This window comes from Moschus berezovskii, chromosome 11 (genome assembly GCF_049115385.1).
Source record: "Moschus berezovskii isolate FMDL1 chromosome 11, NW_MosBer_1.0, whole genome shotgun sequence".
Classification (NCBI taxonomy): domain Eukaryota; kingdom Metazoa; phylum Chordata; class Mammalia; order Artiodactyla; family Moschidae; genus Moschus; species Moschus berezovskii.
This window is the reverse complement of record NC_142470.1, coordinates 58,367,568-58,428,515: the sequence shown is the minus strand read 5'-3', so window position 1 is coordinate 58,428,515 and position 60,948 is coordinate 58,367,568. Positions and strand designations below refer to the sequence as shown.

The window sequence follows — 60,948 nt, the reverse complement described above, 5'->3', positions numbered from 1 at the left end:
TGGGGCTGCATTCATTCATTCATCCACACACCTTGATAAACGTTTATTCAGCACCTCCTGCAGGCCAGGCACACGTGCTGTGAAGCTCTCCTCTTTGCAGGAGTGCGCAAAGGCTCAGCCACAGAAAGAGTAAAAAGCTTCAAGCCTGGGCTCCCCTCTGCTCTGGAGCTTCTCCCTTTGAGCCTCTTTAAAAGTGAAAGTGTTAGTCGCTCAGTCGAGTCCTGCTCTTTGCTACTTCATGGACTGTAGCCCACCAGGCTTCTCTGTCCATTGAATTTCCCAGGCAAGAATAGTGTAGTGTGTTGCCATTTCCTTCTCCAGGGCCAACCTAGGGACTGAATCGGGGTCTCCTGCACTGCAGCAGATTCTTTACCATCTGAGCCACCAGGGAAGCTTCTTGAGCTTCTTTGAGTCCTTGGTAAAGGCAAGATTGCCGGGAGAAATATCAATAACCTCAGACATGCAGATGACACTACGCTTATGGCAGAAAGTGAAGAGGAACTCAAAAGCCTTTTGATGAAAGTGAAAGAGGAGAGTGAAAAGGTTGGCTTGAAGCTCAACATTCAGAAAACAAAGATCATGGCATCTGGTCCCATCACTTCATGGGAAATAGATGGAAAAACAGTGGAAACAGTGTCAGACTTTATTTTTTTGGGCTCCAAAATCACTGCAGATGCTGATTGCAGCCATGAAATTAAAAGACGCTTACTCCTCGGAAGGAAAGTTATGACCAACCTTGATAGTATATTAAAAAGCAGAGACATTACTTTGCCAACCAAGGTCCGTCTAGTCAAGGCTATGGTTTTTCCCGTGGTCATGTATGGATGTGAGAGTTGGACTATGAAGAAAGCTGATCGCCGAAGAATTGATGCTTTTGAACTGTGGTGCTGGAGAAGACTCTTGAGAGTCCCTTGGACTGCAAGGAGATCCAACCAGTCCGTTCTAAAGGAGATCAATCCTGGGTGTTCATTGGAAGGACTGATGCTAAAGCTGAAACTGCAATACTTTGGCTACCTCATGCGACGAGTTGACTCACTGGAAAAGACTCTGATGCTGGGAAAGGTTGGGGGTGGGAGGAGAAGGGGACGACAGAGAATGAGATGGCTGGATGGCATCACCGACTCTGTGGACATGAGTTTGAGTGAACTCCGGGAGTTGGTGATGGACAGGGAGGCCTGGCGTGCTGTGATTCATGGGGTCGCGGAGAGTTGGACACGACTGAGCGACTGAACTGAACTGAAAGGCCTGCGCCCTGTTGTCTCAGGTCTTAACAAATTAGCTGCTTGGTAGTTATTTGTGGAAGGAAGAAAATAAATGCATGAATTACCATATTTTTCATATTTTATCCATTCAACAAAGAAACCGATATATACATTGTACAAAGCCTTTTCAAGGATTTGTTGACGTGATTGATCTAATCTCTGCCCTCTAGGAATTCACAGTGCCATCTGGAGATTAGACACGTGCCCAAATAGTTACAAAACAAAGTTGTTATTTATTAAGCCAGATTTCTTGGGGTCCCTGGCTTCAGGGAGGCAGACACAGCCTGCCTGGGGTCCAAGAGACCAGAATAGACTGTGAGAAGGTAGGATCCTTGGGGCAAAGGGTGAAGCCAGCCGCTCTCTCCCCTCCCCACCTCGCTCAGGTGGGGCCCCCTCCAGCCTCCCTGTCTGCCTGGAGCCTGAAAACAGCAAGCATCCATGCAGGTGGCAGAGAGTCAGAAGGAGAGTGGCTACATGAATCTGCTGAAAGAGACACTTGGAGATGTCAGAGTCTTGCTTTGAGAGGGCTAGATTATTTGTCACTTGGGCTGCTGGCAATAGCCACTTTGTAGCTCAGGAAGCCAAGTGGAAGGTGGGAGGCAAGTGTAACCCCTACTCTAGCTCCCCAGTAGGTCCCCCGACTGACTCCCTCCCCCAGTACAGCCCTTGTGTTGTTGTGTGTTAGCCACTCAGTTGTGTCTGACTGAGTGGACACAAAGTCACTCTTTGTGACCCCATGGAGTGTATCCTGCCAGGCTCCTCTGTCCATGGGATTCTCTGGGCAAAAATACCAGAGTGGGTGGCCATTCCATTCTCCAGGGGATCTTCCTGACCCAGGGGTCAAATCCAGGTCTCTCGCATTGGAGGCAGATTCTTTACTGTCTGAGCCATCAGGGAAGCCCCAGTACAGCCCCAGTTCAGCCCAATTAGCAGTGCCCAACTCTCTGCCCCGTATCTTGGGCACAAAGGAGACCTGTCTGCACCTTTGCTCCCTATGCAGTCTCTGCTCCTAGCTCTGCTACCCAGTTCCCTGCCCTTGGGACTCCCAGCTCTTGCATCTCACTGACTTGTGAGGAAGGGGAGATGGGTGGGCGGGTTAATCAGGAAAAGAAATGGGACATGACGAAGTGGCGGGGATTTGGGGAGGTCCAGGACCACGTGGTGGGCCATGGGGATGGGAGGAAGGACGGTGTGGGGAGATGTAATCCAGAGGCCCTGGCCATGCAATGACCCCAGAAAGTGGCCCGGGGACTTGTGGAACCCCTTCCCCAGAATTTACACCTCTCTTCTGGAACCATCTGAGGTCGGAACCAAGAAGGAGCAGGCAGCCTGTGTGCATGTTGTTTTTGAAGAGCCTGAGGACACTCAGCTTTGAACTTGGGGGGCTCTCCAACTTCCAGAGCTCTTCTTTGTGGTTTTGCCCTTTGGAGAGCTAGAAGCACGCACGCTCCAGGAACCAAGCATGAACCAGAGGTACACACGTGGACATGGAGTGTACACACATGGCCTCCTACATGGGTACGCACCCTCCGCGACTGAGCCACCCCTGGTGTGTGGGGCCAGGACCCAGAGAAAACAATAGCGCATGGAGGGTGTGTGTGTAAACGAATCTGCAGAGGCCCTGTGACCACACCCTCAGCTGAAACAGGACAAGTGCTCTCAAGGCTCCAGGAAAGCGGCTCTTTATCACTTTTATTTTGGTGAGGGTCTTCTTGCATGGTTATTTACACAAACTGTTGAGAAGGCTGCCAATGAAATGTGAATCTCTGGGAAATGGATTTTTCTTCCCTGGGGATGTACACGGTGGATATCTGGGCATGCATGTGCGTTCAAGAAGGAGAGAGAGAGGGTGTGTGTGTGTGTGTGTGTGTGTGTGTGTGTGTGCACACAAAAGAATCGAAGCTGCTGTATTGGGAGAGAAGCTAGAAAAGAAAAACGTGGAACTTCTTGTCACTCATATGTGTGTATACATTCACATGGACATCTGATGGTATCACAATTATTTGCTTGTCTATTTGTACACACACACACACACACACATATGTCCACACTTTTAGCACAGCCTGTGTTCCACATCAGTGATTCTAAATCACTTTTTTTGTCAGTGATCTAACCCCACTTAATCCAGTAACTCTCAACCTTGCCTGCACATTGGAATCACTTGGGGAGCTTTTAAAAGTTCCAGGTGCCCAGATCAATATAGCAGAATTTCTGAAGATGGAATTTTGTCATTAACACTTTATGTCAATATTTAATAACCTCTTTAGGTGATTCTAACCTCCTTTGAGGGCTAAAGACTTCTCTGCATAGAAAGTTCTTCTTCCATTCCTCTGCTCAGAAAACTCCTATTCATCCTTCAAGACCTCTGCCCCTCCTACAGCCCTCCACCCTGACATTCCTTTCAGAGTTCTTTTCTAATTACCCTTCCCCCATCCCCATGAGGGCTTCCCTGGTGACTCAGTTGGTAAAGAATCCAATCCACCTGCAATGTAAGAGACCGCTTGCAGCACAGGAGGCCAGGGTTCGATCCCTGGGTCGGGAAGTTCCCTGGGAGAAGGAAATGGCAACCCACTCCAGTATTCTTGTCTGGAGAGAGGAGCAATCCCATGGAGAGAGGAACCTGGTGAGCTAGAGCCTATGGCGTCACAAGAATTGGACACGTCTGAGCGACTAAACCACAACCCAACCACCTGTGCTGGGCTGTTACTGTCCCACCCAAGGCCCACGGCAGCGCCTGGATGGGACAAAGCCACGCCAAGACCTTGGGCCGGAACTGGCTTACTGGGCTGGAAAGGTGTTAAGAGCAGAGGCTTTGGAGTGAGGTCACCGTGTGAGAGCTGGCTTTGTCACTGACCTGCCCTGTCTTCTTCTGTACTCAGGTTCCTCATCTGTACAACGGGATAACAAATTCAGTCCCCACCTTATAAACTCACGGTATGGAGTAAATGAGGCCCAAGCAGAGAAAGCCCTGGCCTCCTGGTCACTAGTCAAGGCCAGGGCCACGGCGAGGGCCCCACTCCACCCACCCTGTCACACACATACACACACACACACTCATTCACACACTGCTCATTTCTGAAGGACTCTCAACCTCTCTCCTCCCCCTGGCTGACTGGCCAAAGTCCTGGTCACCCACAGAGTCCATCAACTCAAGCAAGTGTTTTCTTTACACATTGGGGCTTTTACTTCAATTTGAAGCAGATGGTTGAGCACAGATGTGAACAGCTTTGGCCTTGTGAGCACAAGGAAAGAACAGGCCTTGCTTTGAACACGCCTTCCTCCCCACATTACTGGCCCATTCCCCTGGTCCCTTCCTCCCCTCTGCCCCCTTGAACTGTCACAGAACATTGGCCTCCAGGCAGGGCACCATCTTGTGTGTCCTGTCAGGAGGGTGGGCCCCTGGCAAGGAGTGGCTGGCCAGGCCAGCTGGGGGCAGGTCACCTCGAGGCAAGTCCCAGGGGTGGGGTATGGGTGCTGCTCCCCCTACACACTCACTTCTCATGATGCTGAGGGCCCAAGAAGGAGCCTGGGCCCAGGGAACATGGAAAATCAAGGTCAGAGGCCTGGGCAGCCAGTGGGAGGGAGACAGGGGCTGGGATCTCAGATCCCGCTCCCCAGAGGCACCCCCAGCCTCCCTCTCACAGCCCCTAGAAGGTTTATCTTGGGTCCAGCCAGCTCAGGGCCCAGTGGAGAAAGACAGTTCCAGGTCAGGTCTGAAGTCACCAAACATCCATCTCTTCCATGAGTTCCTAGTAGAAGTGTCGATCCGTCTTTGGCCTGAGAGGGGACCCGGGCAACACGAGGAGCAAAGGTCACAGAGCCGCAGTGTGGCTTTTCACTGTGGGGTCTTCTCACCCCCAGTTTGTTCAGTGTCCCTGTTGAATCTTTGGCAATGAATTTCTGCTGCCAGAAGGATGGTGGGCCTCAGGCCTGGGCAAGGCGAAGGCTTTGCTCTCCCCACCCTACCAGGCAGAGAGCAAAGTACAAAGTCACCGTAGAGTGGCTGGGGTGGGGGTGTGGGGAGAAGGGGAGAGGGAGGCAGGCTAGCTTTTGTCCTGAGAGGTGGTGGTCTGAGCATCCGCTGGCATCTTAGAGAGGAAGACGAGGCTGGACTTGGCAAGCTCACCTTCTCCTCAAGCTTGACTTGGAAAGAGGGCCCACAGCAGCATCCTCAGGCGAGCCCATGGCTGGTCACTCCTGAAAGAAACAGCCAATGGGAGGAAAGGGATAAATTAGGAGGATCAGATTAACATATACGCTACTATATATAAAATAGATAATCAACAAGGACCTACTGTATAGCACAGGGAACTCTACTCAATACTCTGTAATAACCTATATGGAAAACGAATCTGAAAAAGAATAGGTATATGTGTATGTATAACTAATCACTTTACTGGACACCTGAAACTAAAACGAGAGGCAGTCTCCTGTACTGCAGGCAGATTCTTTACCAACTGAGCCACCAGGGAAGCCCCCAAATCAAACACACTCCAATACAAAACAAATAATAAAGCTAAGAAGCAAACATAAAACAAAATAGCTAAGCTAAAAGGATATATTGTATGGTGCAGGAAATATAGCCAATATTTTATAATAACTTTAAATGGAATATAATCTCTAAAAATTTTGATTCACTATATTATACAACTGAAAATAACATAATCTTTTAAATCAACTATACCTCAACAAACAAAAAGAAACAACCAACGGGGATATCCTGGTGGTCCAGTGGCTGAGACTCCTTGCTCCCAATGCAAGGGACCCGGGTTCCATCCCTGATCAGGGAACTGGATCCCACATGCCACAACTAAAGGTCCCACGTGCTGCAACTGAGACCTGGCACAGACAAATAAACAATTTTTTAGAAAAAGAAACAACCAATGGTCAGAAGCACACACACACACTGCTCCTAACTCCAGAAAGCCAGCCTGTACCAGGTGCCGGCACCCGTAGCACCTGCTCTTACTTACCCTCATGGTTTCCCCAGGAAGGACCCATATGGCTCAGGCAGGGACTGCATCTTGAAAGGTTCAGTAAGGGATGGAGCCACCATTTGGACCCAGGACTGGCTGCCACCAGAGCCCACAGTGTCCCCTTACTCCCCACCCCACCCCTACTGCATTTCAGAGCCACTGCTGATTGAGTTGGGCTTCCCAGGTGGCGCTAGTGGTGAAGAACCCGCTTGCCAATGCAGGAGACACAGGAGACATAGGTTTGATCACTAGGTCGGGAAGATCCCCTGGAGGAGGGCATGGCAACCCATGCCAGTATTCTTGCCTAGAGAATCCCATGGACAGAGGAGCCTGGTGGGCTACAGTCCATGGGGTCACAGAGCATAGGCAAGATTGAATCGACTTAGCACACAAGCTGATTTAGTTGGTTTGGGGGATGGGAAGGGGTGTAGTGGGTAGAAGCAGCTCAGGGACCCCTGGTCCTGATATCCAGGTGTGACCTACAATCCCCAGGTCACACTTCCAAGGACTGTTAGAGTCAGCCCTGCCCCTGCCCACAGGAATGGCATCCTTACCTCCTTCCCCCACATCCTTCCGACAAGACACTACACCAGCAGCCAAGAGGCCGACTTTAGGTGCGGCCCATCCCTCTGTCAGCTAGGCCTCAGTGTTCTCATCTATAAAATGACACTGTCTTCATCTAGCGGAAATAAAATAGCAATGAAGTCTGACCTTGAAATTCTAATGCAGAAAACAGATGAGCACGGTTCCGGTCTATTTGAATCAGGAGAGGATGCGGGACACAGAGAGAAGGGGACCCAGAGTCTACAGTATTTCTTCCAACGTGGAGCCTGGTGAAGTCTCTGAGAACTCAGGTGCTTTGGGGCAAATTGGAAAACCCTTAGGTTAGACCATCTTTCAGTCCCTTGCAGTCCTGATCCTCAGAAACTTCACTCTGGCCACTGAACTTGGTGTTGCTCATGAGAAAACTGACCAAAGGGTAGGATTTGCTATAGGAAGGGACAGGAGATGGAGAGAGGTCATGGGGGCTGCCAGGGCTTTAGCTTTGGAGGGAGATTAAGAGCTGGTGGGGAGGCTCTTCGGGGGCTCCAAGTCCACCTAAGAACACTCAGGAGAACAACCATCCCTTAACTGGGCACGCAAACCCCTAGCAAAGCAGTGCCAAATACCTCTCTCTTGCTTCTTGCAACAACCCTGAACAAACAGCTAAGCACTTATTTTTGGAACAGAACAGCTGTCAGGCACCTCCGACGTGCCAGGGAACCTTCTCACATCCCCCATCTCAGAGGTAAGTGCTACCTACGAGTTGGCAGCACCAGCATTTGAACCCTGATCGGTGCTGTTTATCCTAACACGCGAAGGCAACTCCTGCTGAAAGGGAGGCTTGGGGAGCCGGGCTGGAGCCAAACCACGAGGCTGGAGGGGCTGCTAACCACAGGCCCCGGTGAGCCTCAGGCCTGGGCGGCCGATGGGCAGGCGGCCAAAGTAGAGGCTGGGGCAAGGCTGGAAGTGGGGTCCAGGGAGGGCGAGGGAGCCCCGCCAGGAGGAGGGAGTGTCCTCCGGCTAATAGAGGCTAAGGCAGGGGTAAAAGGAAAAGTGAGAGGAGGCAGCATCTTGATGTGGTGAGTTCGGGCTCACATTCTCCGAGCCCGTGCGTGCTGGCCCCAGCAGGAATCTGCTTTTTGTTACCGAGTCTGAAGAGGAGGATTAAGAAGCGGAAAGGAAACCCATGGGGATGGCACTGGGTCTGTGGTCCACGGGGTGATTTACAGCCGCGTCATCCCGGCGCTGGCTGCCTGGGCGGGCCAGCCGAGGACTGGCCCCGAGTTCCTCCCTTGCTCAGTCCGCCTGCGGTCAGAGAAGGCGCGCGAGGCTGGGGCAGCTGGAGCCGGCCCACTGGCTGCTCTGTCAAGGCGCGGCCGCCCAGCTGGGCTCTGCCCCAAGCCATCGGTAGGGCTCTCAGACTCCACGGAAGCCATGGCTACCACCCGCCCAAGGCCTGACCTTCAGTTCTCAACCCCACCCTTTCCCTCGTGTCTATACTGGACCTGCCTTCCACCACCCACCTTGGACCAGGAATCCCACACATAACATCATCCGTCCAAGGAAGCCTTATGTCAACTGGGGCGTGGCGGGACGAACAACGGGAAGTCTTAGGTGCCAGGACCTTTTCTGCAATTAACCAGCTGTGTGACCTTGGGAAGCTGGCGCGCTCTCTCTATGATTTAGTTCCTTCACCTGTATGGCAAGTACAAGTCCATGCACGTGGATAAGCACTCCCCAAAGGGTTGCTCTGCAGAGTATGAGCCAGGTGAGGCATATCCCATGGGTTTTGGAAACATCACAGACCTTGGCCCCACCTTGGAAAGTCACTGTATGGGCTTCCCTGGTGGCTCAGCTGATAAAGAGTCTGCCTGCAATGCAGGAGACCCAGGTTTGATCCCTGGGTCACGAAGATTCCCGGGAGAAAGTCACAGTATATATGGACATATTAAAAGCTCTGAAAAATCCTGCAGTCAAGAAATGTGTATGGTTTTATTTACCCAGCATTTTCTTTTGATTGTGTGATTGTGACTGCATTGCGAGGGGAAGAAACTCATTCCAATCCTTCCATTATTCAAGGCTACCCAAGGGGCTTCCCTGTGGTTCAGTGGTAAAGAATCTGCCCACCAATGCAGGAGACATGAGTTTGATCCTTGAGTTGGGAAGATCCCCTGGAGGAGGAAATGGCAACCCACTCTAGTATTCTTGCCTGGGAAATCCCATGGACAGAGAAGTCTGATGGGCTAAAGACCACTGGGTCCCAAAGAGTCTGACATGACTTAGCAGCTAAACAACAATGAAAGGGCATTTCAGGGAGGCTGGAGGAAAGTCTCAGGAAAGCTTGCAAACCTCAAGGGGCAATCTATGGCCCTTCCTTCCAGGTGCCTGCCAACCACATCACTCGGCCGCATCCATGCCCTGCTTCTTTACTGCCTGTCTCCCCATCGACCCCATCTCTCAACCTCCCCACCCCAAAGGCCCGGTGAAGGCAGGCAATTGGTCTAGCCTCAGTCAGATTTCTTACCATGGACCCATCAGCTGTGGCTGAAAGATAGGAGACAAATCTACCTATGCCGTCCCTTCAGAAGAGGCAAGGTGTGTGTATAGGTGTGTGTACACAGGCGCACTTGCAAGCATAATTGCAAATACAGAGGAGAGCGTTGGGCTTACTCTCCACTGTGACAACCACACCACAGACTCCTTCTCACGTAACCCCTGGCCACATCCTGCTCCAGGTGAGAAACACAGCTTGCATCCCACCCAGCTCTGGACTTTTTGTGGGTGGGTCGTTTCCACTGCAGCCAAGGCTCTGGGTATGGCTGGGTAAGGGTTTCATTGTCCTGAGGAGCCCCCTACATGGTCCCTCAACAAAGAAGATGCCCTTTAAATACAGGTTCTGCCTGTCACTAGCGTTGTTGTTGTTCAGTTGCTTTACTCTTTGCAACTCTATGGTCTGCAGCACGCCAGGCCTCCCTGTCCTTCACTGTCTCCTGGAGTTTGTTCAAACTCAGGTCCATTGAGTCGATGATGCCATCCAACTATCTCATCCCCTGTCGCTCCTTCTCTTGCCCTCAATCTTGCCCAGCATCAAGGTCTTTTCCAATGAGTTGGCTCTTCACATCAGGTGGCCAAAGTATTGGAGCTTCAGCATCAGTCCTTTCAATGAATATTCAGGGTTCATGTCCTTTAGGATTGACTGGTTTGACCTCCTGGCTGTCCAAGGGACTCTCAAGAGTCTTCTCCAGCACTACAGTTTGAAAGCATCAAAAAGTCTTACTATCGTAAACTTTAAAAATGACTAGACAAGGTCCCTTTCAGCAGGTCTGATGTGTGGAGTCCGATAGAGGTGATTTGGTCAGTGTGACAAAGTGGCTGCGTTGATCACATTCAGGAATCATCTTTTTTTTTGGCCACACCGCACAGCTTATGGGATCTTAGTTCCCCAAGCAAAGATGGAACCTGCAACCTCAGAAGTGAAAGCACAGAGTCCTAACCACTGGACTGCCAGGGAAGTTCCAGAAATCATCTTTTGATTGTTCATTCATTTGTGGTCGGAACATCAGCTCCACAAGGCCAGAGATGTGGTCTGTTTTGTTGGCTGTTGTAGCCTCAGGGCCTAAAACTGTCTGGACACACAGTAGCATCTCAATAAATATTTGCTATTTATTTCCGGTCCACGTGAATAAATATTTCCAGTTACTGCCATTTTATTTAATGTAGCGATTTTGTGCCACAGATAGGTTTCCTATTTCAAATGTGTCACTGGACATTTTGGCTAACTGTGCCTGTAACTGTTGTGAATTCAGGAACCGTATTGCATCTTTCTGCTTTTGTTCACTTCCAGTTTTTAAATTTCTAATTATACCTCCTCTGCTTACTAAATCTGTCTCTGGCTTTAAGTGGATTGGTTTCCTCTCTTGATCACTTTTGTGTGCTACAGAGTAACTTTATCACTGTAGGGGCATTTTAAAAAATTATTTCTACCTGTAAGTTATTTTACCTTATGAGTTCATTTTAAATGATACTTAACCATGTTTCACTGTTTTCAAATTATACATTTTTTCTATAGATAAGCAATTTGGATTCAGCCTTTTATAAGCAGAAAAAGGCATCACATGGTAATGAAATCCTGAGTTTTGTTTTTTGTTTATGGTTTGTCCTTAAAGGAGCAGTCAGATTGTAAATGCTATTTTAACACTAAAATATGAAAGACAGGGACTTCCCTGACAGTCCAGTAGTAAACACTCCATGCTTCTAACGCAGGTGGCGTGGGTTCAATCCCTGGTTGGGGGACTAAGATCCCATAGGCTACATGGTGCAGCCAAAACATGAAAAAAAATGAGGCTTCCCTGGTGACTCAGTGGTAAAGAATCCACCTCCCCATGTCCCAGTGTAGGAGACATGGGTTCTATCCCTGCTCTGGGAAGATCGCACATGCTGTGGAGCAACTAAGCCCATGAACCACAACGATCAAGCCTGTGCTCTAGAGCCGTGCTCTGCAACAGCGGAAGGCACTGCAATGAGCAGCCTGAGCACGGCAGCTAGAGAGTAGCCCCCACTCGCCACAACTAGAAAAAGCCCAAACATAGCCACAAAGACCCAGGGCAAGCAAAAACTTTTCAAATTTATCCATTTTTTTAAATACTAAAAAAAAAAAAAGACAAGCAGGGAGGGCATCAGAGATGTATTTTGCAAGACCCACACTATCAGGCATTATGTTACTTTCATCTTTTTTTTGTGGGGGGGCAGTGTATAGGGAAAGCTGAGCTACACAGCTTGTGGGATCTTAGTTCTCTGACCAGGGATTGAACCCAGCCCGTGGCAGTGAAAGTGCCAAGTCCTAACCACTGGGAATCCCAAGATGGTGTGTACGCTAAGTTGCTTCAATAAGCACAATTTTTAAATTACTGAAATCATATTCATAATGAATAAACAAGTGAAATGTGGTATATTCATACAAAAGAATATTACTCAGCCATAAAAAGGCATGAAGTACTGACACATAACAGGACTTGGATAAACCTTGAAAACAGTGTGCTAGGTGAAAGGATCCAGACACAAATGTTCAAGTATTATATGATTCCATTCACACAAAATGTTCATAACGGGGAAATCTATAGATTTGTGGTTGCCCAGAACTGGGAAGGAGACAGGGACTGCTAAAGCATACAGGGTCTCTTTTGGAGCTGATAAAAATGGTCTAAGTTGGGCGTTTCCATGGTGGTCCAGTGGTTAAGACTCTACATTGCCAATGCAGGGGGCCCTGGGGGTTCTACTCCTAGTCAGGGAACTAGATCCCACATGCCACAACTAAAGATGCTGAGGCTGCACTAAAAAGAAAAAAGATCCCACATGTTGCAAAGCACACGGCAATCAATATCCAGCGGGCTGCAACTAAGAGCCAGTGCAACCAAATATTAAAAGAAAAAAGCGGGGGAGAAAATGCTCTAAATTGGTTGTGGTGATGGCCACATTTTAGTGGAAATCCTAGAATCTATTGGATTGTAAGCTTTAAGTGGGTAAACTATAATCTCAATAAAACCATTAAAACTTCCGTACATGCATAGGTGCAGTTCAGTTCAGTTCAGTTCAGTCGCTCAGTCATGTCCGACTCTTTGCAACCCCATGAATCACAGCACGCCAGGCCTCCCTGTCCATCACCAACTCCCGGAGTTCACTCAAACTCATGTCCACAGAGTCGGTGATGCCATCCAGCCATCTCATTCTCTGTCGTCCCCGTCTTCTCCTATCCCGAATCCCTCCCAGCATCAGAGTCTTTTCCAGTGAGTCAACTCATCGCATGAGGTGGCCAAAGTATTGGAGTTTCAGCTTTAGCATCAGTCCTTCCAATGAACACCCAAGATTGATTCCTTTAGAATGGACTGGTTGGATCTCCTTGCAGTCCAAGGGACTCTCAAGAGTCTTCTCCAGCACCACAGTCCAAAGCATCAATTCTTCAGTACAGGTTAATTGTAGAAAACTTAAAAAACACAAGACAACTAAACAGAAGAAAACCATTTAAGTCACCTCCCTCTCCCCACCCAGAAAAACCATGATAGCTATGTAGGTGATTGCTCTTCCACACGCTTTTCCTTTTCTTTCCTTTTCCTAGTTTTTAAATTTTTTTGTTTTTTATTTCCTTACTATTTCCATTTAAATTTTATTTATTTTTGGCTACACTGGATCTTCGTTGCTGCATGGGCTACTCTCTGGTTGTATTGCATGGGCTTCCCTTTATGGTCGCTTCTCGTTGTGGAGCACAAGCTTTAGGGTTGTGACACCCAGCCTTAGTCACCCTGAGGCATGTGGAATCTTCCCAGACCAGGGATGGAACCTATATCCCCTGCTTCACAAGGTGGATTCTTAACCACGGGACAACCAGGGAAGTCTTAAGGTGGTTTAGTGGTAAAGAATCCGCCTGCCAAGCAGGAGACACAAGTTTGATTCATGGATCAGGAAATCCCTGGAGAAGGAAATGGCAACCCATTCCAATATTCCTGCCTGGGAAATGCTATGGACAGAGGCGCCTGGCAGGCTACAGTCCATGGGGTCGCAAAGAGTTGGTCACGACTTAGTTCTAAACCACCACCACCACAGTTGATTTACAATGTTGTATTAATTTCAGGTATACAGCAAAGTGATTCATATATATATATATATATATATATTCTTTTTCAGATTCTTTTCCATTGTAGATTATTACAAGATATTGAATATAGTTCCCTGGGCTATATGTCCTTACTATTTTTCTATTGCATACAGTAGTGTGTATATGTTAATTGCAAACTCCTAATTCATCCCTTCCCATTGTTTTCCCTGTTAGTAGCCATAAGCTTGTTCTCTATGTCTGGGAGTCTGTTTCTGTTTTGTAAATACCTTCGCTTGTATCACTTTTGGATTCCACCTATAAGTGATATCACATGACATTTGTCTTTCCCTGTCTAACTTACTTCGCTCAGTAGATACTCTCTAGGTCCATACATCCACATGCTTTTCCTGTGCTTAGGCAGACCTGTATCAGATTTCTTGGGAGTGAAATCAGCTTGCACAAGCCGTACCGCAAGCGGGTGTTTGTGTTTTCTCGAACATTCCAGCCCATTCATCTTTGCATTTGGCAGACCTGCTTCCACATCTCCAAGGGGCCTGGCTCTGCTGAGGTTATTCTGGGCACATGCAGAGGCCTGGGCTTCTGGCCTCCAAATTTCTCAGCGAACTGAAAGCAGGTATGGCTCAGCCCACCCCCAGCGCCTCCTGCCTCGCCTGGCCCGGGCGCCACGGGTGACAGGCAGGAAATTTATGAGCAGTCGGAGCTGGCTGCTGTTTGCTGAGGGAGGGAACATGGTGTGAATCAAGGATCATACTGTGTCCTGGCTAGGAGGACTCTCAAGGTCTTAGAGATGCAAAGTGATGGCCAGAGCCCCTTGTGAGCCGGAAGACTCCACCTAGGGACCATGAACTGGGGGGAAAAATTAATTTACTCAACAAAGATTTATCGAGTTCCGCCTGAGTGTCAGCTCTGTGACAGGCACTGGAGTTAGAGGCCCTGCCCTGGAACAGCTTACAATCTAACCCCAGGGCAAAGCTGAAACCACCTGTGGTTTAGTCGCTACGTCATGTTCGACTCATGGAGACCCCAGGTAGCCTGCCAGGCTTCTCTGTCTGTGGGATTTTCCAGGCAAGAATACTGGAGTGGGTTCCAGGGGAATCTTCCCCACCCAGGGATCGAACCTAGGTCTCCTGCATTGCAGGTGGATTCTTTACCAACTGAGCTATCAGGGAAGCCCACTGAAACCACTGTTGCTGGAAAATGCTGTCTAGCCACCTTTCCCCTGTCCCACCAGGCTGCTCACCAGAGAAGTGAATTCAATTTTCAGGGGTCTGGGCTGCAGGATGCTGTGGCTGCCTGTGATACAAGGAGGCCAGGTCAGGAGCATGGCTTGGTCCAGCAGTCCAAACTCCTTGCTGCTGGGACTGTTCCTGGTGGTCCAGTGGCTAAGACACGGTGCTCCCATGCAGAGGCCCTGGGTTCAATCCCTGGTCAGGGAATTGGATCCCATATGCCACAACTGAGAGTTCACATGCCACAACTAAAGGTCCTGCAAGGTGCAACGAAGATAAAAGATCCTGGTGCCTCAACTAAGACCCGGCACAGCCAAATAAATAGATACATATTTAAATAAATAAATAAGCCCCATTGGATTGAGGCCAATGGATGTGTTCAGACCTCAGGGTCAGTCAAGGACATATGGAAGAACTTTCCTAGTGGTAAGAAACAACAAGGGTTACTGTGCTAAGTACAGGGGATCCCTCCTGGGCTAAGATGCTAGAGGTGGAGCTGGGACGCAGGTACCAGGACCAGCACTGAGGCATCCCCATGCATTCCCCTTGTCCCCTCTGTTCTGGTTACAGCCTAGCTTCCAGTTATTCCTGCCCACAAAAACAGAGACTCCAGGAGGGTGGGGTTCTGCTGGTCGCTGGGTCCCCAGTTCAGACAACGAGGGCTCCAGATCCACCTCACTGCAGGCTGGGGACATGTGTTTCCCTTTGAGCCTCCAAGAGCTTCACAGACTTCTCTCTCCTCTGTGCTCGAGTTATGGTTGGTGCAACTGCCATCACCTGCCCATTCACCCCACACAGTGCCACCATGAGCTCCTGAGAGAGGGGACCAGGTCGTCCTCGGCTCCCTGTGCCCCCAGACCTGGGGACAGAAGTCAGCGAATCCATTGACAGAGGCCTCATCTGGAGCCCACCACACTCCTTGGCTGTTGTACAGCCCTTGGGAGGTGGCTGCTGCTGTTCCCATTTTGCAAATGGGAAAGTGGAGGCCCTAGGTCACACGCTAGGATGCAGCAGAGCAAAGAAGAGCCCTAAGGCCCTACAAGGTTCAGCTTCTTCACCAGCAAAAAGAACTAGAAAGTCCCCAAGCCATCCAACTAGCTGCTACCTCCCTGGTTCTAAGGAAATCTCAGCCTTCTTCTACTGGGGCCTAAGTGAAGGTGGCTGACCATGGGAGGCCTGGCACTCCCAGAGTCAGGCCAGTGCTAGGAGGGAGCCCATGGGCCTGCAGGGGGCCGGCAGAGAGACCCCAGGCCCCACCGTGCCGATGCCTTCTTGGGCTGCAGGCCACTCTCTGGCGGCCAGGCTCTGCTTCTGTCTCCCTACTTGGCCTGTGTGTCTCTGTGCCAACTCTCTCTTGACCACCCCTCTGTCCCTCTCCAAGTCCCTCAGCCTGTCTGTCTTTCTTGGCCCCCATCCCAACCCACCCCACAGTACAGGGCGAGGGTCAGGCTGGCCTGGGTGAGTTCTGAGCCCCAGCTGCTGCAGCCTCCCATCTGCTTCCCATCCTGGGAGAGTGTCCAGCCAACTCCACTTGGCTGCACACTGCTCTTCCAGACCCCAGAAGCACAAGGAGCCCCTGACCTTGCCCCACAGACAGGCTGGAGGGGAGCAGACAGCTGGGCAGGCAGGTGGCCCAGCCAGGTGAGGAAGGTCCTGCTCCCTGGAAGCTTCCCATGGGCCCTGACTCATGACTATCACACTGATCCACCACCAACACTACACACACACACACACATCCCCAACCACAGTGTCAGGGATCCCCGGGGCTTAAGATTGCTCCCCACCACCCTTCTGCACATCTCCGGTCTCCCCTCCCCAACCCACATAGAAAATTGACAGCAGGAGTGATAGGACACCACCCAGACAAGCCAATCCATGCCAAAGTGCCAGCCTGCAAACTTTTGCAAAGCCCACAGCATGTCTTTAGGAGACCCTCGGTAAGAGTCTAGCTGTTGATATTTCAGGATGCATGGAGGTAATAATGGGGTGACTGGGAGAAGCCGTGAGGCCCTGGACAACCCAAATAACCAAATGATTTCTGTAAAAACAGTGTCCAAACCCCTCCTGTAGCTCTCCCCATTGTCCCTAAGCCCCTCATATCCAGACTCTGGAGCTGCCATGGGATCCAGGGAGGGTTGCGGCATCTCTGATCAGGGCTCTTTACTCACCATCACCTTGCCTATCAGTGACACCAGAGGTTCCAGGAAGAGATATGAACCTTTCACCCACACATGTACACACACACACATACTTAAATGCACACAGAGACACTCCCGAACACACACCCACTCCCACTGAGAGGCAAGACAGCACGGTGGTTAAATGTTCCGGCTATGGCATCAGCCTTACTTCCCCATTCTACCAGTTGTGTGAATCTGAGGAGCTACTTAACCTCTCTGTGCCTCTGTTTCTCCACCTGTAAAAGGGTAATAATAGCAGTCTACAGTCTGAGGTTGAAGAGAGGATAAAAGAACACAATGGCTAGACTTCCTTGGTGATCCAGAGGTTAAGAATTTGCCTCCCAATGCAGGGGACACAGGTTCAATCCCTGGTCCAGGAAGATCCCACGTGCCTGGGGGCAACTAAGCCTATGCAGCACAATTACTAGAGCCAGTGTGCCTAGAGCCTGTGCTCCAAAACAAGAGAAGCCACTGCAGTGAGAAGCCCATGGACCATGGCAAAGAGTAGCCCCGCATGCTGCAGCTAGAGAAAGTCGGTGTGCAGCAAGGAAGACTCACCCAGCACAGCCAAAAATTAATTACTTTAAAAAAAGAACACAATGGCTGGGAAGCCAAGCCCTTAGCGCTAGGCAGCCACGTGTCAGTGCGCACATGTGTGTATGCGTGTGTCTTCCCCATCTGCATGTCAGTTGACGACGACAGGAACTGTGTCGCCCCATCAGGTGACCAGGGCTCCACTGGGGGCACCAAGGAGATGCCCTTGGGACATCGTGGAGGACTGCTGGAAACAGCTCACTTGCTTGGACTTCCACGCTTTCATTCATTTAAGGAACACTTATTGAGTGTTCAGACCATGCCAGGCCCCATTCAGAGCACATGAGTGTCCTGCAGTGAGCAAAACAGACAAGGACCCCTCCACCCGCCCAAGAGAAGCAGCCCCCGCGTTGCAGTGAGTTTCCCTCGAGAGAGGAAGCCGCGTGTCTTCTGTGCCCGAACGTCTTGGACAGGTCCCAGTTCTTGATAATTGATGTGCTTCCCTGAATTCTCCGTCAGGTGCTACTGGATGTACTTTGGCTTCCTTTTGACAACTCAAGGTCAAGCCCGGGGAACACTAGCCTACAGAAGACCCTCCAGGTCCTGGAGGCTTCTGGGCCCTTTACCCTGACACCGAATGGCTCCTGGCTCTTCTGAACCTCTGGTGTGGCTCTTTTTGTTCTTCTGTTTCTTCCCACGCCATCAGGCCACTGGCTGTGGTTCTGGGGGCTCTCACTGCACCTGCTCCAGGAGCTGGCCTCCCAGCCGTTTCTGCTCAGCTTCTCTGACCTGGGACACCAGGGAGTCATGCTTATAAGAGCTGTGCACAGACTCAGCACAGTGGGCTCAGAAGCAGGGCTCCAGTGGGAGCTTTCCTATCTGGCCTCTGTGTCATTTATCCTGAGTTCCAATGGGTGGGGCCTTTATTGGTTTTGTTCCCCAAAGTGACCCAGTACCTAGGACAATTCCTAGCACATAGTAGGAATTTATTTATGCTTGAAGGAGAAGGTGGGATGATTTGAAAGAATAGCATTGAAACATATAAGTACCAGATGCAAAATAGATGACCAGTGTGAGTTTGATGTATGAAGCAAGGCACCCAAAGCCAGTGCTCTGGGACAACCTAGAGGGATGGGGTGGAGAGGGAGGTGGGAGGGGTGTTCAGGATGGGGGGGACACATGTAGAGCTATAGTCAATTCAAGCTGATATGTGGCAAAAACCATCACAATGTTGTAAAGTAATTATCTTCCAATTAAAATAAATAAATAAAAAATTTAAAACTATTTACTTTTAAGTAAATGTAAAGGGTCCTTCAAGCTTGCTTCATCTTTTTGTCCCCATATAGGGATACAATAAATGACAAACCACAAATGGATACATGTACGTGTATAGCTGAGTCCCTTCTCTGTTCGCCGGAATCTATCACAATGTTGTTAATGGGCTATCAGTTCAGTTCAGTTCAGTTCAGTCGCTCAGTCGTGTCCGACTCTCCACGACCCCATGAATCACAGCACGCCAGGCCTCCCTGTCCATCACCAACTCCCGGAGTTCACTCAAACTCATGTCCACAGAGTCGGTGATGCCATCCAGCCATCTCATTCTCTGTCATCCCCTTCTCCTCCCACCCCCAACCTTTCCCAGCATCAGAGTCTTTTCCAGTGAGTCAACTCATTGCATGAGGTGGCCAAAGTATTGCAGTTTCAGCTTTAGCATCAGTCCTTCCAATGAACACCCAGGATTGATCTCCTCTAGAATGGACTGTTGGATCTCCTTGCAGTACAAGGGACTCCCAAGAGTCTTCTCCAACACCACAGTTCAAAAGCATCAATTCTTCGGCAATCAGCTTTCTTCACAGTCCAACTGTCACGTCCATACATGACCACAGGAAAAACCATAGCCTTGACTAGACGGACCTTGGTTGGCAAAGTAATGTCTCTGCTTTTTAATATACTATCAAGGTTGGTCATAACTTTCCTTCCGAGGAGTAAGCGTCTTTTAATTTCATGGCTGCAATCAGCATCTGCAGTGATTTTGGAGCCCAAAAAAATAAAGTCTGACACTGTTTCCACTGTTTTTCCATCTATTTCCCATGAAGTGATGGGACCAGATGCCATGATCTTTGTTTTCTGAATGTTGAGCTTCAAGCCAACCTTTTCACTCTCCTCTTTCACTTTCATCAAGAGGCTTTTGAGTTCTTCTTCACTTTCTGCCATAAGGGTGGTGTCATCTGCATATCTGAGGTTATTGATATTTCTCCCGGCAATCTTGATTCCAGCTTGTGCTTCTTCCAGCCCAGCATTTCTCATGATGTACTCTGCATATAAGTTAAACAAGCAGGGTGACAATATACAGCCTTGATGTACTCCTTTTCCTATTTGGAACCAGTCTGTTGTTCCATGTCCAGTTCTAACTGTTGCTTCCTGACCTGCATACAGGTTTCTCAAGAGGCAGGTCAGGTGGTCTGGGATTCCCATCTCTTTCAGAATGTTCCACAGTTTATTGTGATCCACACAGTCAAAGGCTTTGGCATAGTCAATGAAGCAGAAATAGATACAATACAAAATAAAAAGTTGTTAAAGTTTAAAGAAAAATAAAAGAACTACTGCATGTAGTGGGTTGGCCAAAAAGTTGTTCAGGTTTTTCTCCATGATCTTACAGAAAACTGCTGAACGTTTTGGCCAACCCAATGTATGCAGAGGAGGAAGGTTTTGCCCTTGGGTGCACAGGGCTAAAGCTTTGCAAATAGCCACACGGGCTGCCACCCACACCCTCTGAGTGTGTGGTGGTGTGCTGGTGGGGACGGGTGTCAGGGATGCCTCACTGTCCTGAGGGCGGAGGCAGAGTAGTTCTCGGTAACACCTTGTCACTGTTCTCCGGGCTGTGGGTGGGGTCACTGGGCTGCCCCTTTGTGCCCAGCTGCCTGGCTCTATCCTGCCTGCTACAATGCAACCACCTCTAAGGGCTCCTGATCCCTCGGGAAAAGGGGGAGATTTGAAACCTATAAGTTCTAGGCACCTCCCCAGTGCTGGGAACTCAGCCCACCATGTGTGAAGCCCTCCATCTGATTCTGGCAGATAGTGACTACTTATGCCCAGCAAACCTGTGCATGTATGCACACACACACAGACACACAGAGCAGAGGGACAGACCTGGTGTCTGTTGCCTAGCAACCCAGTAAGTAAGTGTCCGGATGGGGAGGGGACATGTGGGCTCTGTCTGCCCACCTCTGTAATGGACAGCAGTGACCTCTAGGAACACCAGTGACTAACAAGCTCATCCAGCTGACGAGGCCCTCTCATGGCCATCATTACCTTGAACCCTCCTCACCATGGACATCTCTAGCCATGTGTTATGAAGAAAGCGAAGCTTGGAGAAGGCCCAAGGTGACAAAGCTCACAAGTGGCTGGGCTGAGACTCAGACCCCAGTCCCCCAGCTTGGGGCCCTGCACTGCCAGACCTCTCACCTTGGGAGGACAGGGCCCCATGACGGTCTGGACTCAGGAGTGCCTGTTTCACAGAAGTGGATGAGCCTTCCTAAGTCTTGCCCGGCCACCCAGCTGGATGGCCCCTGGCGACTTCACCCCGCTAAGTCCCGACTCCTCATCTAGCTCAGTTAGAAATGTGGATTTCAGGAGGTCACTGCAGGACTAAAGAGGAGAAGGAGTGTGAGAGGCTCTGCAAACTGAAAAGCACTGTGAAGACTGATGAGGCCACCAGTGGCCTGGCCCGGTCACCTCGGCTCTCTGGACCTCAGTGCTGTCCAGTGAAAATGGGGCTGCATCCATGCTCAGTCGCTTCAGTCACGTCCAACTCTTTGCGACCCCACGGAGTGTAGCCAGCCAGGCTCCTCTGTCCACAGTATTCTCCAGACAAGAATACTGGAATGGGTTGCCGTTTCCTTCTCCAGGGGATCTTCCCGGCCCAGGGATTGAACCTGCACCTTCTGCATGGCAGGCGGGTTCTTTACCACTAGCACCACGTGGGCTACCGGCCCTCAATGTTGGGAGCTGCAGTGAGGAATGGCAGACTCACAGAGATGAGGTTCTGGTACTGTGGTTAAGGTTATGACACTGTTTAGCCTCACTGGGAAGAAAATCACTCTGTCACAACTCAGGATCACCTTTTGAGAGATTAGCCATGTGGCTGTTGACCTGGCTGCCCTCCCAGCTGAGAGGACCTGATGTCCTCCTCTGTTTCAGGGATAGCACCCCCTCTTTCAGCCTGGGTAAGGGGTGTCTGGGAAGGACTGACTGAACTGGTGAACAGACAAAAGCTCTTACTGGCAAGGCCCTGCCCTGCCTTGGATGTAGTGTATGGATGAAGTACTCAGTGCTGTGGCAGCCATTGTGTAGCCATGAGGTAAAGACCAAAAATGAAGCCTGAAGTCCTAGCATCACCGGAGCCTTGGAGCCAGGGAATAGTTACCTCCCTTCACCTTTCCTAACTGTGAGAAACAGGAGCCCTGTTAGTTTAAATTGCTGCTTGAGGAGTTTCTGTGATCTAAAATGCAAAGCTTTTCTCACTGATTCAAGCCAACAAAAGCCAGAATTCCCCAAACAGGAGCCTGGGAGGAGCCCAGGGGCACTTCCGTGTCTGTGTCTAGAAACCCCTAGTTCATCCTTCCTAGAGTCTTAGCCTTCAGCCCAGGAACATTCAGCCCCAGATGTGTGGATTTTCACGGAAGTAATGCTGTGCATTATTTAGTGGCTTCCTATTGGGCTTCTCTGGTGGCTCAGATGGTAAAGAACCTGCCTTCAATATGGGAGATCTGGGTTTGATTCCTGGGTTGGGAAGATCCCCTGGAGAAGGGAATGGCAACCCCCCACTCCATATTCTTGCATGGAGAATTCCATGGACAGAGGAGCTTAGCAGGCGACAGTCCATGGGGTTGCAAAAAATCAGACATGACTGAGCGACTAACACACACACACATATATGTGCCAGGAGCTGGGACACAAAGATGAAAGGGCTCACAGTCTAGCTAGAGAGGCACATTAAACATACACTGTGTAATGTAATGCAGTACAGCGTTTTTTTTAATTGGGGTATAGTTGCTTTACAATGTTGTGTTAGTTTCTGCTGCACAATGAAGTGCCAGCCATATGTATACATATATCCTCTCCCTCTTGGACTTCCCTTCCACACCAGCCCTATCCCACCCGTCTAGGTCATCACAGAGCACCGAGCCGAGCTCCCTGTTACATACAGCAGCTTCCCGCTAGCTATCTGCTTCACACGTGGTAGTGTGTATATGTCAATCCACAGTATAGAGCTTTAATATCACATACTTTATCAGGGAACAGATTATGTAAAAATACAATATAATGACAAGAAACGAGCTCTAAATTATTACATAATAGAGGATCACGTAATATAATATGTTCTATCATAACTTCATAGTGTATCACAGGATGCTTGCCTGAATTAGACTCTACTCACCCCTGTGTAAGGGCATGGAGGTGGCCGAGATTTGGGGCCCTGAGGAGGCTGTGGTGGGGGTCAGAGAGGGCTTCCAGGAGGAGCTGAGCCTTCCAGCATGAGCAGGAGGTGGCCAGACAGACAGCGGAGAAGGGCATTCCAGGCAGAAGGGACAGTATGAGCACAGAGGCCAAAAATAGCCCCTCTGGGTGAGGAGTTCCATGTGGCTAGAGTGTAAATTGGGATACCCAGAGTGACCGGCTGGAGCCAGGTCACTTGGGGGGAGGGGCAGGTGCCTGTGGGAAGCCCCTGAGGGGTCCCAAGCTGGACAGGGAGGCTGTCACACCTGGCTCTCAGCAGAGCTGCAGGGAGGGGCTCAGGTGGGGATGAACCAAGCCAGGGAGGAGCTGGGCAGTGGGGCCCCAGATGGCCGTGAAGTCTGGGCAGAGAATGAACACCTTGAAGGCGTGAGAGGCTCCCTACTTCACCCTCTAGAAACATTTACACCAGGAGGTCAAGGAAGACGGCGATCTATACTTTCCCCTAGAACAGGTCTGCCTCCGGTCTGTGGGGGCAGGAAGAAAAAGGATGACCAGCTTGAGGACAGGTGGAAACTAGGGCCTGCTGGTGCTCCCTGTGCCCAGCTGTCCATTGTACCAGGGGCAGGGGCTCAAGGCTGGGCAGTGGGCAGGATAGGCCTGGTCACTCCAGTGGGAAGGCAGTCTTGCCCCCCTGCCCCCTGACTCTCCCTGGTTCTCTCGAAGTCCCTGGGCTAGAAAGCAAGCTCTAGTCACTGGACAGACCCCACATCATCACCAGAGGCCTGAGGCCAATGGCCACCCGTCCTTCCCTAGGCCCTCCTCAACTTCGGCCCCACAAAGACCAGGAGACACAGAAAGAAAGGCAGAATTCACAAAAGAATTTCACATCCTTTGTGCCACTGATCCCTGGAAAGATAGGGAGGCAGGCTGGCATCTCCTGGATAAGACAATGGTGCTAAGCCACCAGTCGCACAGCCCCCAGGGCAAAGATGAGACCAGCCTCAGCGTCCAGACCACACACCTGCCCACCCAGGCCTTAGCAGAGATGGGGGAAATCAGCCCACGCCCAGCCCTTCGGATCAGGAGATCAGCTGCCCTGAAATTGTGATAAATCTGAATATTTTGTCATGTGGAGCTGCCATCTCTCCAACTGAAAATGGGCAGGGAGGAGAAAGGTGTGACGTACCGACCTCAGTAAAGTGTAGATGACAGAAAAGTGAAAGTGTAGTCGCTCAGTCGGTCCGACTCTTTGCGACCCCATAGACTGTAGCCTGCCAGGCTCCGCTGTCCATGGGATTCTCCACCAAGAATACAGGAGTGAGTAACCATTCCCTTCTCCAGATCTTCCCAACCCAGGGATGGAACCTGTGTCTCCTGCCTTGGCAGGCACTTTCTTTTACTGTCTTAGCCAAAGTGCAGATGAAATGCCCTCCAGAGCCAGAGCCTCAGCTGGTGTAGGAAGAGCCGACAACCCATAGCAGTATGGAAGACAGGTTTTTTCCAAAGCTGGAGTGAGGGGTGGCTGCGTTTTTGGGTCTCACGGAATAGTGTGGGGGGCAGGCAAGGAATAAAGGTTGGTAGGAATTGAGAGAGGAAAGAGGAAGCTCCCAGTTCCCTGCCCCTGACCCGTAACACCCCCATGCCGTCACCAGCATCTGACACCTGGGCAGGCGGCCCTGTCCCCCCCTCCACCTGGTACCCTGGGCCCGACTCTCAGCTCCTCCTCAAGGGTCCAGAGGGAGGCAGACAGGCCTTGCCCTCTAATTCCTCCGCAGTGCGGGCCTCCCAGCGGCCAGTACTCCCCCAGCACCCCAAGGGCCCCCGATGACCCTCCTGGGAGGCGCCCAAATTCCAGGCAGACATCTCCCAGAAGTTTCTGGCAGCAGCAGCAGTTCTTAAAAGAGGCTTCATGTCACAGTGCAATCAGCCAGGGAGTCCAGCACTGGGTGTTTCATTAGTGCCACTCTTCTCCCTAAGTGCCTCCTTCTGATGAGCCGGTGGGGGTCTCTGCACCCTCTCTGCATTCCACTCTTCCTCCAGTTTACGACTTTCTGCTGCCGGGCCTGCACTATGCCCTCCCGGGCACCTTCTTCCTGCCTTGTCTCCTCCAGCCAAGGTTTTACAAAAACAGTCACTTCTAACCATCCCCAATTTTAACAGCTTAGAGAACAGGAAAAAAAAAAAAAACAGTCGGGCATCGTCCAGGAGACCTAATGAGGTGGCCTTCAGGCACCTCGTAGGAGCAAGAAAAGTCACAATTGGTGCAAGAAGAGGAAGAAACAACATTAAAAGCAAACAAGGGGAAACGAAATAAAAAGCAGAGATAAAGAGTCGGGAGAAAACAGCGGCGCCTGAGAAACAGGGATTCCAGCCGCCAACTTTTACGGCGTCCAGCCCTGTTATTCATAAGCGAGTTTCCTCTCTCACAAAGGACCTTTTGCACGGTTTTCCCTGCTGCCTCCAAACCAGCTGCTCGCGCTGTTGTATCGTGAGTGATGATGAGGCTCTGAAAGGGTTTTTTGGGAACAGATGGCCAGGGGAGAGCTGGGGAATGTGCCAGCAGAGGGCTGGGCGGGCTGCCAAGCCCTGCGGTGACTGAGTGCTTGGGCTTCCAGCTCGCGTGCTTTCCCTGCCCTCTGCCCTCCGTGGCGCCAGCAGGCCTTCCCAGCGAGCGCTCGGAACATCTGGAGTCTGGGGCTGCCAGGAGGGGGGGCCGCGGCGGCCGGGCGGGGGACCCTGTGTTCCAGCGGAGCTCCCAGGGCCTTGCCACCAGGCCTGCCTCGCGGAACAGCTAATCAAAACCACAGCGCCCGAATGGGAACCAGGCGCGCTCCCAGCTGCAGCCAGAGGCCGCCGGGCGACTTAACCCGGTGTCAGGCCTCGCTGGCGGCGGCGGCGCTGGGGGGCGCGGGGAGGGTGGGGGTGGATCGGGACTGCTGACACTCCCACCCCCAGCCCAGCCCACCCCCCTTCACCCCCAGCGGCGGAGGGCTATTGGCTCCCCGCGGCTCAATGGAGTTTCCACGCGCTGCAGCCCGCAGCCGGGCTGCTTACATAAGAGCTGTTGCTCCCCTCGCCCACACCACAAGGTCCTGTACCCCTGTTTGCTGGGGGTCTCCCAGGGCATGGGCCACCCTGCGGGGCGGTACGTGAACTTGAGAGCCCTGCTGCCCGCAGGAGAAGCCCTTGGAGATTGGAACCAAAGAAACAAAGCGGCTCCACTGCTTCTAGCGCAAGACCTCGGGCAAGTTACTGCACTTCTCGGGGCCTCAGTTTCCCCTCCGTGCAACGAACGGGGGAAGTGGTGCCGAAGTGCAAGGTTAGCGAAAGGGGTGGAGACAAAGTACGGGAGGTGCTTGGCACGCAGTGGGGGCTCCCCACCCAGTCAGTGTGGCCTTTGGTGTTGGTGGTGGTGGTGTTCAGTCACTCAATCATGTCTGACTCTTGTGACCCCCATGTTCTGTAGCTCGCCAGGCTCTTCTGTCCATGGGAATTCCCAGACAAGAATACTGGAGTGGATTGCCATTTCCTTCTCCAGGGGATCTTCCCAACTCGGGGATCGAACCTACATCTCCTGCTTGGCAGGCGGATTCTTTTACCACTGAGCCACCGGGGTGAGAGTCTGTTTAATAGCATTATGATCATGTAAAACCACTGGTTATTGCTTGTTCTTTGGTATGACTCCATGAACTTTGAAAGCCCATGAGTTTCTGGGCTGGTGAGATGCTCATCCCCTTTAAGGATGCAGGGCCAGAGCTCTGCCCCGAGTGCTGGACAAACAGGAATCCCCCATTCAAAACGATTTGCCCTCATCTACCTTGGGCTGGTCATTCATCCATTCTCAGCACTGCCTGTTCCTGAGATGATCCTTCCTGGGGTTCCATATGAAGCTGTTACCTTGTAGCTGTAAATTCATGAGATTTCCTTCCTGGCACTGAGAAAAGGCCAGCCCTTTCTCCTATGGGATAAAGGAAGCCTTGATCCCATAAAGCCTTCCAGCAAGGCGGCAAGGAAGGTATGTAAGCTCTCCCTTTACACACGCAAGAACAGGGGCTCAGAGAAGTTAGGTAACACACCCAAGGTCACACAGGCAGAAAGTACCAGCGCCAGGACGTGAACCCAGGTCTCCAGAGTACTCTTCGCCTACTTCACGGTCTTGCCACGGATCTCCCTGTTGTATGTGCCTTAAAGTTAAATGACAGCAGCACAGAAACTTAAAGGAACTATAGGGTTCTCTCAACTGAACCCCCACCTATAGCATCCTGGATGGGGGACCGCCAAGTCTTTCAAGGGGTTTCCAGGGTGTTCCCTGGATCAAAGTGGTGCTCCAGGGGTTTCTCTGAGAGGCAGTGGCTTAAGCATAAGAGGGGACTTTCCACGGTCTCTGTGATTTTCTGAGTGTGAGACTTTGCTTCTTTCTCACCGTCAGAGACCCTGAGTTTTCATTCACACACAGTGTAGTGGGGAGGAGGGTGGGGGCCTGTGAGTGAGGGGAGGGGAGCGGGAGGAAGTGAGGGGAGTGTGAGAGGAGAGGGGAAGGCAGCGCCCCAGACTCTCCCCCACCTCGGGACCACCCGGGGAACATCAGACGGCCACGCGTTCCCGGGCAGCCAGCTCCAGCCTAACCTGGGAGGCTCCCTGGCCAAACGAGCCCTCCAGCCCAGTGCCTGCCAGCCCTGTGGACTCACGGTGTCAAATGTGAGAGGGGAAACAGCAGCTGAGAGAATGCTCCACGTTAGAACAAACAGCTGGCGACAAACGTCTATGTAATTGGAATGCCAGAAAAAATAAATTGCATCCATTTTTATGACGAGAAGGGAATTTGATGGTGGTTTCCCACCCACCCCCCTTCTTTCCCAGCAGAGATGGGCTCCATGGACTTTTAAAGCATATGGTATTTAACTCAGTAACATGGCCCAGAGGCTGTAGAAATAGAACCTCCTCTCGCCACCCCATTTCCATGCAGGGGGCAGGACAGGGAAGCGGCAGGGGGCCCCCCCGGGCACCTCTTACTGGCCAGTTCCTCAGGCCTCTGAGCCTCGGATTCATTGTTCCTGGGACAACACCAGGCTTCCCAGATGGCGCTAATGGTAAAGAACCCGACTGCCAATGCAGGAGACATAAGAGATGGGGGTTCGATCCCTGGGCCGGGAAGATGCTCTGGAGGAGGGCATGGCAACCCATTCCAATATTCTTGCCTGGAGAATCCCATAGACAGAGGAGCCTGGTGGGCTACAGTCCACAGGGTTGCAAAGAGTCGGACACGACTGAAATGATAGCACTCACGTGCAGGGGACAACACCAGTCTCCACCTTGAAGGGATGGGGGGAGGGAGGAGTCAACGGGGTGATCCGTCAGAAGTACTTAACACCCAGCACCACGCATAGCGTGTGAACCAGGCTCTAAGAATGGCAGGTATTGTCAGTATCCTTGAGGTGCACTGGGGTCCCAACAGTCTCTGTGAGTGATTTTCCAAATCTGTGTGAAATGCCTGTGATGGGCAGAGGGGAAGGGAGGGAAACACATTTACTTATTTAGATAGTTAAAGGGCTGAAGCGACCTCAGCTTGGCAAGTCTGACCAGAAAGGGCCATAGCAATCACTTCCAGGGTCAACTCACCTTGGAGAAGTAGAAGCCAAAGCCCCAATGGAGGTGACCATATATGCAATGGGGGGACAGATCTCAGACCATGCTGCTCAGTGGGCACTCTGGGGACACAGGAGGCACAGGAATTGTGGAGTTGCTGTCTCCCACACTCCAGGGCTCAGGAACAGTCCACAGAAACAGCAGGTCCCTCCAGGTCCGAGGCCTGGGCTCAGACACCAGACAGACAACACTCTCGGCTCCCACTGACCCCCGACCCCAAAAACCAATGTGCCACCTCAGCGTGCCCCCAGCACCAAAGCACAGAAGTCTGCACCTGAGATGCCCTTCCAAAGAGGAGCACGACTACCCTCCAACCTGCCATCGCCACCAAAAGCTCCCCCTGCCCAGAAAGCGGCAGAAGGGGGATGACGTGAATCTGATGGAGCCACACCAGCCTTGCCGCCTCCTCTGGTTGAAGACTGCCCACAGGTGAGGAGCAGCCTCTAGACTTGCAGAGCCCACCTTCCTGGCCTGGCTGGCACTGATGGCTACTGTCACAGCCTGGGGTCACCAATCATTGCCCAGGCGACTGGTACAGCCCCGAGCTCAGCGCACCATGACTGACTTTTCTCTCTGTGTGACCATGGGGGTTCTCCAGGCAACAACACTGGAGTGGGTTGCCATTTCCTTCTCTGGGTGATCGTCCCAATTCAGGGATCAAACCCAAGTCTCCTGCATTAGTAGGCGGATTCTTTACCACTGAGTCACCAGGGAACAGCCATGAGGCCTGTGAGCAACTTGGTGGGGAACAAGAACTTACTGGCCATTTATCACCAGGGCTTACACTATACCATCAACATTAGTAGCTGCTGCTGCTGGTATTGCTTTTGTTGTTGCTATTATTGTTGTTGTTATTATTGCTATTATTTTATTCAATAGCTTCAAATCACTGGAAGGCAGTGCCCTAGATCGTGGGAAACTGGTCCTCTCCTATTCTGAGGTCCAGCAATGCCGATCCAGCCCAGGTGTGGAACAGCTCTGCTGCTCTTTCTTCTCCTCCTCCTCCGAAGCTCCCAGGAGTCACTGCTTTAAAAACAGGAGCTGCGGAAACATGGCCCAGAGCCAGGTGCTTAAGGCATGTTATCTCCGGCTGCGGCCGGAGTCGGAGCTGAGCTCTGCAGAGCCCTTCTACTCCTCCCACCTGTCTCTCAGCTGGGCAGCCTCTGATGGGCCTGTCTGCACGACTGAGGCTTCCAGATGGATCCTGGATCCTCAGAGTCACATCCTGTGAGGCCCAGAGATGGAGAACTCACCAGTCAAGGGATGTGGGTGCCCACCCCCAGCAAGGCAAGGCTGAGATGGGCAAAAGGATGCGCTTGGGGCCTAGGGGGTAAGTCAAGTTCACTTTAAATCCCATTCTTAACACAGGCCTGGAGGGACAAGGCAGCTTACCAGTGGACACAGAGCACAATCTCTCAAGGAGGCGTCCTGAAAAAGGTCACCCAGCCCCTGGGGCACATGAACTGTTAGGCAGCCACCCTTGAGTGGGACAGCTCAGGGTACCATTGATGGGCTTGCTGGTAATCATTTACGGAGGACTTCCTTTCAGCTGGTCACTTACATCAGAATGTTTTTTAGTTTCTTCCTTTCTTTATCCTTCATTGGAATGTAAACCTGACTCTCTTGCATCCCCAAACCCTCAGGTCGCCCTGAGTGGCTGCAGGGGATGGGTAACAGGGGCTTCATCTGAAACCCCCACCCTCTGCCGCCCCGCTGCCTCCACATGCTCTGTCCAGAGATTCTGTGTGTGTGTGTGTGTATTTGTGTGTGTGTGTGCTCAGTCACTTCAGTCCTGTCTGACTCTTTGCCACACTATGGACTGTAACTCCTCTGTCCATGGGGATTCTCCTGGCAAGAATACTGGAGTGAGTCACCATGCCCTCCTCCAGGGGATCTTCCCAACCCAGGGATAGAACCAGCATCTCCCGCATTTTCTGCATTGCAAGCAGATTCTTGACTGCTGGGCCACGGGGAAGCCCATCGACAGAGCCTTGGGAGGCTCAAACCTCATTGCTAACACCCAGCGTGGCACCCACGTGCTCAGGCTGGGATTTCCCAACATACACCCCACTGCCAGTGCTTGATAAACACTGAATGAATGAATGAACAAGCAAATAAAGGGATGTATTTCCAGGAGTTCTGATTAACCAAACACAGCCTATCCAAGCTACTCAGGGTCACTCGGCGGACACTGAAGACCGTTCTGAGGACAGCTTGAAACTTACCTACCTGCATGGTGACACAGATGCAGGAAGGCACACAGCAGGAATGGGGTGACGCTGTGATCAGCCAATAATCTACCAGCACAGTGGCGGGGCCTGAAGATGTCCCAGCAGCTCCAGGACCCCGTCCCAGCCCTCCCTCCAAGTCCTCTTGGTAATGGGGGTTGTCCAGGCACAGTCCTCGGGAGACGGCAGCCTCAGGACACCCCACTGGCAGGAGGGGCTACAGGATGCCAGGGGGCCCTTGCCCTTCAGAGGTGAGGCAGGATCTCTGCTTGGAAATCAGACTGCAAACAGCCTTGGAAATCACCGACGCTCCCACATCCCCATTGATTGAGGAGAAAACTGAGGCAAGAAGCGGTTAAAAAATGGGTCCAAAATGACACAGCTAGTAGGTGGTGAACCAGGCCTTGAACTCAGGGCTGTTTTATGCTCTTAAAAGTGAAAGTGTTAGCCACTCAGTCGTGTCTGACTCTTTGCGACCCCACGGACGGAAACCTGCCAGGCTTCTCTGTCCATAGGATTCTCTAGGCAAGAATACTGGAGTGGGTTGCCATTTCCTTCTCTGGGGGATCTTCCCAACCCAGGGCTTGAATCCGGTCTCCTGCATTGCAGGCAGATTCTTTTTACTGTCTCAGCCACTAGATAAGCCTGTTTGATGCTCTAACCCACCATCTAACACCTATTTCCCAATCTGGACAATGTGAAGGCTGGACCAGACAGGCTCTAAGGTGTCTTAGATTTGGGCTGATTTCAGGGGAAGCCAAAAACTCATCTCTGCTGGCCATCGTCACCCCACTCCCCTTTCTTCTCCTCTCACCTTCCAAGTGTCTCTCCTCTTCCCCAGCCCAGGACACTCTGCTCCACAGAACAGGGAAGGGGGGGAGGGCAGCACTCTGGCCTTTGGTGGGGGAGGGGAGGACTTGAGGTGGGGGTGGGGAGGGACATAAACGGGGGAAATGGTGCCTGCCCACCCTGCCCATCCACACCTCCAACCGCCCGAATGCCAGGGGAAGTTCACCCAGAGTTTACAACCCTCCTTTGTCACAGAGCGCTGCATGGAGCCATCAATCACGACCTTAATTTATCCGTGTCACTTTCCAGAGGAAAGCCGCCCTGCGAGCAGCCAGTGGTGCTTCCTTTCTCACCCACTAGATGAAGATTTCACCTCATTGGTCCACGCCAAATCACTCCCAGGATTGCAACTGTGCCATCAACACAGCAGTGGCTGGTGGTGGGGATGTGCTGGGCCCCTCCCTGCTGTGGGCAGGAGAGTCCACAAGGGTCTCTCTGCCTGGAAGCCTCTTGAAGGGGTCTCTGGAAGGCCTGGAGAACCCAGAGAAGGGCCTCCTTGAAAGGGGGGCTGGGGCTCAGGGATGGGGAGAGGGCAGGCCAGGAAGAAAGGAGGAGGTGGAAGGAAGGAACAGATGGAGGATGCCAGAGTCACCTTGCCCCTCCCCCCGCCGCCATTCTCCCCATCCCTGCATGCCCAGGGGAGTCAGGCGTCTCTAACCACCTCCACCCTTCTTAGGGGCATGGACTGGGTCCCAGCCTGTCTCTCTCCCTGTAGCTTCGTGTGCACAGAGATCCAGAGGGCTGCATCACAAGCCCTGTTCTGCATTGCCTAGCAATGACCCTCAACTGGAAATGCTAGAAGCCAAGCCACTTGGGAAGCAAAGCTGTGCCCAACACCTTTCCTCCTGCCCATATTTCTCCAAACACACTAGGCTTTGTACACACCGTTCCCTCTGTTTCCAATGCTGTTCCCGCTTCATCTGCTCAGCAATCTCCTGGTTGTCCTGCTGGTCCCAGCTCAAACACCACTTACACAAAGGTGATCTTTCTAACTCCCTTGGGCAGGAAAGGCAGCCTGTCCCTCCTCTGCCTGGCCTTCCTGTACCCCAGCAAAGGCCTCCGGGGCCTCCTGTCTATACTCTCCTGCCTTATCCAGATGCAAGAGGGTCTCTGAGCATCCTGTGAGCTGCGGAGGTGCTGGAACCACATGTTTATCATTTATATATCCCTGCCCAGCAGGCTCAGCAAACGGCTGGGACTCTATGAATCCCTTCAGAATGAATGAATGAACATGATTTGCCTTAATGCACGGTCTCACATAAGCCACAGGCCAAGTCATAGTCCCAAAACATACCGAAGGGCTCTCTTGGGCAGTTACCAGTCCATGAGATCTTCCCCTAATATGACGTTAATCAGGGGCTGAGTGGGGAACTCAGCATTAGAATACGTAAGACCAGAAAGAGCTTCAGAGATAAGCTGTCCTCATTTATGGAGAAGGCAATGGCAACCCACTCCAGTACTCTTGCCTGGAAAATCCCATGGATGGAGGAGCCTGGTAGGCTGCGGTCCATGGGGTCGCTAAGAGTCAGACACGACTGAGCGACTTCACTTTCACTTTTCACTTTCATGTGTTGGAGAAGGAAATGGCAACCCACTCCAGTGTTCTTGCCTGGAGAATCCCAGGGATGGCGGAGCCTTGTGGACTGCTATCTATGGGGTCGCACAGAGTTGGACACGACTGAAGCGACTCAGTAGCAGCTGCAGCAGCCTCATTTAAGTGATGAGCAAACACAGGCCCAAGGGGACTGACCCTGGCACCCAGGAGCCCCATTACCAGTATGCTGTGCGCTAGTTGCTCAGTTGTGCCTGACTCTTTCCACCCCATGGACTATAGCCCGCTAGCCTCTTCTCTTCTTGAGATTCTCCAGGCAAGAATACTGGAGTGGGTGGTCATGCCCTCCTCCGGCGTATCTTCCTGACCCAGGGATCGAACCCCTGTCTCTCACGTCTCCTGCGTTGGTAGGTGGGTTCTTCACCACCAGCACCACCTGGGAAGCCCCAGGAATAGAGTCACACACAATCCCAGGGGCCTGAGGAGCCGTGAAACTGATGTTTCAGCCCAGCAAGCCTCCAAGAGGCTGGTCTTACTGGTCCCTTTGGAAGCCTCTGGACGTGAGTAAGAGGCGCCCTGGATTCTGGTCCCTACCTCCCCATCCTCCCCAGAGGCTGCTGCCCGTATAGCTGGCACGTACCTTTCGCTTCTTGGCGCGGCCCTCGGCCTGCAGGGTGCGGGTGCAACGCTGCACGCACTCGGAGAAGCTGAGGTTGCTGTGGTCGGCGCTGTAGTCGAGGTCGGCCAGCCGTGCCAGGGACAGGATGTAGTTACAGGCGATCCTCAGGATGGCTAGCTTGGACAGCTTCTGCCCATACGAGTAACACGGCACCTGGTGGGTGAGAAGGCATCAGCAGGGGCTGCCTGGTCACTGCTGAGAACCAGCCCCGGGGGCACCTTGGCCAGGAAGGTGTGGGGCCGTTCATGCCGCTGCTGGGGAGGGAATGGTTGGGCGGCAGAGATGGTTTGTCTGATCTCTCTGCGTTCGTTCGGTCGCTCAGTCGTGTCCGACTCTTTGCGACCCCGTGGACTGTAGCCTACCAGGCTTCTCCGTCCATGGGATTCTCCAGGCAAGAATACTGGAGTGGGTTACCGTTTCCTTCTCCAGGGGATCTTCCCGACCCAGGGATCGAACCCGGGTCTCCCGCATTGGAGGCAGACGCTTTAACCTCTGAGCCACCAGGGAATCTCTCTACCTGGATTTTATTCCCTATTCTAATCACCTGCTGTTTACACCCACACACAACCCCTGGGGGTCATCCACGTTCCCAGGCTGCACAGGAGGAAAGCCAGGCTCGGCTCTTGCCCGAATGCCAGTAATCACGAAGAACAGTGCGCTTCCCCCAGGCCAGAGTTCCATCCCCTGTGCTCCCTGAGAAGGAATCTTGGACAGAACAGATGATTTTTGCTCTGAGAGTCTGTTCTCTCATTCAGTGTCTTCTCTCATTCACCCGTCTTGCTGGACACTTGGGGTCTGACAACAAACAGTAACTGGATTCTACCATCAGAGGACTTAATGCTCAAGACTGAGGTTATGGCCCTCATCGGTGGTACAGTGGGTAAGAATCCACCTGCCAATGCAGGGAACGTGGGTTCGATCTTTGGTCAGGGAAGATCTCACATGCCATGGAGCAAATAAGCCCGTGTACTGCAACTACTGAGCCTCAGCTCTAGGGCCGGTGAGCCGCAACCACTGAAGCCTGAGTGCCAAGAGTCTGTGCTCTGCAACAAGAGAAGCCACCGCAATGAGAAGCCCGTGTACCGCAACTAGAGAGTAGCCCCTACTTGCTGCAACTAGAGAAACCCAGTGCACAGCAACAAAGACCTAGGACAGCTAAAAATTAACTAATTAACTTTTAAAAAGAGTCACGCTTTAACATCAAAGCAGAGCTAAGCACCCAGACTCTTAGAACAGATCGGAGGAAAGTGCCAATGCTCAGCTAGGAGGCCTACACGTGATTGGATTATGCTTTTCTCTTCTTCTTTCTGATCTCTGGACCTGGGAAGCTGCTGGGCATACAACAGGTGCCTAATAAGTACAGCTCCAACCAGACCTGACATCCTTGACATTCATCACTGACTTGTTGTTCAGTCATGTCTGACTCTTTGCGACCTCATGGACTGCAGCACCCTGTCCTTCGCTATCTCTGGGAGTTTGCGTGAACTCATGTGCTTTGAGTCGGTGTGCTTTGAGTCGGTGATGCCATCCCACCATCTCATCCTCTGTCTCTCCCTTCTTCTCCTGCCCCCAATCCTTCCCAGCATGAAGGTCCTTTCCAATGAGTCGCTCTTCGCATCGGGTGGCAAGTAGACAGTCACAAGTGGCACAGCAATTTGTGTCAGGCGAAAAGCTGGAGTCTCTAACCTCATCCACCAATGTTTCCACTGCTTGAGCAAAAAGCTGCAAGGACTGCAGCACAGTTCTGTGTCGAAACATGGAGTGTGCACGCTAAGTTGCTTCAGTCGTGTCCAACTCTTTTCGACCCCATGTACTGTAGCCTATCAGGCTCCTCCATCCATACGATTCTCCAGGCAAGAACATTGGAGTGGGTTGCCATGCCCTCCTCCAGGGGATCTTCCCAACCCAGGGATCGAAACTGAGTCTCTTTCATCTCCTGCATTGGCAGGCAGGTTCTTTATCACTAGTGCCACATGGGAAGCCCCCGTAACGTGGAGATGTCACTACAAAGTCCACCTGTTGGTTAGACAGGTGCTAACTGATAGAGCTGCTCTGATGCGTCGTTCACCTAAATGGCTAATCGTGCATACCCAGCAACCAAGACTAGGGCGTCCTCCTCCCTATGGCTCTCCAGGAGGTATATGCAACATCCATCCCCAACACTGATACCTGGTACTGACTAACCCTCATCGCACAGTGAGTGGGGCCCCCACTGCAGGATAATTCAACACACACATGAGGCACTGTTCTGGACCAGTGGTTCTCAATCAGGGATAATATCATCCCTCAGCAGCAGTTGGCAATGTCTGCAGATGTTTTTTAGTTTTATTTATCTATTTTTTGGCTGTGCTGGGTCTTCATTGCTGCCTGGGCTTTTTCTCTAGATGCAGTGAGCAGGGGCTACTCTCTAGTTGCTGTGCAGGGGCTTCTCATTGCGGCGGCTTCTCTTGTTGAGGAGCATAGGGCACACGGGGTTCGTTAGTTGCAGCATGTGGACTCAGTAATTACAGCCCCGGGCTCTAGAGCACAGGCTCAGTAGTTGTGGCACTCGGGCTTAGTGGCTCCAACGGCATGTAGAATCTTCTTGGACCAGGGATCAAACCTGTGTATCCTGCATCGGCAGGTGGATTCTTTACTACTGAGCCACCAGGGAAGCCCTGCAGAAATTCTTGATCATCACTAGTGGGTAGAGACCAAGCATGCTACTAAATGTCCTACAGTGCTCAGGATCCTACAGTGTGCCCACAACAAAGAAGAACCTGGCCCCCAATGTCAACAGTGATGTGATCAAGACAGCATAAGGAAAAGAGCTGCTTCAGGGACTTCCCTGGTGATCCAGTGGTTAAGAATTCACCTTGTGATGCAGGGGACATGGGTTCGATCCCTGGTGGGGGAATGAAGATCCCCCTTGCCTTGGAGCGACTAAGCCCTCGTGCTGCAGCTAGAGTCCACACACCACAACAAAAGATCCTGCAGGACGAAACTAAGACCCGACACAACCTAATTAATTAATTTTTAAAAAGAGAGAGAGAGCTGCTTCAGATGAGCGCTTTAAATGCACGCACAAATGGAGCCCATGTTAAAGCTCACTGTGTCCAAGAGCTTTCCCTGACCTGGCCCCCAGCCCTACACCAGGGCTACGGGTACCTGCCCTTGCTGGTGCTCTGATCGTCCCCCTCTGTTCTTAACCCCTGATGACTGTGACTCATTTAACGGTCGGTCTCCTTGTGAGCTGTCAGGGGAAACTCTGTATGCAGAGCCTTACACAGATCCTGCCCATCACTGGCCCCCAAAGGATTTGTCAAATGAGGGACTGAATGAACAGACGAAAGTTCTCTTCTCTCTCTCTGTTTTTCTGTGCACACCATGTGGCTGAAGGGAACTTAGTTCCCCGACCAGAGATCAAACCCATGCTCTTGGCAGTACAAGCTCAGAGTCCTAACCACTGGACCATCAGGAATTCTCCAAAACTGTTCTCTCTCTGCGGACGAAGATTTAGCTATTTGGTGTGGAGGTGAAGCTTGTACATCCCATCATTTGGTCACCTGGGCTAACTCCTGGTCTAGCCACAAACCCTGGGCAAGAGACATGATCATCCTGGGCCTGGGTGTCCTCTTCACATCTCTAACAGGCCTGGCCGCACAGTGTGGGAAGGACTAGAGACGGCGCATGCGCTGCATGGCCCGTCAGGGGCGTTATGTCCATGGGTGTGGCAGAGAGTCTCCTAAGAAGGGCTCCAGAGAGGGTGAGAAGCAGGAGATCTGGAGCCAGGAAGTAGCACCTGCGCATCCCTTACCCACCCCCCCCCCCCGGGGTCCTGAGACCACAGCCCAGGGCCCAGGCGAGGTTTGCAGTCACCTTTCAACATCCTCCAGCAGCCAAGGACTCGCCCCTCACCAGGCTAGGAAACCCAGGGAGGGGCAGGGAGGAGACAAATGGACTGCCAACTCCCCCAACTCCTGTACATTGCCCCCCACCCCAAGCACTGACCACACCACCAAATTCATCTGAAAAAAAGCCTGTAGAACAACGCACTTTGCCTGTTCTCAACCAGAGTCCAGAGAATCTTGCTTATCAGCCTGAACAAATAAACAAGGTCCGTGGGACAAAAAGTTTCCTGGGGGTCCTAGAACAGTGGCAGGGGTCTCAGAAGCAGCCCAGCCCCTTCGCCCTGCACCCAGGAAGGGAGGGCCTGCCTGTGGAGGCTCTGGACAGCAAGCACAGCTGTGTCACACAGGCCCTAGAGCGCTGTCACCCAGGGGCCACTCTAGGAGTCACCTGGCGGGCTACAGTCCATAGAGTTGCAAAGAGTTGGACACGACTGAAGCAACTTAGCATGTACCCACATCTGCCAGTCGGGAGCAGGGCTCTCAGAAGGGATCTGCTCGTGGGGATCCGGGGTCATTGTGGGACCACAGAGTAACAGATGAGGTCAAGGCCAACCTAGGAGCTCCCATGCCAAGTTCTGAGCCAGTTTTGTCCCAGATTTGTCACTCTGCCCCACTGCTTCTCTCAAAGTCCAGGTCTAATAAGAAAACCATTTACTGAGCTCTGGTTGTTTACCTGGCCCTGTGGTCACTATTCATAGGTAGTTTTAGCCCATTGCAACAGCCCCCCAAATAAAGACTGTTACCCCATCTGCACACAAGGAAACAGAGAGGAGACATATTGGGCCCCAGGTCACTCATCTAAGACCTCCCTTTTGGCAGCTCACTCTGACTCCTCCTGCTTCCAGAGCAGGTGTTCCTCAGCTCATCTGGTTAATTCCAGGTCCTTCTCGTGCCCACGCCCCTGGATGCAGCAACCAGGCCCCCCAAAAAACCCAACTCAGAGCACCCTGGCCTAATGCAGATCTGATTCTAGGAAGTCAAGGTAAGGCAGAAAGAGCTGATCTGAATCCCAAAGAGTAGGATGTGACTTTGGACAGGTACCTTCACCTCTCTGAGCCTCAGTTTTCTTATCTGGAAGGTGGGAATAACATCTGTGTACCCTCCATGGCTGTTGGAACCAGGTCACCCCCTGCTGTTTCTTGCAATCTACTAAGGCCAAGCAAAGGATGGCTGTTGTGAGATGTATTTAATGCCCAGGGTGTTTAAGCACTTCCAGTATCTCTCAGCTGATGAAAGATGAGCTGGGTTTTGAACTCACACCTTAGCTGAGCTCTTTCCAATTAGCCAGAAGCAACTGCTTGGCGATGTGGATGTATCTGCATGTGTGTGTGCTAAGTCGCTTTAGTCATGTGCGACTCTCTGTGACCCTATGGACTGTAGCCTGCCAGGCTCCTCTGTCCATAGGATTCTCAAGGCAAGAATATTGCAGTGGGTTCCCGTGCCCTTCTCCAGGGGATGTATCTTGTTGTTATTCACTCACTAAGTCATGTCTGACTCTTTGGAACCCCATGGACGGCAGCACGCCAGGCTTCCCTGTCCTTCACTATTTTCCAGAGTTTGCTCAAACTTACATCCACTGAGTCAGTGATGTCATCCAACCATCTCATCCTCTTTCGTCCCCTTCTCCTCTTGCCCTCAATCTTTCCCAGCATCAAGGTCTATTCCAATGAGTCAGCTCTGCACCATTACGTGGCCAAAATATTGGAGCTTCAGCATCAGTCTTTCCAGTGAATATTCAGGGTTATTTCCTTTAGGATTGACTGGTTTGATCTCCTTGCTGTCCAAGGGACTCTCAAAAGTCTTCTCCAGCACCACAGTTGGAAAGTATCTATTCTTTGGTGCTCAGCCTTCTTTATGGTCCAACTCTCACATCCATACATGACTGCTGGAAAAACCATAACTTTGACAAGACTGACCTTTGTCGGCAAAGTGGTATCTGTGCTTTTTAAAGTGGATGTATCTATATGGTGTGGAGGTGGACAGCCCACCCTTCTGAGCAAGGGTTGGAGAGTTCTGGACTTCGTGGGACCCCGGCCTTAGTGCATCACCTCTCTAAGCATCCACAGAAGGCCCAGCGCCCAGCCACCACACCACCTGCAGGAAAGCCCACTATAGTCTTTCGTTCAGCTTGCTCAGAGGACAGAGGCCAAAGGAGGCAGCAGGGTCAGTTGGCTCCAACTCCAGCAAAACTTCCAAGAAAGTAAAAGGACCTGCCTGATGCTCAACCCACAAGAAATGTTAAGCTTCAGGACTTCCCTGGTGGTCCAGTGATTAAGAATCCACCCACCGATGCGGGGGACAAGGGTTCGATACCTGGTCCGGGAAGATCCCACGTGCCTCGGGGCAACTAAGCCCGTGGGCTGCAATTATTGAGCCTGTGTTTTAGAGCCTGTGCTCTGCAACAAGAGAAGCCACCGCAATAAGAAGCCAGAGGACCACAACTAGAGACTAGCCCCCACTTACTGCAACTAGAGAAAGCCCATGCACAGCAATGAAGACCCATCACAGACAAAAATTAAAAATAAAAAGATTGTTAAGCAAAAATAAACAAATGGGACCTAATTAAAATCAAAAGCTTCTGCACAGCAAAGGAAACTCTAAGCAAGGTGAGAAGACAACCTTCAGAATGGGAGACAATAATAGCAAATGAAGCAACTGATAAAGGATTAATCTCCAAATTATACAAGCAGCTCCTGCAGCTTAATTCCAGAAAACTAAGTGACCCAATCAAAAAATGGGCCAAAGATCTAAACAGACATTTCTCCAAAGAAGACATAAAGATGGCTAATAAACACATGAAAAAATGCTCAACATCCCTCATCATCAGAGAAATGCAAATCAAAACCACAATGAGATACCATTTCACACCAGTCAGAATGGCTGCCATCCAAAAGTCTACATGCAATAAGTGCTGGAGAGGGTGTGGAGAGAAGGGAACCCTCTTACACTGTTGGTGGGAATGCAAACTAGTACAGCCACTATGGAGAACAGTGTGGAGATTCCTCAGAAAACTGGAAATAGAACTGCCATATGATCCAGCGATCGCACTCCTGGGCATACACACCGAGGAAACCAGAATTGAAAGAGACACATGTACTCCAATGTTCATTGCAGCACTGTTTATAATAGCCAGGACATGGAAGCAACCTAGATGTCCATCTGCAGATGAATGGATAAGAAAGCTTTGGTACATATACACAATGGAGTATTTCTCAGCCATCAAAAAGAATGCATTTGAATCAGTTTTAATGAGGTGGATGAAATTGGAGCCAATTATACAGAGTGAAGTAAGCCAGAAAGAAGAACATCAATACCGTATATTAACGCATATATATGGAATTTAGAAAAATGGTAACCTAAACCCTGTATAAGAGACTGCAAAAGAGACATAGGCATTCAGAACAGTCTTTGGGACTCTGTGGGAGAGGGTGAAGGTGGAATGATTGGAGAGAATGGAATTGTAGCATGTATATTATCATAAGTGACCAGTCCAGGTTCGACGCATAAATTTTCCTCTGTTCAAAAAAAAAAAAAAAAAGATTGTTAAGCTTCAGAGGAGCACATGTGGGGATTTTCTCAAGGTCCCACATGCCTCTAAAAGATTCCATCCCACTTATTTACCAGACTCTCTTCTGGCTCCAGCAAGTGGGAGAAAGCAGGAAGGACCCTGGCCTAAGATGCTGAGGACCTAGCTCTACTCTGGGCCATCCACATGACCTTAGGCGGGGCCACAAGCTTAGGGGACTCAGTTTCTTCACCAATAAATGGACGTGAGAACACCTGCTGCCTCAGAATGGAATCGCCATGGGCAGATGTAAGGAGGGGCTAGGACTGTAAGTGAGTGTTAGTCTCTTAGTCGTGCCCGACTCTTTGCGACCCCATGGACTGCAGCCCACCAGGCTCCTCTGACTATGGGATTTCCCAGGCAAGCATACTGGAGTGGGTTGCCATTTTCTTCGGAGGGGCAACAGAGAACCTCAGCCAGGAACCAACCAGCCAATGCAGGGGAGGCCTGGAAGCCCTCTTGCCTCTGTGCCAACTCCTACCCACTCCTCAGACCCATCCTTAGAGGCCCACCAAGGGTCCTGGACCCACAGAGCTCCAGCATCTCATGTCCTCGGCACACAGCTGAGCACCTGATTCATTTGAAAGTATTCCCTGATCGTCTCATATCAGGGAGCGCTGGCTTCCTGGGGTGAAGTCTCTCCACACAGAGCCATTCGAGGTCCTTATCAAGTTCTGTCTAAACAAAATCCCAACCTGACTCCCAGCAATGAGGCTGAACCCTGAAAACCTGGCCTTAAGTCTTTATGAGCCCTGGCCCGGAGCCAGATGGGACAAATCCTGGTCACTCGTTCCACCTCTGTAAGTGTCCTCACCTGTGAAGTGGGAAGGTGGGACTACATATGTGTGACCACAGGGCAAGGTAAGGTACTTCACCCCCTGCAAAGAGGTTCAAAAGGCAGCTGTCCTGGTGACTGGATGAGAAGGGGCCGGAGAGAGGCTTCTGTCACTCCTCTTCCCTCTGGACGCAAGCAGGCCTGTCCCTCATTCCCTGAGGAGTGGGGCACAGGCTGCCATGGCCCCCTGGCATCCTAGGGAGTCTGAGGTTGAGGGAGGTGTGGGGCTGGGAGCGCCATTCTCATGCCCCATGCTGGGTCACCCTGAGTTTACTTGTGGAGGATTCCCCAGAAGACCATGGCACCTTCCCTGGTGGCTCAGACGGTAAAGACTCCACCGGCAATGTAGGAGACCTGGGTTCGATCCCTGGGTTGGGAAGGTTCCCCTGGAAAAGGGAATGGCAACCCACTCCAGGACTCTTGCCTGGAGAATCCCATGGACAGAGGAGCCTGGCGGGTCACAGTCCATGGGGTCGAAGAGAGTTGGACAAGACTGAGGGACTAACACTTTCACTCATGAAGAGGCACCTCAGCAGGTCCTGAGGGCTCTGCCCTGCTGATCCAGGCCTCTGCCTGGCCAGACTGCTTTTCCTCCAATGCTGAGGGGCTTTACACTTCTCTGGGAGAGAGGAAATCTTGCACGCACCCCAGATGCCCTGTGGGCAAGCACAGCCTGTGAGCCAGAAGGTTCTGTCAGGGAAGGCCGAGGCCCATGGGCTCAGGCCCCTCCCCTCCCTCACCCAGCAACACCAGGCTTTCCCTTGAACCCCCTCCCACCTGGCCCAGCGCAGTCCCGCACATGGGCCGGGCCCAGCTGTACACACATGGCCTTCACATGAGGTGGCGGGGAGGGCCCCACGCAGCTGGGCTGGTGGCATGTGGCCTGACCATCTGCCCTGCATACCCACCCCCCACCCTCCTCCCCAACCTGCACTGCTATGGCTAGGCAGCCTCCTACCCCGTTCCTTCCCTGGTTGAGAATATGGTGGGTTGGACAAAACAGGAGACTGTCAAGCTTCCCTCTGCTGGGGGTGGACATCTCCAGGGCGCTCACCAGGCTGTTAGGAGTCTGAGCCTTGGAGTGACTCATTGACTGATTTGAATCCAGATTCTGCAATGAGAGTGGCACACACACCCTGGAGCCTAGTGAATGGCAAGTCAGGGAAATGAACAGTGCAAAACTCATGAGGCCTGGGAGCCAAAGGCTGGGAGACCGCCACCAATTTACAGAAGCTCTCTGAACCTCAGTCTCACCATCTGTGAAATGGAGGTGGAACGGGAGTGGGGATGGGACAACACCTATTTTGTTAAATGAACTAATACAAATAACACGCTTAGCCCAGGACCCAGTACAAAGGATAGCAAGAAGATCAAACCAGTCAATCCTAAAGGAAATCAACCTTTAGTATTCATTGGAAGGACTGATGTGAAGCTGAAGCTCTAATATTTTGGCCACCTGATGTCAAAGAGCCAACTCATTGGAAAGACCCCAAGGCTGGGAAAGATTGAGGGCAGGAGGAGAAGGCAGTGACAGAGGATGAGATGGTTGGAGAGCATCACCGACTCAACAGACATGAGTTTGAGCAAACTCCCAGAGATACTAAAGAGCAGAGAAGCCTGGCATGCTATAGTTCACGGGGTCACAAAGAGTCGGACATGACTGAGTGACTGAACCCAGTTGCTTTGACTGCTGCCACAGATTGATGGCAGTTTCTATGACTGTTAAGAAAATGATTATAGAATTCTTATTTCTACATCTGTCAAGGCCTTTGCCCAGCATTGAGGACATTGTGGATGTTCAAGAAAGGTTCATTCCTCCTACAGCCTCCCTTCCTCTCTTCTTTCGATGTTTGCAAAGAAGCTGTGTACGAGGTAAGCTTTATCACCGTTTTCCAGTTTCAGTAACTGAGGCTCAGAGAGAAAATGACTTGTCCAAGGTCACACAAGAGGCAGACAGCAGAGACAGAACTCAAATGCTGGCCTCCAGGCTTCCTGCTCGTACTCTTTTCACTGTACCAGGAAGTTGCTCAGGGAAACGGAACTCCAGACCAGAGTCACAGTCTCACCACAGACCTCAGCGCTGCAATGGCCAAGGTCTCATTTCAGGCAGAACCAGACTCTTACCTTTCGCTTCTTTCTCAGGGGCCCATTTCAGATAGTCAAGCGTGAACCTAGATCCAAGGGCTTCCCTGGTAGCTCAGTTGGTAAAGAATCTGCCTGCAGTGCAGGAGACCTGGGTTCGATCCCTGGGTCGGGAAGATTCCCTGGAGAAGGAAATGGCAACCCACTCCAGTATTCTTGCCTGGAAAAATCCTATGGACGGACAGAGGAACCTGGAGGAGTCCAGCCCATGGGGTCGCAACAGTCGGGCATGACTTGGTGACTAAACCACCACCACCAAGCCTAAATCCAGAGCCACAGCCTCTCTGGACAGGGGCACGCACATGGGGGTGTGTGTGTGTGTGTATACACATTCACACCTTCTACAGGAGGGAAACTGAGGTCCAGAGGAGGAAGGAGTGCCTCCAGGACACAGGACTTTCCCCACCGGACAGGGGCTGTGTGATGTGGACGTGGTAAGTGTGGCCTGGGTCCTGGACCCTGGGCTTTGGGGACCAGAAGTGCCCTAGCAATTTCTTTTGCTCCCAGATAACAAACAGGTGCCCACCAGCAGCCTTTCTGGGGAAAGGACAGATGCTTTGGGCCAGGAGGACAACAAACAGGAGCGGATGTTTCTGTCCAAGCACTTGGTGTGCGCTTAAGAGCACGGGTACTGATTGCGCGTATACATAAAGCTGTGTGTACCTGTGCGTGTGCCCGCACTCTCTCCCTGAATTTGTCCCTTTTATACAGAACTTTCTCACAAGAAGGGCAGAAGTGAAAGGAAACCAGGATTAACAATCCTGACTCAGAGAGTCAGGCTTGTGTCTGCCCACCTTCCAACTATAAATGACACTGTAAGTCCAGGTGGGGGGCCCAGGACACTGATACAGCTAACACTGTGAGAAGCATTTGGCCAGGCAGGCATTCTAGAAACTTCTATCATCTTTCCTAACCCACTAGGTGATTTGGGAAGAGTCCCCTTCCTTCTTTCTCTGGGCCCCAGTTTTACATTCCAATAAGTGGAAAGCTAATTCAACTGATAGGGATGTTAAGATCAGGTAAGATGGAATTTATTACTAAAAGAAGTTAAAGCCACTGGACAAAAAAGATGCAGTTGAACACACAGAGACTATGAATATTTTGTTGGAATCGAAAGAGGCAGCTGGAGGAGTAAAAAGAACCTGGAACTGGCAGTCAGAGGACCTGGGTGCCAGCCCTGGCCTGCTGCTCACCAGCTGTGATGCTCTGGGCACGTGACCTCCCCAGTCTGAGGGGGTTTTCCTAGCTTCAAGGTGAGCAGGTGGACAGGCATCTCTTTTCATCTCAGCCTTCCATCCTGAGGGGCAGGTAGCAGGCTGCTACCTGAAGGTGAGACTGAATTCTCCACCTGGCCCACTGCCCAGGGTCCCAACTGTCCGTGACTGCTATCTGACCCCACCACTCCACCTCACTGACCAATCAGCTCACCCATTCCCAAGTGAGACACTTTGGCTCAAAAGTCATAGGGCCTCTTTTCTCCAGGAGTTCAATTTCTCTCCCAGGGATGAACACAGGCACTGCCCAACCCACTCACAGGAGGAAGCAGAGAGAGTGTAATCCAAAAATATCATATTTTCTGAAATCCTTTGTTACTGGCTAAAGCCCAGAGAGGGTGAGTAACTTTCCTGAAGTCAAACAGGAAGTCAGCTGCAGAGCAAGCAGAAATCCTGACCATTCAGAACAGTCACATCCACCCACCCCCTCAACCTTCCCCATGCCCTGTGTGGAGTGGAGGCAGAGGGCACTTACCACTCACTTCTTAGATCTCTCCTTGCTCTATGAAAATGAACAGCCTAGAACTCCTGGGCAGTCTCAATCTTGTCTAAGTGGAATTGTAAAACTGCCACTCCCCACTACAGGGAATTTTTGGACAAATATTCCTCCCCATCCCCCCAAGAAGACAGTGTCTGGTGAGGACAGCTGCCACCTGCCCTAAACTAAGAAGCCCCTAACCCACTCCAGAACTAGTTTCTGAAGATCCCCTATCAACCAGTTCCCTGCTCAGCAGACCTGCCTCTTCCATGTGCACTGAAGGTCAGCAGTAAAGGGGAATCTCCAGGAAAGACTCTCTCCAGCCAATTCCTGGGGAAGGGTTATAGCCAGGGTCCTTAAGGACGGGGGGTGGGGGGGGTGGTCGGGGGCTGGGGGTGTGTGCAGAGTGTGTAAGCAATCTGAGGGCAGGGACAACCCTGCGGGGAGGCGGAGGCTGAGAAAGGGGCGACAGGCTTCCCCGGAAGGCGGAACACATATTCTGGCAAAACCAGGACCACCCCTCAGCACCATTCCGGGTCTGCCAGAAGGGTAAGGGTCTCCGCCCTTATCCACCGGAGACAGATTCCCACATTTCCCCTCTCCACTCCTCGCGCGCCCAAGGGACTCCGGGAGACAAATATTCGCTGCCATAAAAGTGAACTATGAGGGCTGAAGTCAGACTCGCAGACAGGGTCACCCCAAAGGGGATGGAAGTGGCAGTAAAGAGGGCCAGAGATCTCGAACCTTCATCCCCACTTTGCAAACTAAGACCCATACCAAAGTGAGGCAAAGATCGCTGCCCCAGGCGTTCCCATACCTGTCTCGGCGCTGGGACCAACCAGGCGGGCATTACTTGCCCTTTTATCCACACCCTCATCCTCCTTAAAGTCCCCCCACCGCGCCCGCCCCGCCACTTGCCCACCCACTCCCGCAGCCATCCCCAAGCGCAGTGAGGGTGTGTGGCTGGGAGCCGGTACCTGCTTCCTGAGCGCCTCGAAGGCTGCGCTGATGGTGTGCACCCGCGTCCGCTCCCTGGCGTTCGCCAGGAGCCTCCGGGTCTGCTGCAGGGCTTTGATCTCCGAGGAGGCGGCGGTAGCTTCGCCCGGCCGTTTCCTAGGCGACGCGGAGGAATCCGGGTGGTTATTGTAAATTACGTGTGAAATTGACGAGTAAGAACTTTCCGCAGGGCGCGTCGGGGGCGCGGGGCGCACCGGGGGCTCTGGGGGCGCCGGGGGCGCCGACGGCGTGGGGCGTGCTGGCGGTGCGCACAGCAAGATGCGGGGACGAAGGCCCGGCTCCCGGAAAGGCTGTGTCTCGGGACCCCCAGGTACCTGGCCCTGGGGCGCAGGAGGCGGCGGCGGCGGCGGCGGCGTGGGGAGTCCCGGCCCCACTGCGCCCAGAGCGAAGCCGCGTTTCCGCGCGTCCAAGACCTCCGGCGCCCGGGCGCCCCCGCGCTCCCCGGCCGTGTCCGCGCCCCCACCTGAGGGAACGGCCGGCGCCACCCGGGCTGGCACCGGGGTCGGGACTGGCTGCAGCCGCTGGGTTCTGTCCCGCAGCCCGTTGGTGGCGGTGGCGCCGTGCTCGGGCTCTTCTAAGTCCAATCGGAAAGTTTTATAGCCGTTCGCGCGCCGCGCCGGCTCCTTGCCTTTCCTCTTGAGCTTCTTGAGGCCGTTCAGCTCCTTCACGCACACGGTCTTCCAGGGCCCGTCCTGGAGAACCGGGATGTGCTTCATGGCGCGGGTAGCGCGCGAGGCAGGGGCGTGGGGCTGCCCGGGAAGCGCGCCCGCCGCGCTCGCTCTGCCCGGGCGGCCGCCGCGCTCAGCGCCTCGGAGTCGCCAGCTCTCCCCCTGCTCGCTCGCTCGCTCGCTCCCTCCCTCCCTCCCTTTCTCCCCCTCGCCCCGGGGCAGCTGCGCCGCCGGGCTGTCCGTTCCCGGAGCGCTCAGAGTGTCATCTGAAGTCGCTGCCGCCGTGCCAGCGTTTCTGGAGAACGCCCGCTGCGCTCCATCTGTGTTTGTTTAGCCTCAGTTTACACAGAAGCCCGGTTCCCCAGATCAGTCAGCGCCGCCGCCTCCCCAGCCCCGGCCGCCCGAGCCGCGAGCGCCTTTAAAGAAACAGGAAGCATTTTTCAAAACAGCTGGGCTGCCGGCCGCCTCCTTTGTCCGCGTCCTCTCTGCCTCCCCCCACCCCCAGCCCTTCTGCCCAGAACCTGCCTCCTCCGAGTCTCCCTCCCCGCCCCCTCCTTGAGTCCCGGGCGCTTCTCTTTTCCCGCGGGACAGTCTGCTCCCGAGCACATGGCTTCTGGGCCCTTGGGCCCTTCCCCACATCGGAGCTAGACTGTCTTCTCTCAGTGACCTTCCGCACCCAGCACCACCTACCTACCCCCACCCAGCACCACCTACCTACCCCCACCCTACCCCAGCTTGTCAGGCGAGAAAGAAACGGTACGGCGACTTCTCCTGGAAGAGGGTGAGGTCGTGGGGGGCTAGGGGAGGAGGAAGGCTCTGGGGTTGCCCAAGACCCTCAGGCCACCCTGCACCGCAGTCCCATCCGCTGGGTCACTCTCTGGAGCAAAGGGGAACCAGGAGCAGAAAGCCTAAGCGACAGGGAAACTGAGGTTCCAAAAAAGGAACGGGCTTTTCCCACGGTCACGCAGCGAGTTTAAAGAGGCCGATCAGGGTGGAAGCTTCGGATTTCGACGCAGCATCTGTGAGAGTCTGAAGTCACCTCACCCCAGGCTGCCCGTTAAGCCCGGATTTACTCATCTATGAAATGAGAAATTCGGAGAACATCAACGCCTAAATCATAGCATGGCTGTGAGAAATTAAGCCCCAGGCACATGGGAGGGGCCAGTCCAATGGAAGCTTTGGTTATTATTACTATTAATAACAGAAGCAGAATAGCTCCTAGAGGCAGATTTCCTGGCCGGCTCTGCGCTTACAAACTGAGTAACACTGGGCAAGTCACTGAACCTCCCTGTGCTTCCCTTTCCTCATCTGTAAAATGGAAGTAACAGTTGTATCTCCAGGACTGTTGTGAAGGTTAACTGACCCTGTATGTACAAAGCGTTCGGAGCAGCCTGGTGCAAAGTGAGAGCTTTGCAGGTGCCTGCTGTTATTGGCAGGGGACAGAGATTGACTTCCCAGACCCTTGGTCCTCAGTGCCATCCTACTGGAGATTCTGGGGAGGGGAGTGGGAAGGTCAAACTAGTTGGCCCTCACTAAGCCCTCCCCACCCCCCACACTCCCCCACCCCAGAGGCTGCCCCAAGGACCTGCACAGACTCCTCAAAGGCCCTTTCTGTAGCAGTTTCTTCTTAAGGTGGTGATGGGTGCTTTAAGTAGTTTGGGAAAAGATCAACTTTGGCCTGGGGCTCTGACCTCTGCAGCCACTGGAATCCTTATCTTTCTGGTTTCAGTCCTTCACTCCCACCCCTACACCCACCAAACCCAGTGGGGGTTTTCTTCAGGGCTCATCTGGAGTGCCTTCTCTCTCTCTCTCTCCTCTTGTCTAGGGGAGAATGCCCTAAGGCTGTGAGGAGGTAGATGACTCGGTGGCCTGCGCCATGCAGTGTCCTGGAAGGTAGGAGAGGGGTCCAGGCAGAAAGTTCAGGGGCAGGAGCATAGATTGTGTTTGGCTTTTCAACTCTCAAGGCCTGTGACCCTGGACAAGACAGTTCATCCCACTGGAGTTCTGAATCTGTCCTTGAGTGTGACATTTCTGTGCAGCCAACCTCTCAAGGTGGTTGGGGAAATAAAAAGAGATCACAGACTTAAGAGGACTTTGACATGAGACTTTGACATTAGACTTTGACATCAAACATACCCTCATGTGTCTGCATACACACAGGAACACACACACATGGAAGCATGCAATGTTCTGACTATGGCTGGCTGAAACAGTACATATGTGCTTAGTCGTGTCCGACTCTTTGCCACCCCATGGACTGTAGACTGCCAGGCTCCTCTGTCCATGGGATTCTCCAGGCAGGAATACCGGAGTGGGTTGCCATTTCCTCCTCAAGGACATCTTCCCAACCGCAGGGATCGAACCTCTTGTCTCTTATGTCTCCTGCATTGGCAAGTGGGTTCTTTACCACTAGCGCCACCTGGGAATAGTAAATGCAAAACCTCATTTTTTTTCCACCAGGAATCGGTCCCAGAATGATAAAGTGATTGCTTCCTGAGGCACCTGCTTCCCTGGACACCCAGCATCTTCCCATACGTTACCTCTCTCCTGAAGACCAAGGGTAATCCCCAGACTGGAGCCTCTATTCGCCTGCTTTTTCCCCACCAGCCCCAGACCCTTTGCAGAGAACATTCTTCTTGCTCTTGGATGACTGGCTTCAGTCTCCTCTCTCTGTAAGCTTTGGCTGGTCATCACAGCCCCCTGTCACTCTTGCTGGCCTCTGCTCACTCCCAAGAATTGCTGCAGCTTGTCCTCCAGTGAGGTCCTGTCTGAACCCCTAGGTTTGTGAGGTCCTGAAACACCACTGTTTCTGGGACTTCTCTGGTGGTCCAGTGGTTAGGACCCTGTGCTTTCACTGCAGGGGGCCTGAGTTCCATCCCTGATCAAGGAACTAAGATCCACAAGCTGCTCTTTCCTTCTTCCCTGTCTCCCAGAAAACCTTTGCTGAAGCCCTCACTCCAGTATTCTTGTCTGGAGAATCCCATGGACAGAGGAGCCTGGCAGTCTACAGTCCATGGGGTCGCAAAGAGTCGGACCTGACTGAGCGACTAACACTATCTTTCACTTTCATGCCCTTTAGATTTGCCAGCTCCCAAACAGAGTCTGAGACCCTAGCTTGCCCACTCCTCACACATCTAGCCAGTCAGTGGCAGAGATGGGTGAAAAGCCAAGTCCTCCTCCCCAGAACTGCCAAGTTCCTTTCTGAACATCAGTTTCCTCCTCTGTAAAATGGGGATCATAATATTGTCCCCCAGAACTGGCAGGGGGTTCAAGTGAGACTGCATGTACAGCACTGAGCTGGAGTGACAGTGGCCTCAGGCCTCTGGGTTGGCACAGCTGCCCAGACTCCTTGCATTGCAGCATCTGCCTCCAGTCTCAGAGTGCACTTGCAGGCTGGAGGTGTCCACAGCTAGTTGGAGCATGTGGAAGTCTTGTAGCAGGACTGAAAACTGTCCCTAAAGAGGCCAGCATGGGCTCCAGGAAAATCACCTGTCTTTGTTGAGTATCGAAGGTTCCACTCGTACTGATTCTGAGCCTGTCACCAACTCTCTCAAAACAGGGGAGAAGGTCACCGAGATCCCATGGGAACAGGGGAGGAGAAGGGAGTGGATAGGAGTGGTCAGCTGCACTGGACAGAGGTAGGACTCAGACCCAGAAGGTCTTCCAGGACACGCTCCTTCCCCCCCGCCCCCACCATGCTGCCTCTCCCGTGGGCCCAGGGGTTGGCATCAGGTTAGCCTAGGAGGAATCTGCTTTGCCACTTATCAGCTGTGTGGCCTCGAGCAGCCCCTTCACCTCTCTGAGCTGTAGATTGTTATCTGGGCATTGCTTCCTTTGTCATTAGATGGAATGCCATGTACCAGAACTGGAGAGCCCAAGCGATGTGAAGCGTCTCTGTTATTGTGACTCTCAGCCCTCCAAGTGGCAGACCTTCAAAGTCCAGGCTAACTGCCCAAGGTTCCCCCGTTTAAGGGCAAACCTGCCACCCAGGGATCACTTCCCTTGCTGCTGCTGCTGAGTCACTTCAGTCGTGTCCGACTCTGTGTGAACCCATAGACGGAAGCCCACCAGGCTCCCCCGTCCCTGGGATTCTCCAGGCAAGAACACTGGAGTGGGTTGCCATTTCCTTCTCCAATGTGTGAAAGTGAAGTCGCTCAGTCGTGTCCGACCCTTAGCGACCCCACGGACTGCAGCCTACCAGGCTCCTCCATCCATGGGATTTTCTAGGCAATAGTACTGGAGTGGCTTGCCATTGCCTTCTCCGTCACTTCCCTTAGTCTCCTGGAAAAGTGGAGGGAGACCAGCCTGCCGGCGCCCTCTGGTGGTATGATACAGTCTGGACTACACACAGCATAGCTGACTCCCCACAAGAATTTAGAGCGCAGGACTAAAGTGAAGTCGCTCAGTCTTATCCGACTCTTTGTGACCCCATGGTTCCTCTATCCGTGGGATTTTCCAGGCCAGAATACTGGAGTGGGTTGCCATTTCCTTCTCCAGGAGATCTTCCTGACCCAGGGATTGAACCCTGGTCTCCTGAATTGTCGGCAGACGCTTTATCGCCTGAGCCACCAGGACTAGTAGCCCTGAAATGAGAGTAACACAGATTTTGTGAATTCATAGAAATGCCAGGGTAAAAAGGCTTTCAGGGCTCCAAGTGGTCTCACACCCTGCTTGGAATGGGACAAGACACACACCCCCTAGAAAACCTATGTGCACGCATGCTCAATCTTTCAGTTGTGTCTGACTCTTTGCAAACTCTTAGGCTGTAGCCTGCCAAGCTCCTCTGTCCATGGAATTTTCCAGGTAAGAATACCAGAGTGGGTTGTCATTTCCTCCTCCAGGGGGTCTTCCCAACCGAGGGATCAAACCCACGTCTCTTCCATCTCCGGAGTGTTTACTTCTGAGCCACCTGGGAAGTCCTACATTAAAAACAGCCACTGGGAGGTTCCACGTCCTCAGTATGGCTGATCCAGGGAATAGGAATGAAGCTAGAAAGGGAAGTGAAGGCAAGAGCTTAGGGCTTGGGTCACTGGGAACAAATGCTCAAAAGCCAGGCAGTGATACCACCACACTGGGAGTGAATATAGGCTCTATTTCTATATAGGTTCAATTTCCTTATAACAACCCAGGGAAGTAAACCCATTGTACAGGTAAGGAAACTGAGGTTCCTAGACCAAAAGGAAAAAAACTTGCCAAAGAAAAAAAATAACAGAAGTGGGGTTTGAACCCTGGCCAACTGATCCCAAAACTCAAGCTTTGAACCACTGTGTTTTGTGGCCTCCTGAGACCTCAGTGACCAGCATCTGACCAGGTGAGTCACTGGACCACGTACAGGGCTGGCTTCTCTGGCTGGCCATGCTGGCCTCCCTGCCTGTGCCACCAGGCTGGGTGAGCTTCTTGCTGTCCTCTTCTCAAGGGAAGCCTCTGGCCTTCTCAAGGGAAGCTCAGTGATCCTCCAGGTCAGGGTCAGATGTCAGGGTTACTTCCTCTGGACATTTGATGATCTCAGGCATATGGATCCCAGACCTTATCCAGGCACTGGTACCTCCTGGCATTGCTGGGTGGAACCTACCCAGCAGTTCCTTAGAGCATACACACCACCCATGGGTGAGGACAGGATAACTCTGCCAGGTGGCACCCCATGATTGCCATCTCCTTGGCCAAATGAGATGGATCCTTGGATTCTTGCTACATGGAATGCTACATTCCTGAATCTGGAGTTCCCATTTCCGACTGTTCCAAAGCGGGTGTGTCTTCAATTCGAGCAAGGAAGAATGGAATTATACTGCCAGAAGGCTACAGAACACATATGATCACTGCCTTCTGGAGTTGTGCTCATATCCAGCCTGGATAGGACCACCCAAGGGAGTGAGCAGAGAGTAGGATACAGCCAGCCTTGTGGCCCCCAAGTCCCCTCCCTACCTTTCAGTCACAGTGCCTGAACTGCCACCATTAACCAGCAAGACACTGGATCCAGAGGACAGATATCCAGGCAGAAAGCTCTCAAACTCCCTCTCCAGCTTTTCTCCAGCTTTCCTTCTAGCTCCCTCTATCCAAGTGACCATCTAAATTGTGGAAAATTGAGAGACTTTGGGGCTGGGACAGGGGCTGGATAAGGACATGACAGGAGGGAAGCGGGGAGGCAAGTACCCCCTCTCTAGGACTCCCTCTCTGGGGTTCTGTCTCCAGGGTAAGCTTGGGTATCCCTTCTCAGGCCCAAGCACGTGCTCTGTGGTTAATGCAGCAGACTCCCCTGCACAAGGCAAAGTCCATAGGGCACGCTTGGTCCTGACTCCTGTGGTCCGTAAGGACATGGGAGGCTCAGGTCCGGAGAGAAGGGGTTCAACAAGCATGAGGGGGAGCCTGGTACAATAGGCAGGTGGGTGCCAGGTTCTCACACAGTTGACCAGAAGTTCTTTGAAACCTAGGACACATCATGTCATTCCTTTGGGTGACTTCCTTTTTTTCCTCACATGTGTTAGGGGCTGCCAGCAATCCTCTCCATCTGCAAGCGTGCAGACAGGGGTATGTTCCTCCATCCCAGGAACCTGGACTGCCTTGGCTAATGGAGGCCTGCTGGAGTAGAAGTGATGCTGTGCTTTTAAGGGCACTGGCTGTTTCAGCTTCCTGCCAGTGGGAGCCCTGAGTCACCATGTGAGGGGCCCAGGTTACTGTGTTGCAGGGAGAGGCCTCATGGGAAGCCCCGTGGTGCCTGCCATATCTGTGATGGAGGAAGGGACCCAAACACCTGCCTTCAGATGCTTCTGGCCTCAGCCTCTATCTCTCTGTAACCACATGGAGAACCTGAATGAGAACTGCCCAGTTGAGCCCAGTCAACCTCCAGAACCATGGAAACGTATCCTGAATTGTCAGGTTAAGCCACTGCATTTTGGGGTTATTTGTTATGCAAGCAATAGAGAACTGAAACATTCCGGTAGGAACCAAGGTTGGCATCTAGTGCCCCGTTTCTCCCATTTCCTCTCTGACCTCATCCCTCAGTTCTCCCCCATAACCCACCCCATCCTTCTGCTCCCACCACACTGGGCTTCTTGCTATACCTTCAACTTAGCCAGAAGGCTCCCTCCTGCCTCAGGGCCTTTGCACTGGCTATTCCCTCATTCTGGAATATTCTCCCCCAGGTAGCCTGTGACTCACTCCCTCATCCTCCTCTGGTGTCTCTATGTCACCTTCTCAGTGAGACTGTCCCTGGGCACCCCATAAAATTTGTACCCCACCCCTTCAGAATTTCTGCCTCTTCCCTGCTTTAATTTTTCAAACACTTGCCATCATCTGACATATTATATATATATGCATGTATATAACTGGGTTTTTTTGTTTCTTTGTATCCTGGACTAGAATGTCAGCTCCATGAGGACAGGGATTTTTACCTGCCTTGTTCACTGCTAGACCCCAGCATCTAGAACAATCCTGGTACACGTGTGTGCATGCATGCGTGTGTACTTAGTCGCTCCAGTTGTGCCTGACTCTTTGCGACCCTGTGGACTGTAGCCTACCAGGCTCCTCTGTCCATGGGTTTCTCCAGGCAAGAATACTGGAGTAGATTGCCCTTTCCTTTTCCAGGGGATCTTCCTGACCCAGGGATCAAATCTAGGTCTCCTGCCTTAGAGGCAGATTCTTTACCATCTGAGCCACCAGGCAGGTTCACTGCTCAGTTTGGACCAGGTCTTACTCAACTATTCAACCAGCTGCTTTGATAGAAGCCACCAGTGGATCCAGAGTTGATCACGTCTTAGAAACCATTGCTGCAACCACCGAGAACTGGTGGTTTGTTGAATTCACTTTCTTTCTCTCTGGCTTCGTGTCTCCTGGCCTGATAAACATGGGGGACAATGGGTGTAAATCAACAGTCATTCAGTCACTTGACAAACCTTGCACCTGGTCAGGCCGCATGATGGGGCTGGGACAGAGACATGAGTTGTCTGTCGTCAGGAGCTCGAGTAAGTCCCACCTTTGACTTGGTCCACCTGTGGCAATTCAATGAGCATTTGTAGACACCTACTGAGTCTAGGGAAACAGCAGCGAACAAAGTGAAAACCCCTGCTTCGGGGATCTGACTTTTGGTGAGAGGGCATGAGGTGTCCACCCCAAGGAGCTCCAGGTCCAGTAGAAAAATGATAAAAATCTAAGAGCTGTTAGACACAGTTTGAAGTGACACACACTGCAGGGGAAACTCTGGGAATTCCAAGTGTGGCAGAACTATTCTGGGAGACTTCCTGGAAGAAGAGGCATTTGGGTTTTTGTTTGTTTGAATATTTATTTGGGAAAATCCCTGGCAGCTCAGACGGGATCTCAGAATCTGCCTTTAATGCAGGAGATCTGGGTTTGATCCCTGGGTTAGGAAGATCCCTTGGAGAAGGGAAAGGCAACCCACTCCAATCTTCTTGCCTGGAGAATTCCATGGACAAAGGAGAGCCTGGCAGGCTACAGTCCATGGTGTCGCAGAGTCACATGACTGAGTGACTAACACTTTCACTATATTTATTTATTTTCATTTTTGGTTGGGTTGGGACTTTGTTGCTGCACGTGGGCTTCCTCTAGTTGCAACGAGTGGTGGCTACTCCCTTGTTACGGTGGCTTCTCATTGCGGAGCACAGACTCTAGGAGCTCAGGCTTCAGTAGTTGCAGCGCAGGGGCTTAGATGCTCCATGGCCTGTGGGATCCTCCCAGATCAAGAATTGAACTGGTGTCCCTTATATTGCAAGATGGATGCTTAAACTGCTGGACCACCAGGGACACCTGAAGAAGAGTCATTTGAAACCAGGCTGGAAGGACAATGGGATTTTTGGCCAGGCAGACCTCCTCCCTGACAAATGTCTGTAGCTTACTCCCTAGCCTTCTCTCAGCCTCCTGTTATGTCACCTTTCGCTAAGGCCTCTCTTCACCACCCACTTACAACTGGAACTGTACCCTTTTCTCCTTGACACACACTCTATGATCCACTTACACATCTATGGGATACATTTGGCCTGCGTTCCCACCTGAAGTAGATAGGAAGCAGCAGGCAGCAGTGGTACCCACTCCTTCATGGAGCCTAGTGAGGGTTCTTCCCTGTGGTGGGTAAGATGGCAGAGCAGAGAGGGGATGGTAGTGGGGCCCCGCCTTGACATCGGTGAGTTGCTAAGAAGTGAGGGGATAGTCAAGCCTCAAGGAGACTTGGAGGGTGCTCAGGCTCTGTGCTTTCCCTGACCAGCATCTGACTTGGCCTTGCCCTCTCTGGTCCTCTTCCCTCCCCCAGCATCACACTGTCCCCCAGATTCCTTCATTCCAAAGAGCTCTCATGGGGAAAGTCCAGGGTCTTCCGTGGCTTCTCCTATGCTCCTCCTCTGCCCTCTATGTGCTGTTTCAGTAAAACCAGGTCATCCATCATTAACCCCATGTTGTTCATGTGAATTGTGTCACCTTTGTGCGTGTGTGCTAAGCTGCTTCAGTTGTGTACAACTCTGTGCAACCCCATGGACAGAGGAGCCTGGGATTCTCCAGGCAAGAATACTGGAGTGGGTTTCCATACCCTCCTCCAGGGGATCTTTCCGATCCAGGGATTGAACTTGGTGAACTGTGACTCCTGCATTGCAGGTGGATTCTTTATCACTGAGCCACTGGGGAAGCACATCACCTTTGTAGTTTTGTTTACTAATTTATTTCTTTTTATAGTTATATACAAATTAAAAGTATAAAGCCTAAGAGTATAGCGACGTTCTAGGGCTCTGTGACAAGGTGTCACCTTTCAAGACAGGAGCACGCATTGCTCAGGGTTTGAGAAATTCCAGGCTGGATGTTATCAGAGTTGTCCTAAAGTTCTGACTTGCTGATCTGGGTGTTGAAAAATGCATTCTCATCCCAGGACCAGCTATGTACCCTTCCCTTGGGTATCTGCCTCCTCTGTCCCACTGCCCTTGCAAACCTCAGTTTCTTCATCTGTAAAGTGGAAAGAGTGAGAAGGTGATGACTCCTACCTACCTGGAGATACTCCCACCTCTAACATCTCTGCGTCAGTCTTAAGCCTCTTCCCAATCCAGAGCACAACAGGGAGAAGTGATAAGTTCACTGGCCAGAAAGAAAACTCTCACAGGCCTCACCCCTATTGCAGGCAAGAAAAGCTCTGTCATGGCGCCATCAAGCCCACTGGAACCCAAAGCCTGATCAGCCAGGGGGCGGGCAGAGAGCGAGCCAGGGGCCCATTAGTGCTTCCCTCATCAGGACCTAGTTGTCAACAGCCTAACAAGAACTGGCTTAAGCCAGTGATCTCCCGGGAGCTGTTACCAAGACTCACAGGCGTGCTCTGTGGCTAGATGAAAAACCAGTGTGTGATAACTTTTTTTTTTTTTTAGGAGAACAACTTTCAATTCCCCAAGGAGCACATTCCTTCATTGTGAAGTATTCCCTACCCATCTCCCCCATTCCCTCAGAAAAGAAAGGAAATTAAAAAAAAAAAAAAAAATGGCTTGGCTGCTGCTTCTGTACAGGCTCCTTGAAAAACTATTTTTACAACTCTCTGAAAAAGTCCTCTCTGATGGCGGCAGCCGGAGCCCATGGGGGGCATAGAGGAGCTGACGCAATGCACGTTTATTAGCAGTGAGGAAAATTTAAAAGGTACCGCTCTACCACAGCCGCCCCACAGACCTGGGAAGCCTCAGGGACAGCTGCCGATCTGGTGGTCTCCGGGCTGAGTCCTCAGACACACTTAATCAGTTGCAATCCTAGATCGGCACAGCCGGAGGGAGGCTTGCAGATCATCTAGGGCACCGAGGACAAATGCTTTTCATCATGCATGCCAAATCTAATTGATTGGTAGGGGCTGCCTGAAGCCCTGTGTTGAAAAGGATTCTGAGGCTGCATCCGGGTCCCATGGGAATGAACACTGTAATTGATTAGCAATGTCTGCCATGGAGAGGGCAGATTCATGCCATGTGTTGGCCACTCCTGGTCTAGTCCAGCCTTCCCATTTTTTTGATGGGAGAGATTGAGTCCCAAAGCCCATTGTCTGTAGGGTCTTTCCCAACCTTTTTAGGGGGCTGGCTGTTGTCAGTGGTGTGCCTATGTGAGTGCACGCATGCTCAGTCCTTTCAGTCATATTTGACTGTGCAGCCTCATGGACTGTAGCCCCCAGCCTCCTCTGTCCATGGAATTATCCAGGCAAGAATACTGGAGTGCGTTGCCATGCCCTCCTCAAGGGGATCTTCCCAACCAAAGGATCGAACCCTCATCTGCACTACAGGTGGATTCTTTACTCACTGAGCCACCTGGGAAGCCCTGTCAATGGGCTGTGTGTGTGGGTGGGGGGGGCTTAAGTATTTGTGAGGTCCAAAGATGTGTCCAAAGACTGTCTGAAAAACCAAAAGAATGACTGGGTTGGGTCAATTCAGTCAATGGCTTATGCCTGGAAATAATTGGTAAGATCAGTTGTCTTGTAGGGTTGACCTGGCAGACCAAGGTGACCCTCACACAGTATTTATCTAACATTAATGGTTAGACAGTCCAAAAGAGTCCATGAGGCTTCCCTGGCGGCTTAGTGATAAGGAGTCCGCCTGCCAATGCAGGAGACACGGGTTTGATCCCTGATCCAGGAAGATCTCATGTGCCTCGGAGCAACTAAGCCTGTGTGCCACAACTATTTCACCTGTGCTCTAGAGCCTGGGAGCCTCAACTGCTGAGCCCATGTGCTGCAACTACGGAAGCCTGCATGCCCTAGAGCCCGTGCTCCACAACAAGAGAAGCCACCGCAATGAGAAGCCAGCTCACCACAACTAGAGAAAAGCCTGTGCAGCAACAGAGACCTAATGTAACCCCCCAGAAATAAATAACTAAAATAAAATTTTTTAAAATCCATGAGTGAGGCTAACCATTTGGCCTCAGGACAATAAAATCCTCAAATGATCAACGGAATCATTCTAATCAAATGGACAGCTATCCTTCTGGTCTCTACCTGATGAGCTTGGATCTAACCATCCTGTCCATACTCCCTTCCCTTGCCCCCATCTTTTCCTCCCTGCCAAGCCTGGCTTGTTTCCTTCTCCTCTCCCGAGCCTGAGAGAGACCCTGAAATTGACTTTGCTTTCTCTAAACAAGAATCCTTCTGTGGTGGGTCAGACACTCCCCCCACAACCAATACCTGCATATCAGCTCTGTCATTTTAGATTCCCTCCTTCCATCTGTATGACAGCTCAGGGACCATCCAGACCATTCCTCAGGGTACAGACTCACTTGATATCACTGGGAAATACTGGCCCCGCTGGGTCCCCCGACTACCTCTCAGGTCGTGCTGGGTGCTCTGGATACATCCATTCTGTCTGGTCCAACTGGGTTTACATGCACTTCTCAGTGGCAGATAACTACTGAGGACCCCTGAAGGGGGCAGTCCCACAGTGAACATTTGGGGTGGGAAAGAACTTGGCACGTAATGGGGTGTGCTGAGGAGTACAGAAAGGGACCCAGGTCATTGATAAGGTGAGACCGGCTGTCGGAGAGCCCTGGCTTGGTAGGAACCCTGGCAGGACTGCCCAGGGGCCCAGCCACCACTTCCAGGGGATGATGAGACGAGGCAAATTTCATTCAGATCTCTCAGCACTTGTCACACTGCCCTCTGGGAGGTCTACCTTGGCATCGTAGATCCCCAACTCAAAATTAACTGTTCTTTTTCTGGGGGAAAAAAAGACAGGCCCTTAGAGAACTTGGTTAAGTGGGAAAAGACCCTCAGTGGTTAGGAGGAGTCAGGCTTTATTATGGGACAACCCTGAGCTGAACCAGGCTGGCCACGTACCAGCTGGGAGCTTAGCCAAGTTCCCTAAAAACTCTGGTCCTCAGTTTCCTCATTTGTAATGTAGGATAGAAAGATCACTGACCCTCAAGGGTTGCTGGAATGATAAGGGGTCATCAGTGAAAGGGCTCAGCACAGTCTCAGCCTGGGGTCGCTAACAATCTCCTTAACACCTCTTTTCTTTTCAATGCAACACATATGATCCCTGACTTTCAATGGTTTGATGGAAGATTTTTTTATTTTTATGGTGGTGTGAAAGTAATACACATTCAGTAGAAACTGTACCTGAAATTTTGTTCTTTTCCTGCACACGCGGTGCATCCCTGGTGGTTCAGTGGGTAAGGATTCCACCTGCAATGCAGGAGACCTGGGTTCAGTCCCTGGGTTGGGAAGATCCCTTGGAGGAAGAAATGGCAACCCACTCCAGTATTCTTGCCTGGGAAATCCCATGGACCAAGCTCTGAGCTACAGTCCATGGGGTCCCAAGGGTCAGACATGACTGAGCGAATAAACCACCCCCACACAAAATGAAACTCTCTTGAGATGCTCCGCAGGG

The 60,948-nt window shown here is 52.0% G+C and overlaps 1 protein-coding gene across 1 annotated transcript; it reads right to left on the bottom strand.

Moving 5' to 3' along the window:
• Positions 1–1,420: 1,420 nt before the first annotated feature.
• ATOH8 (atonal bHLH transcription factor 8) lies at positions 1,421–48,076 on the bottom strand. Its single transcript, XM_055400299.2, has 3 exons — positions 46,910–48,076; positions 33,710–33,901; positions 1,421–5,459 (listed from the first exon to the last, which is right to left on the bottom strand). The coding sequence occupies exons 1-3, from the start codon at positions 47,663–47,665 to the stop codon at positions 5,454–5,456; spliced, it is 954 nt and encodes a 317-aa protein (XP_055256274.1). The 5' UTR covers positions 47,666–48,076; the 3' UTR covers positions 1,421–5,453.
• Between the last annotated feature and the right edge of the window lie 12,872 nt (positions 48,077–60,948).

Excerpts from the sequence above, each read along its gene's own strand:
- ATOH8 (XM_055400299.2), bottom strand. The coding sequence starts at position 47,665 with ATGAAGCACATCCCGGTTCTCCAGGACGGGCCCTGGAAGACCGTGTGC. Across the intron at positions 33,902-46,909 it reads TCGAGGCGCTCAGGAAGCAG|GTGCCGTGTTACTCGTATGG; the intron begins GTACCGGCTCCC and ends CTCACCCACCAG.